The sequence below is a fragment of the Phyllobates terribilis genome, unplaced genomic scaffold (genome assembly GCF_046119375.1).
Source record: "Phyllobates terribilis strain yellow unplaced genomic scaffold, ASM4611937v1 Scaffold_245__1_contigs__length_2953440, whole genome shotgun sequence".
NCBI classification, from domain to species: Eukaryota; Metazoa; Chordata; class Amphibia; order Anura; family Dendrobatidae; genus Phyllobates; species Phyllobates terribilis.
This window is the reverse complement of record NW_027363005.1, coordinates 1,056,365-1,128,453: the sequence shown is the minus strand read 5'-3', so window position 1 is coordinate 1,128,453 and position 72,089 is coordinate 1,056,365. Positions and strand designations below refer to the sequence as shown.

Below are 72,089 nucleotides of genomic sequence, written 5' to 3'. Positions count from 1 at the left end.
CTTCAGATGGGCCTGCACATGTGCCTTCTTGAGCAGGGGGACCTTGCGGGCACTGCAGGATTTTAACCTTTAAAGCGTAATGTGTTACCAATGGTTTGCTTGGTGACTGTGGTCCCAGCTGCCTGGAGATCATTAGCAAGTTCCCCCCTGTAGTTTTAGGCTGATCTCTCACCTTCCTCATGATCAAGGATACCCCACGAGGTGAGATTTTGCATGGTGCCCCAGATCAATGTCGATTGACAGTCATTTTGTATTTCTTTAATTTTCTTACAATTGCACCAACAGTTGTCTCCTTCTCACCCAGAGTCTTACTTATGGTTTTGTAGCCCATTCCAGCTTTGTGCAGGTCTATGATCTGGTCCCCGACATCCTTAGAAAGCTCTTTGGTCTTGCCCATGTGGTAGAGGTTAGAGTCTGACTGATTAATGGAGTCTGTGGACAAGAGTCTTTTATACAGGTGACTATGTAAGACAGCTGTCTTTACTGCAGGTAACGAGTTGATTAGGAACGTCTAACTGGTCTGTAGCAGCCAGAACTCATAATGGTTTGTAGGGGATGAAATACTTATTTCTCACTGCAAAATGCAAAAAAAAATATCTAATCTATACAATGTGATTTTCTTGATTCTTTTGGGCAGGGATATTCTATCTCTCAATGTTAAAATTACCCTTAAAATTATAGACTGTTCATGTCTTTGTCAGTGGCCAAACTTAGAAAAACAGCAGGGGATCAAATATTTATTTCCCCCACTGTGTATGTGTATATATATCTGTAGCTTTGTCGCCATAAAAAGATGGGGGCTCGGACACATTTCTTGCACTTGGGCCCCAAGCTGTTAATGTCCACCCCTACTTTTTTCAATCTATGTAACTATGTAGAATGCACATTAGGAAAATGCTTGAAATGCAATTCCCAATAATATTATTTTACAAGTAATTTCCTCTTCTTTTTTTTTTCTTTGTAAAGTGCTAGTAATAAACCCAATCTCTGGATCTAGAAAGTGCAAAACACTCATGACAAACTTGCACATTTAATTTGTAATCTGTATTTCTTATGGTGCCTAAGGGAAGCAATAATGATAAGGCCCCTGCTTGGTAACAAGTGCAGTTATCTGCCTCTATAACAATAGCAAATTACCAATGATGAAAGGGTTAATACTTGTGCCCTGCATCAGTAATAGACCCTGTAGTCACCATGACAACTGTTATGAGGTCATAAACCAGTGTCATAAAGAAGATTCCATAAAAGAATTCCGCGCTGCCACGATCAGCGCCATTACTGATGCGCCTGAGGACCTTGAGCTTGACCACCCACGTAATGTGCCAAACTTGGTGTAATTTGGAGGTTCTAGCAGGGAAAGGGGTTGTCTGCTTTAGACACCCCTAGGGCATGGGAAGGTAACAAAGGGGGGTCCCTAGACCAGGATCCCCTTCTGTTACCCTCTATATAGAGCAGCTCTCCTTTGGGAGTTCATGGACTGATCTAAGACTCTAATGGGTGATAAATTGGGAGGGATTATTTATCCTATTAGGGATTAGGCATAACGAACTGTAACCAAATGTCCAATTTTTTGAGAGGCGGACCTGGATCTGTAAGGGAGAAATTATACATCCACCTGGCCAATAAGATCAACCAAATTCGCTCCATCAATCAATGTGGTGACAGATATCGCAGCCAGATCTCTCCCACATCCGCTTTATCACATTTATAGTCTGTATTTGTTATGTCATTCTCTGTAAATCTGGTAAAATGTACAAATTGTACAATTCTGCAGTTACATCTGTTATATATTGGCACTAACTCTCTAAGCCCAATGGAAGGGCAGCCCTCCATCCATGGTTCCATAGAGGTTTCCTCCACAGGGGGTTTTCCTCTCCTGAGTGCTGGAGGGTGACTCTTCGTGAGTCGGGGGTTGTGCTATTTTCGGTGTCATGTAAATTTAAATAAAATTTTGACCATTTGACACCTAATTGCAATGCTTCGTGTATTTATTTTGTGTGCTTCTGTCTGATTAATTTTGTTTGGGGGTCGGGGTCTATCACATACGGCTGGACATCTGCCGGCTGCACAGAACCCAGTAAGCACATTTTGCCCCAGGGGTCGCCCCTGCTCCGATGATGATGGTGAAGAGGAGACAAACATTACAGCACAACTCCTGGACGCATGCTCTCATCATTGGATAAAAGAATTGTATTACAGCAGTATAAGCAGATTACTCATCTATTCCTGTAATTTCCGTAGTCTTCAATGGAGAAGGCTGCAAGCAAGATGGTCTATAGGAACAGAGGCTACACAGAATCTTCTTTATCCTGATAGGTGATGGTTCAGTGTCATGTAAATTTAAATAAAGTTGAAAACGTTTGACACCTAATTGCAATGCTTCATGTATTTATTTTGTATGCTTCTGTCTGATTTTGTTTGGGAGTCGGGCTCCATCACATATCACTGAGTGACACGTCTGACATCTGCCGGCTGCAGTTTTGCCCCAGGGGTCGCCCCTGCTCTGGGGAGTATGATGGAGCAGAGAAGATAAGCATTACAGCACAGCACCTGCAAGTGAGCGCTCATCCTCAGAATAAGGACTTATATTACAGGATTACAAGCAGCTTCCTCGCCTCATTCACACAGTGAGTATTTTGGGCAGTAATTTACATTAGTATTTGTAAGCTAAAAACCAGAGGGGAACAAACACAGAGAAAAATAATAACTGTACCACTCTCACCTCTTCTGTGTTTTGGATCCACTCCTGGCGTCTGTTAACAAATACTGATGCAAAATATCGCCATGTAAAAGGGCCCTAAATCCTTACTGACTGATTGGACAATTCTTTACAAAAAACAATATATGCCTCACCATGCATTTAATCCATCCTGCTGCTCATATCTTCTGGGCTCAGACCCACAATGCCGTGACTCTCGGCCAGTGTACATAAGGAGAAAGTGGGAAAAGTCTCCAATAAAAAATAATTCTCACTTTATTGGTGCAAAATATTAAAATATATAAAAGTCCATGATAGCGGAGATGCAATCTCAACGCGTTTCTGGTTATGCCCTTAGTCAGTGATCCTGTTGTCATGACAACCCGAGCCTCCAGGTATCCCAGCGACGGTGGCCTGCTTAGACCGAGCTAGGAGCATGGTCTCAGAGGCTGCTATCACTGTAACACTGACAGGTAGAATTCATTGCAATGCTTTATAACAGCGATTATACTAATAAAAGCTAGTCCCATAGAGGGACTAAATGAAAAAGTAAAAAAAAGAATGTGAAAAAATATTTAAAAAAAAAAACCTAATCAAAAAATAAACTGAAAAGAAAATGAAAATAATGTTATATCAATAAATGGGTAAATTCATACAAAAACTAAAATAAACCAAAAAGGTCCACATATTTGTTATCATCACTTCCACGGCCTATAAAACGGTCACACTACTTAACGCCTTCAGTGAACATTGAAAAAAAAACTATTCTTTTTCATCTTACCACCAAACAAAGAGTGGAATAAAACACGATCAAAAAGTTGAATGGAAATAAAAATGGTATAGCTGAAAACTAGCGACGAGCGAGCGCTAAAATGCTCGGGTGCTCGCTGCTCAAGTCAAGCAAATTGGAATACTCGGCTGCTCGGTCCAAGTAACGAGCCCAATGTAAGTCTATGGGAAACTCGAGCATTCTTTCAGCGCCCCCCCCCCCCCCCCGACGGTCTGCAGAGGGCCTAAAAATTGCCCAAATCGATGGGAACAGAACTCAAATGACATGGGAACAGCATGGGGAAGACTCCTGGAAGCATTTCTGACTCCCAGGTCAATGATGTCAACAATGTTGTCAGAGGTATTACGCCACTTTTACAGACTCACAATAAAACATACAAAAACTATGGAATTATGTTAAGGAACATCCTTTCCAGGGTAATGAATTGTATACAAGGCAAAATAAATAACCAAAAACAAAAATGCTCCTTCACACCTTGGGCTATGTTCACACATAGCGTTTTTGATGCATTTTTGCATTGCTTTCAACCGTGACAATTGTATTCACCGGGAAATGGCATTTTAACATTTTACAACCTTATCTGGCCATGTGGTGTGTGAAACATCATCAGACACATCCTGTTTCATTTATGAAGGAGGGATTGTGAAAGTCACAAACACTATTTTTACTGCCTTACTATTCTTAAAGGGCCAGCAGTCGGCTATGCTTTGTTGTTCCCATTATTAAAGAGTGGGTCTCCTATACTGTTATTGCATATGCAGTGACTGCAAGGGCTGCCAAAAATTTGGACGCAACCCAATACCTCTTTGAAGAGACATAGAGGAGGGTCTCAGTAAAAAAAAATATTCCCATTATAAAGGAGTGGGTCTCCTATAGTGGTAATGCCCATGCTGTGACTGCAAGGGCTGCCAAAATTTGGGAAAAACCCCACTAACAATTTAAAGACACATAGAGTTGGGCCACAGTAATGACATGTTCCCACTATAAAGGATAAGGATCTGCTATACAGTTATAGGGTATGCAGTGAGCCCAATAGCTGTAAAAATTTAGGAAAAACCCCACTAACAATTTAAAGACACATAGAGCTGGGCACAGTAACAACATGTTCCCATTAGAAAGGAGAGGGTCTCCTATCCTGTTATAGGGTATGCAGTGAGTCCAACGGCTGCCAAAATTTAGAAAAAACCCTATTAACAATTTAAAGACACATGGAACTGGGCTACAGTAATGAGTACGACATGCTCCCATTAAAAAGGAGTTGGTCTCCAATACTATTTGCGTATGCAGTGAATGCAACAGCTGCCAAAAATTACGAGGCACTCCAATGCCCCTTGCAAGAGATGTAGAGGTTGGAGGGCCTCCTGAAAACAATGTTCCCATATTTAGGAAGTGGGTCTCCCATACTGTTTGCCTATGCAGTGAATGCAACGGCTGCCAAAAATTTGGGGGCACTCCAATGCCCCTTGCAAGAGACGTAGAGGTCGGAGGGCCTCCTGAAAACAATGTTCCCATTATTAGGAAGTGGGTCTCCCATACTCTTTGCCTATGCAGTGAATGCAACGGCTGCCAAAAATTTGGAGAAACTCCAATGCCCCTTGCAAGAGAAGTAGATATGGTGATATGGTAGATATGGTAGTGATATGGAGGAGGATGTGAAGGATGAGGAGAAGGAGGAGGACAAGAGCAAATAGACAAAATCAGGAAGCGTATACCCATGTCTGGGTGTGAAGACAGAGGTGCATGGGAATACAGTTAGACCTCCCAAAAAAAAGACACTGTATTTGAGTTTATGTTACGCTGCTATCATTCAGTGGTGTTGAGAAGTCTGGCCCAAACCAGCCTTTGATCATTTTTGTATGAGTCAGCCTGTCAGCATTTTCAGTTGACAGCGGCAGGGCAGGCCAGGACCTCCAAGGTGTAGAGAGCCAGTTCATGCCACGTGTACAGCTTGGATACTCAATAATTATAAGGCACAGAGGAATCAAGGACTACGTTGGCACAGTTGGCAAGGTACTCCCTCACCATCTTCCGAAACTTTCCCCTCTTTGGGAGAGTACCCCGCGCCTCAGGACCTGTGCGATGGGAGGGTCTGAGAAAACTGTCCCAGAACTTTGACAGTGTTCCCCTGCCTCTGCTGGATTGAATTTGTGTCTCTCTCGCCTGTACTCCTTGGTTGTTCAACGAACTGTGACCTCTGTCGCCAGCATTTTCAGATGGGAATTTTTTAAATAATTCCGCAACAAAAGCCTTCTCGTACGGCACCATTTTAGAGGCCTGTCCTGCAAGGGAATAAGAGACAGAAAGTTCTCCTTGTAGCGTGGGTCTAGAAGTGTCACCAACCAGTAAGGACTGTCACCCAAAGTTTGGACAATGCAAGGATCACGGGAAAGGCTGCGTAACATAAACTCAGCCATGCGTGCCAGATTGCTGACAGGCAAGACTTCTGTGTCCTCACCAAGAGGATGACTGACCATGCTCTTCATGACTGGAAGCCATGGGATTTTATGAGCTGTCCCAGGCCAAGGGTATAGATTGAGAAGAGTAGGGGTCCTAGTCCTAGGACAGAACCTTGAGGGACTCCAACAGAGAGGTGGCGGGATGAGGAGGTAGTGTGGGAGGGGGGGGCTAAATGTGCGGTTGGAAAGGTATGAGGAGATCCAGGATAGGGCAGGGTCTTTGACTCCAAAGGAAGACAGGATCTGCAGTAGGAGGCAGTGGTCAACTGTGTCGAAGGCAGAGGACAGGTCAAGAAGAAGGAGTACAGTGAATTGTCTGTTAACTTTGTTGGTAAGTAAGTCATTAGTAATTTTGGTAAGGGCAGTTTTGGTGGAATGGTGGGGGCGGAAACCAGATTGTTGGTTATTGAAGAGAGAGATAGATGAAAAGTGAGAGGAAAGTTCAGCGTGAACGTGTTGCTCAAGGAGTTTGGAGGCAAATGGGAGAAGCAATATGGGTCGGTAGCTGGACAAGGCGGTTGGGTTGAGGGATGGCTTTTTGAGGATGGGAGTGATTGTGGCATGTTTGAAGGCAGAGGGGAAGGTACCAGAAGTTAGTGATAGGTTGAAAAGATGGGTTAGGGATGGGATGAGTGTGGGGGTGAGGTTGGGGGGGATGGGGTTGAGTGCACAAGTGGTGAGGTGTAATTTGGAAAGGAGACGAGTGAGTTCTCCTTCCATGATGTTGGAAAGGGAGGTTATGGGGGAAGAGCAATGGTCTGGGAAACAAAGGGGTTGTGGTGGTCGGACAGTAAAGATTTGCCGTGTTTGGTCAATCTTGTTTTTGAATTGTGTGGCAAACTCCTCAGCAGGGATGACGGAGTTTGGAGGGGGCAGTGGTGGGTGGAGGAGAGAGTTAAAAGTGTTGAATAACGGTTTGGGGTTGTAGGATAAGAAAGATATGACGGTTGTGAAGTAGGCCAGCTTAACAGAGGCGAGGGTTGATTTGAATGCGAATGTTGTTGTTTGAATGCAGTGAAGACATCTTGCGAATGTGTTTTCCTCCAACGCCGTTCCGCAACCCTGGACGCTTGCTGAAGCGGTTTAGTGAGGGTGTTGTGCCAGGGTTGCCTATTGACTCGTCGCGCTCTGCCATGCACAAGAGGGGCGACCGAGTCAATAGCTGATGCGAGAGTGGTATTGTAGAAAGCAGTGGTGCTGTCAGTGTCGTGGAGTAAAGATGTCAGTGGTAGAACAGAGTCAGAGAGTGTGTGAGTGTCTAGATATGCAAGGTTTCTGAGGGGGTGTGCTAGTTGCTGGACATGTGTGACAGGTGAGGAGGATAGGGGTAGGGGGGAGGTTGTAAGGTTAGATAGGGAGCAGAGTTGGGTGAAGAAGATGAGGTCTAGTATGTGTCGGTCTGTGTGGGTGGCTGAGGAGGACCACTGAGTAAGTCCAAAGGATGAAGTAAGTGACAGGAATTTGGATGCTGTTGACTGGCGAGTGTCAGTGGGGATGTTGAAATCGCCCATGATGATTGTGCAACGTCAGCAGAGAGAAAGTAAAGAAGCCAGGTGGAGAATTGGTCAATAAAGGCAGTGACTGGGCCTGGAGGTCGGTATATGACAGCTACTTGGAAGGAGAGTAGATGAGGACAGAGTGGACTTCAAAAGAAGGGAGAGTAAGGGAGGGTAGAGGTGGGATAGGGCTAAAGGAGCAGTTGGTAGAAAGGAGAAGACCCACTCCTTCACCATGTCTGTTACCAGGGCGAGGAGTGAGCGTGTGTGTGAAGTGGTGGCCACCGTAACACAGCGCAGCAGGGGAGGCAGTGTCGGAGGGTGTCAACCATGTCTCTGTGATGCCCAGGAAAAAGAGATGACGAGAGGTAAAGAGGTCGTGGACAAAATGGAGCTTGTTGCAGACATAGCAGGCGTTCCAGAGTGCTCCAAAGAGAGGGAGCAGGGTGGGTGGTCATCAGCGGCACGGGTTTTACGTAGGAGAGGTTGCTGTAGTTTGCAGTTGGTTGGAAGCAATAGGAGGGGGTATTGGTGGGAGGTGTGAGCTGTTTGGGTCCAGGATAGGACTGGATAGGACTGTCGCCAGCAGTGAGGAGAAGCAGAGAAAGGGAGAGCAGGTGGGAGAAGGAGAGTGTCCGGCTTGTTTTATGTTTTGGTAGGATAGCTCTGAGTTTGAGGAGCAGGTCTGCAGATGAGGTCAGGTTGGGAGGTAAGAGGGAAGGAGAGATGATTATTTGGTTAGAGGGTGCTGGGGTTTGAGGACAGCAAAGGAGAGTAAGGTTTAGTGGTGCCAAGAAACTAAGGGCGTATGTAAGCATAATGAAGGTTTAAGCGTGAATGAGAAAGAGAAAGAAAAGAGGATCATATCTCATTAGACTACCATTCACTGGTGTACACCACCATAATTATATCGAGTATAGACTGGGAAGGGAAAAGAGGAAAAGATGTGAATGGAAAATAAAATATAATGTTTATTGAAAATTACTTTATTTACTTATTTTCTAGACTTTATCAAGTAAGGCTGAGTTCACACGATGCGTATTTCATGCGTTTCCGCGGCGTTTTTGCAGTTGCGTAAACGCCACGGAAACGCATGAAAAACGCATGGTAGAAGGGAAGCAATGTTCCCCAATGGAAATCCGCATGTGCTGTGCCCATGATGCGGATTTTTCCGCAGCGTAAACGCTGCGCTCAAAAATCCGCAGCATGTCATTTAATCTTGCGTAAACGCGGCGTTTTCGCCGCCATTGACTTGCATTAGAACGCGCCAATACCGCAAGACTGCATCTGTACTTGTGTAGCACCCCGAGGACTCGGCTGCTACAGGGGTATTGCACCTCAAACCAGAGGTGTGGTATTCCACTCCCGGGTAAGGATGGAGTGTGGAACAGAGCTCAGATAGCTGCATGCACTACACTCACCCCATTTCCGGGGGACAGAACAACGGTACTCCCACCAGGTAGATGTGCAGGTACGACAGCGTCTGTCCCTGGCTGGAGTGGGGAGGAACATCCTAGTGGTATAGGAGCAGATAGGGGAGGGACTCTGGGCATAGGTAGGAGCCCATTGGGTGCTAGTCACCTGGGCTCGGGTGTCAGAGGGAGTATATAAGGTGGGCACCATCTTAAGACAGGGTTCAGTTCAGCCTGGAGGAGTTGTGAGAGGAGCTCAGCCAGAGAGGGCTGACAGGGAGCTGTGGCTCCGTCTGGGCCCAGCTCCAGAGCCAGGCCTGAAGCAGAGAGAGAGAGAGAGAAGGAAGAAGAGGAACACAGAGAAAGGCCCAGAGACGCAAGCATAGAGGGAACCCTGAGATCCCACGAGAGAACCAAAACGGGTGAAGGGTTGGCAGAGAAGGGTACCGGATCCCAAACTGGTGGAGGCCAATTATCCTTAGCCAGGAACCGGAGGTCGTGGTCAAGTTTTGGCACGACCCCTCACCACATCCACCAGGAAGGCACGCCACATAGGGTCAGGGAAACCGGAGAGAGGTTTTACCCCCATAAGGCCCGAGGAAGCCGGACAAAGGTGGGTCCCTGGTGGGGACGGCCAGTAGGAAGGAAGAGAGGGGAGCTCTGGACCACGCTCTGGAATTGCCTGGGAGTTGGCCGAGTCCCTGACCTGGTGGACGCAGCATGACTCGGGTGGTCCTACTGTGCACAAGGACCTGATACAGAACTGTGAGTAAAGCTTTTGAAACTGCACTTCCCGCCTCCGTGTTCCGTCGTCACACCTGCACCATCGGCACTGGGACGCCCGCACCATCACTCCCATCATCATCTCTAGCATATCTGCCCTGAGGCCATACTCCTCCCGTGGGGAGTCATCTCATTCTCAGCTGCACAAACAACACCGGCCTCAGCGGTCTGCCGTGCAGCGGCGGTTTCGTAACCGCAATCCACGGGTGGCGTAGTCGAACATTCTAACATCTACTGCTAAATACTGCCACTCAGTTTGACTCCCTGGGCACGGACCGGGTCACCGCCACGAGACTACTACCCCCATCTGATCCGGCTCCGGGTAAGCCCCCGTGCGCGCGATGCCGCACGACACAGGCCCAGGGGCGCGTCAACTTTGGTGTAGTCGGCAGGATTACGTGCCCGCAACCACCGGGTACTGCGTGCCTGAAGAAAAGTTCACATTTACCTCAAAAAGGAGTCTCCCGCCAATTCCGGAGGGTTCCCGCCATCGGACGCCATCTCGGATCGTTTCCCGCCGTTTGCCCGCCATCTGCAGCCTTTTCCCGCCATCCACGGAGTTTCCCGCCATAAGGAGACGATTCCCGCCATCTGAGACGATTTCCCGCCCTGGCAGAGCGGACTCCATTATGGGCGTGCCAGAGGGTGGCAAGAAGCCACCTCCCATCGTGGGCCAGGTCCAAGAATGGCGCCAAAAGCGGAAACCGCCCCCGCCAGCAGAGACTGCAATGATAGAAATGTCCATCAGCGTGAGGGGGCTGCCCCTGGAACTGACTGTCACCAAGTTGCCCCGGGACCACCCTCAATGGGGGCGGATACCGAACAAAAGAGAGAAGATGGGTGCGGCCTGGAGGAGTCTGGACAGATTGCACCCGGAGATGGAGGAAGAGTCGATCAGCACCGACCCTGTGGTCCGGAACCTGTTGCAGGCTGCCACCCCAGAAGGCCTGGTGGAGATCCTGGCACAGCTCCCCAGAGATCGGGAGCGTGCACAGACCGCGCTGGAGGCCTTGGCCCGGAAGATGGCCCGGGTACAGCAAGAAGCGCTGGCCGAGTGGAGAAGAGAGATGGTCCAGCAGGCTGGAACCCGCCAGCAGAGGACGCCACCCGCAACGTGGAGCATGTCTGCCCCTGAGGATGGTGCAGGAGGGACGAAGGCCGGAGACGACGCCGCGGAGGGAGCCGCAGGGATGGAAGCAGGCAATGGGGACGTCATCACCCCGTGCCCAGTAGCCGCAAGCCTGCCCCAGTTCCCCGTCGCAGAGCCCGAAGTTCCACTCACCGCGCCCGTTGCTGCACCGCCGCTGCTCCCGACTAGGCCTCAAGCGGAAGGAGCCGCGGTCGCGCCCTCTGTTACGCCACGCCCCTTGACCCAAAGCGCGGCAAAAGAGGAAGTACCCCCGGCCTGGTCGCAGGGCCGAGTACCCCCGGGCGCCGCAGTCTCCACAGCGCCCTCTACCTCCACAGTGCCACCGGCCTGGTCGCAAGGCCTAGGGAATCCGGGCGCCGCAGCCCCTCCAGCGCCCTCATTCCCAAAGGTGCCATACCTGGATCCAAAGAGGATGCCCACGTCCTGGACGCAAGGACGAGTACCTCCGGGCGCCGCTGCCCCCACAGCGTCCTCAATTTCCACAGTGCTGCCCCTGGGTGAAGATCTGTTTGCGCAGCATACTTGCCCGGATGGACAGCCCTTCGTGTGGCCACCGGAGTACGTAAACCCCCGACTCCGGAAGGAATGGCCCCTGTGTGAGCCTCTGATCCCGGCTCCGGCACCCGCCAACATTGTCCCGCTCCCATTGGAAGAGGCCCAATTTGCATGGGACCCCACCGGTGAAAACCTCATGGGGTTCACCCAAGAGACCCGGGCGGCCGCAGCCCAGCGTGAGGAGTGTTGCCGTCAACAGCTGGAGGTCTTTGGGAGAGAACGGCGAGAGAGGCGGATCCGCGAGGAACAACTGCAGGTCCAAAGCGCGGAGCAGAAACGCCGGGCCCGACGAAACCCCCGTACGGCCCACGGTCCCCGCGCCACCGGGACTGTGATAAAGTTTCAACTAGAGAACGGCTGGGGCTTTATCCGGGATCACCGAACCCCCGGCGACGTCTTTGTTACCCGCAGGGATGTCGAGAGCCACCTACCGGAGGGACACCGTGGACGTGATCTCTACCCGGGTGACGTGGTCACCTTCACCCGGCACCAGTGTGCCAAGGGACCGTACGCCCTTCACGTACACCGGTTAACCGAGGAGGAGCTGCAGTACGAGGAAAGCCAAGAGGACCCGGACGGGTCTGAAGACTACCCTCAGGAGGGAGCACAGAGAGGACATAGCTACTGAAGGGAAGTAGCATGAACAAAGAACTGTATATAGTTACCCGTCGGGGTACCTAAGTTGCTGCTAATCGGAGTGTGGTCCCCGTTGGGACTAGTATGGAACTATTAAAGAACTGTTACCTGTGTGCCCCTAATCCCTTACCAGGCTGAGGACTGTGAGCAGCCATTCCCCTGTTACCACTGGCCGAGGACTGAGAGCGGCCATACCCTGTAAATAGTTGCGCTTCCTTAAGCGTCCCCTTCTGGTTTTATAAGAAACTGTTTTTCTCTAGTGACTGTTGCACCTTACCTGGTCACAAGTTGCACCGTGGCCAGAGGATCAAGAACGTTTTATATGGAAAAAGTTTTATATTGCAAGTTTACGCTGCTAAAATAATAATGTTTTCGTAATGTTTATACCTGTAACGTTCTAAGAGAAAAGTAACTCCCATAAAGGGATGAGTTTAGTTAATGTTTTATATGTTAGTGTATATTTTAAAATTTTGTATGTTTTATTACGTTTTGCTCTTTTCCAGCCCGAGGACGTGCTGTGGTTTACCGGGGGTGAATGTAGCACCCCGAGGACTCGGCTGCTACAGGGGTATTGCACCTCAAACCAGAGGTGTGGTATTCCACTCCCGGGTAAGGATGGAGTGTGGAACAGAGATCAGATAGCTGCATGCACTACACTCACCCCATTTCCGGGGGACAGAACAACGGTACTCCCACCAGGTAGATGTGCAGGTACGACAGCGTCTGTCCCTGGCTGGAGTGGGGAGGAACATCCTAGTGGTGTAGGAGCAGATAGGGGAGGGACTCTGGGCATAGGTAGGAGCCCATTGGGTGCTAGTCACCTGGGCTCGGGTGTCAGAGGGAGTATATAAGGTGGGCACCATCTTAAGACAGGGTTCAGTTCAGCCTGGAGGATTTGTGAGAGGAGCTCAGCCAGAGAGGGCTGACAGGGAGCTGTGGCTCCGTCTGGGCCCAGCTCCAGAGCCAGGCCTGAAGCCGAGAGAGAGAGAGAGAAGGAAGAAGAGGAACACAGAGAAAGGCCCAGAGACGCAAGCATAGAGGGAACCCTGAGATCCCACGAGAGAACCAAAACGGGTGAAGGGTTGGCAGAGAAGGGTACCGGATCCCAAACTGGTGGAGGCCAATTATCCTTAGCCAGGAACCGGAGGTCGTGGTCAAGTTTTGGCACGACCCCTCACCACATCCACCAGGAAGGCACGCCACATAGGGTCAGGGAAACCGGAGAGAGGTTTTACCCCCATAAGGCCCGAGGAAGCCGGACAAAGGTGGGTCCCTGGTGGGGACGGCCAGTAGGAAGGAAGAGAGGGGAGCTCTGGACCACGCTCTGGAATTGCCTGGGAGTTGGCCGAGTCCCTGACCTGGTGGACGAAGCATGACTCGGGTGGTCCTACTGTGCACAAGGACCTGATAAAGAACTGTGAGTAAAGCTTTTGAAACTGCACTTCCCGCCTCCGTGTTCCGTCGTCACACCTGCACCATCGGCACTGGGACGCCCGCACCATCACTCCCATCATCATCTCTAGCATATCTGCCCTGAGGCCATACTCCTCCCGTGGGGAGTCATCTCATTCTCAGCTGCACAAACAACACCGGCCTCAGCGGTCTGCCGTGCAGCGGCGGTTTCGTAACCGCAATCCACGGGTGGCGTAGTCGAACATTCTAACATCTACTGCTAAATACTGCCACTCAGTTTGACTCCCTGGGCACGGACCGGGTCACCGCCACGAGACTACTACCCCCATCTGATCCGGCTCCGGGTAAGCCCCCGTGCGCGCGATGCCGCACGACACAGGCCCAGGGGCGCGTCACTTGCGTAATTGGTGCGTTCTAATGTGCGGATGGTACCCGGGTGTGGAGGAGAGGAGAGTCTCCTCCACACCCAGGTACCATTAAAAAAGCTGTAAAACAAGAATAAAATAAAAAATATATATATACTTACCATCTGTCGGCCCGCGCAGCGCTCCTGCTTGCTTCCCGGCACTTGCAGTGAGTTGTAGGACCTGCGGTGACGTCAGAGTCATGTGACGGGTCACGTGACGCTGACGTCGGCAGGTCTTTCAATTCAAAGTTGCCGGGAGAACGGAGTGTAAAGCAGGACAGCGCGGGCCATCGGAAGTAAGTATATACACTCTCTCGGGTCACACTATATAAATCCATGCTGTTTGCATGGATTTATATACTGTGACCTAGTTGTCAAGCACTTTCCAGGTGATGCTAAAATCGCCTGGAAAGCGCTTGTCAATCTGCATGCGGAAACGTATGTGAATCTGCATGTGGATCCGCATGTATTCTGCAGGAAAAACGCATGCACAATCTGCATGCATTTTTTCTGCCAGGGAGATGCAGAAATGATGCAGAAATTTTCTGCTTCATTTCTGCATCGTGTGCACATAGCCTTAGAGTAAAAAAAAAAAAGACACTAAATAAACTATGCAAAGTAGCAATGTCATTACCGCCATGTCTTCCAGGAGCTGTAAACCATCTTTTTCTTTAAGGCATGCCCTAGCGAGATTGCAAAAGGTATGGATGTTTGGTGCAATGCCTCTCTGTGCCATCATAGGCAACAGCTGCTGTAAAGAGACCATTCAGACGATCAGTTTTTACACTGTACGTGTGGCATGAAGTGTGGAAGAATCGGCACTAAGTTTCAGAATGTGTCAGTGTTCTCCATGACAGCCAACCAGATGCCACGTTTCATTTTACCAGGACAATAAAAGAAGAGCTCTGATTGGTTGTTATGGGTATCACTGTCCGTTTCGACAAAAAGTTTGTTTCTGCATGAGGCCCGACGCATTTTCAGAAAAAGAGAAATGCTAAAATCTGTATTAAACAGTATTCACACATAAAATATTGCTGCGTCCAACTGAATGTTGCATTTTGGCGGCAGCGCACAAAACGCCTTCATATAGGCTCAGTGCACAATTCCCTGCCGAAGCGCAAATTCACACAAGCACAATGCTTTGTGTTCAGGGGAAAAAAAGGCCATTTTTGATCCGTACAGCGTCCATTTGTCATCCATAACTAAAAAAAAACCTAATAGAAGGCCAGACACACTTTCCTATGTAATCTATGCAGTGCGTCCGGTAAAACATACCTGCCACACGGATTGTGTCTGATTGTTGTGCATCTGTCTGTCTTTTTCCGATATCACAGATGAAAAGAGCCGATACAAGTCTATGGGTCTGTGCAAAAACATTCAGCACCCGGATGGCAAAGAATAGGAGAAGCTCTGTAATTCAAGGATTTATTTATCCATCCGTCAAACATTGATGGGAAAAACGGACACACAGTCCGAACACTGATGACACACGGAACAAACACTGCTGACACCAGGGCCATTTTTTCCATGTAAGTGGTTAAATATGGACATGTAAATGAGAAAATGTGTCATACTTTAGACTCTTTTGCTGGCTTGCCTTGCATCACTTTTTTTGCCCCCCAATTTTCAAACAATTTAGTGCATGTTGTTGTATTTAAAGCCATGCCCCTTCTTTCAAAGCAATGCCCATTCTTTCAAAGCCATGCCCCTTCTGTCAAAGCCATGCCCCATCTTTCAAAGCCATGCCCCTTCTTTCACAGCCATGCCCCTTCTTTCAAAGCCATGCCCCTTCTTCAAAGCCATGCCCCTTCTTTCAAAGCCATGCCCCTTCTTTCAAAGCCATGCCCCTTCCTTCAGAGCCATGCCCCTTCTTTCAAAGCAATGCCCCTTCTTTCAAAGCAATGCCCCTTCCTTCAGAGCCATGCCCCTTCTTCAAAGCCATGCCCCTTCTTTCAAAGCAATGCCCCTTCTTTCAAAGCAATGCCCCTTCCTTCAGAGCCATGCCCCTTAATTCAAAGCCATGCCCCTTCTTTCAAAGCCATGCTTAGAAACAATTAGGCAGATATCTAAAAGTGTAGTTTCTATATGAATCGGTTGGAACTGTGGCGTCCCTGAGGGTTCAGTCGCCACAGGGGTACTGCACCTCAGATCGAGGTGCGGTATCTCCTCTCCGAGGTAAGGATGGAGCACCACACGGGACCCAGCCTCAGCACTCAACACTACACCACTCCTGTCCTGTGGGGGGCTTATATGCACCAGGGTGCAAAACCAGCCGGGATAGAGGAGATGGGGGGACGACCAAAGATAGGGGAAACCATGTAGTGGGTGAGGGTGGAGGACACACTTTTAGGTTACACTTACTGATACATATTTAATACACGGCCATCTTAGGTTCAAAGTCTTTGATTGTGATCTTTATCGCTGATAGTGGCTTTCTGCTGGAACCTGCAGCTTGTTGAAGATACACGGTCCTCGTACTCTGGGCTTGAGGTGAGGAGTGGGTTAGAGTTAACCGCTGTATCTACCCGGTCAAGGTCCCTACCTAAGAAGGCCTGGAGGGGAGCGGAGGAGTAAAGCTCCACAGGCAAAAGGATCCCAGGGGATACGGACGGAGCAGCATACGCCACCTGTACTTCTTACTCTGGCCTAGTCAGAGGGATTCCTGCTGCAAGAGGGGTACCGGCCCCCGATATCTGACTCTGTTACTTCACGTCTCAGTCGGAAAAGCCCAGAGGCCTTCTGGATCCCTAAGGGGGATATGGACGGAGCGGCGTAGGCCACCCGTATCTCTTAAACTGCGCTGATGCAGCGGGAACCGGCCTTTCACCAAGTTCATACCACACACACAGTCAGGAGGAGACTTAATGGGAGAACTCACCAAGGAGAGGAACATTCTGGTCCAGGGGTCTCGTTAAGTGCACCTAAACTACCCGGAGTGTGCTGAACCCCTTCCTGGTGGTCGCAGCGCGCCGTGAGGAGCAAGGAGAAGCTTTGTGCTTACTACTGAAACAACGTGAGTAAAGCTTGGAAGACTTCACCCCTTGCCTCCGTTATCCTTTCCTGCGCGGCACCGCACACACACCACCAACCTCCAGACTTTCCTCTCTCTCTGCCCTGAGGCCCTGCTCCGCCTGTGGGGAGTAGTACCAGCTGAGCTGCCACGACACCCGCCTCTGAGGACTGCCGCAGCGCTGGTGGTAATCACCGGGAACCACAGGTGGCGTAGTCGACAAATAACCACTCATCTGCTAGCCCATATTTTTAATGTGTGCGCCCTGGGCACAGACCGGGTCAAGGCCGGGACTGCATCCCCCTCTTCCACCGGCCCATCGTCCAAGTACACCTTTCCCAGGGAGGGCTAACGCTATCTGAGTAGTAGTGGGTCACACAGAACCATTTGCTTTGGATCGTTATTAAGCAATAGTAAAAAAAAAAAAAGGTATTCACTTTTAAGAAAAAAATATATATAAAAAGTCAGGCAGATCTGTCACACGCTTTACAAATGATTTCATGCAGCAAATATAATCCCACAATGCGGTAACATCATTCACCTACTGTACCTCAGCCTCTTTACTGTCAGATAGCGTGGATCTTCTCACAAGCCGTGTTAATTATTTTATGATGGCTTTTTAACATTTAAATGATAAAATAAAAACCATTCCCTTACCAAAGCCAACTGCAGCTTCAGAGTTTTACTCCTCTTCAACACCAAAGTGTTAAAAAAGGTGAGATCTGGCTGTACTCCGTAGGCGTCCATAGTGGCCAGGACGGCAGATTCTGACCCCACTTCTGCTCTCATGACTGCCGCTAGGAGGGTGAAGGTCTTTATTGTAGGACAGACGTTGTCTTCTTTCATCTTCTGAAGAACGCCCCCTAAGTCGCCAATCACTGCCAATCGGTCAGATGGGGTATTGACATTTGCAAGTGACACAATTTTTCCCGTATTTACAGACAGGTCCAGGAGGTTTGGCACATTACTGGCATCAAAAGAGGGCACGCTGGGAAAATGGTCAGCCGTACTCACCACGACCAGTGCCTGTGAGCCTGCCAAGTCCTCAGCTGTGCCATAGTTGCCACTTGGAATTGAGGAATGGCCCAGGAGCATGGGCTGCCCACCTCTTCAGGACTATCCTTTCCTTTCTTCACTTGCTGGCTTTTCCTGTCTTGCTTCTCTTTGCCTGCACTTAAAGTCAGGGCTGCCAGTTCCTTAGAGTGCGTGAGTAAATGTAGAGCGTCAGCGGTGTCTCCAATCCCACAGTCTCGGGGGGCACAAAGAAGCAGGTTATAGGTGATTACATGCGGCTTTACCCCCATGTGCCGCATCTGCCTCCAGACCTGAAGCACAAGATGGCGTATACAGTCATTATCCACATTACATTCACGCAAATATGTACACCCCGTCACAGAGAAAGCAGTAACTGGACACGGACTAGCTGGCATGTAAAGGCAGTACCCTATTATAATGATGCTCCCATATGTCAGAGGGTCACATTGGTAAAGCCGGTGCCCTCCAGGATGAAAAGCTTTGTGGAGGGCTTGGGCCATCTACTTATGTCATTTCCAAACGTGTGTCTACATAATAAATAGGCAACTTCTACTAGTAAATTCTGTGCTATTTTCTGTATCTGTGAAGCCTTGCCCACTGGTTTTCCCATTGTCTCCGAACAGCGCGCTTACCCGTGTAATAAGACCCCGATGCCAGCGCGCCTACCCGTGTAATAAGACCCCGATGCCAGTGCGCCTACTCGTGTAATAAGACCCCGATGCCAGCACGCCTACCCGTGTAATAAAGACCCCGATGCCAGCGCGCCTACCCGTGTAATAAGACCCCAATGCCAGCGCGCCTACCAGTGTAATAAGACCCCGATGCCAGCACGCCTACCAGTGTAATAAGACCCCGATGCCAGCACGCCTACCCGTGTAATAAAGACCTGATGCCAGCGCGCCTACCCGTGTAATAAGACCTGATGCCAGCGCGCCTACCCGTGTAATAAGACCCCGATGCCAGCGCACCTACCCGTGTAATAAGGCCCCGATGCCAGCGCACCTACCCGTGTAATAAGACCCCGATGCCAGCGCGCCTACCTGTGTAATAAGACCCCGATGCCAGCGCGCCTACCCGTGTAATAAGACCCCGATGCCAGCAAGCCTACCCGTGTAATAAGACCCCGATGCCAGCAAGCCTACCAGTGTAATAAGACCCGATGCCAGCGCGCCTACCCGTGTAATAAGACCCCGATGCCAGCAACCCTACCCGTGTAATAAGACCCCGATGCCAGCGCGCCTACCCGTGTAATAAGACCCCGATGCCAGCGCGCCTACCCATGTAATAAGACCCCGATGTCAGCGCGCCTACCCGTGTAATAAGACCCCGATGCCAGTGCGCCTACCAGTGTAATAAGACCCCGATGCCAGTGCGCCTACCCATGTAATAAGACCCTGATGCCAGCATGCCTACCCCTGTAATAAGACCCCAATGCCACAGCGCCTACCCATGCAATAAGACCCTGATGCCAGCACGGGTATTCCGACTGGCCATTACAGGTTGCAGATGGAAGTGCCGTTGGGGGGGGGGATATGCCAACCGAAGACAGCGAAAATCATGCAAAACGTCAAAAAATAACTTATCAGCATGCTGCCTACTGTAACAGTCCACCTAAAGTGGCCGACCGCGGTATTCCCTTTGTTACTAAAAATCTGGCACAAAATCCTTATCTACTAGCCAGTCTAATCACCGGCCAGTCTAATCACCGGCCAGTCTAATCACCGGCCAGTCTAATCACTGGCCAGTCTAATCACTGGCCAGTCTAATCACTAGCCAGTCTAATCACTAGCCAGTCTAATCACTAGCCAGTCTAATCACTAGCCAGTCTAATCACCCGCCAGTCTAATCACTAGCCAGTCTAATCACTAGCCAGTCTAATCACTGGCCAGTCTAATCACTAGCCAGTCTAATCACTGGCCAGTCTAATCACTAGCCAGTCTAATCACTAGCCAGTCTAATCACTAGCCTTGCGCCAAACTTCTGACAGAAATCTCCTATCAGAATCGCAAGAAAGGAATCAGCAGGCGATCTCTTAGACCAGTCTGAACTAGGACTAAGTAAAGGAGCTAATACAATATAAAGAGGTGAAACTGTTACCAAAGCCTTGTTATTCCGCTCACAGTAACGTCTGAGCCAGCGTCGCTGACACCTCTGCAGGCCGATTTATGCTTTTAGAAAAGTCACATGAGTATCACTACACATGAGACTTCTGCAGCCGGACAGGAGTCCTACCCCGGCTTCTGCCCTCCGCCACGCGTCATCTACAAATATGACAGGCGGGTGGGAGACGCCACATCTCTACTTAGATAAATGTCCTGCTTTATCTCCTGGGCATTGGCACAAGGACGGGTATGTGCCTGCGGGCCGTCAGCATCTTCCCTGAGGAGAGCGGGCACCTTCCCGGCCGCCGCACACCGGAGATGCAGGTCCGGTGCAGGAATAACTGTGTTCCTTTGGCAGGATTGCCAGAACTTGTTCCCTCTACTTGTCGGCACCACCTGGACTAACTACACAGCAATAAATCTCCCCTCCTGGCAGTGATGTGGAGCAGGTTGCTCTGTAGCTGCACGCTCCGGCCCCCCAGAGCCTGAGTAGTACAGACATACACTACATGGCTGCACTGACCACCAGAGGGAATAACGGACATAATAAAGGTGGACAGGATAGGGGGAAAATAACCACATGGATGCAATTAAAGGGTTATTGCCAAAATAGAAAATCATCTCTTATCCAAAGGTTAGGGGATAACTTACTGATCACTGAGGGTCTGACTGCTGGAACCCCTAGCAAAGCCAAGAACAGGCAGCATGCTCAGCCTCCCCTCCATTCACTGTCTATAGGACTGCCCAAAATAGCCAAGAGCAGCGCTCCACTAGTTCTGGCAGTCCCACAGACGATGAGTACGACGCGCCCAGGGGATGGGGACGACTCGGTACCCGTGCCTTTGCCTGGTTTTGGAGATGTCGCGGTGGTCGGCTCCTGGGCCCGTACACTGGGGTCACTCTTGAAAAAGGGGATTGAAACTTGGATAAAATAAATAAACAGTTTGTGACGCCACCTGTGGTACTTGGTAATGATTACCAGCGCTGCTTCAGACCTCCAGGGGGGTGATGGGATGGCAGCTGAGGTGTTTCTGCTTCCCACAGGTGGAGCGGGCCCCCGGGGCAGTGTGGAATTTGGTGGGAGGTGATGCTGGGACTTGTAGTGCAGGCGGGATGGTGCAGCAGGAGTAACTGACAGAGACAGGGGATTCGCTTCAATATCTTTACTGGTGCGGATGTCAGGTACGGTCCAGGGTACTCAGTAGGATGGGTGCACTTCAGGACTTCTCCCCAGTGAGCGGGTATAAGGCCTCCTGGTCCGTGTCTGCCTCTCTGTATGCTCCTGGCCAGCCTGCAACTGGGCCTAGTTTATGTGTCGTGCTGTTCCTTCACCTGTCGCTCGGTAGTAGGACCTTCTGCTGGCAACCACTATCCCTGGTAGTCGGGGCCATCGTGGTTCCTGGTCCTGTAATGGGTCTAGCTTCAGGTCTGCCAGGGACTTGTAGTCCTCCTGGAATGCCGGTTGTCCCTACTGGGTATAAAGGACCCTGTAGGCGCGGACCCGGTGTCCGGTTTGTATCTTCGGTGTGAGCCTTGTGATGCTCCTCTGCCCCCTCAACTCCTCTCATCTCTCCTCCTTACCGTCGGCCACACTCGTGGCCCTCAGAACCCAGCAGCAGATGCGCTGCGTCTTCGCTGCTCTCAGCGTCAGCACGCTCTCAGACTCTCTCTGTCTGACTACTAACTCTGACTGAACTGCCTGGCTCCACCCTCCATATATATATATATCCCTAACGGGCTCCCTCTGGTGGTATGAGGAGGAAGGGTGGAGGTGTTTGTATGTAGTGAGGGCCTCTTGTGGAGAAGTCCATCCATGCACCCTGGGTCCTGTGGTACCTGTTGTAGCAGGGTGCCGCAAATGGAGTGGTGGTTGAGTATACTCACTGCTCCGTTCATTCTTAATGGGAGTGCTGAAGACCAGCCGAGCACAGAGCTTCAGTCGTCCCATAGAGAATGTATGGTGCAGCAATGATCGACCATCACATCAGTCACAAAGGACTCTTCAAATCCCCAGTTTTCAGGATTGGTGAGGCTCCCAGCAGTCAGACCCCATCCATCGGGAAGTTATCCCATGGATAGGAGATATCTTTTAAACTTTGTACACCCCCTTTGAAGGTTTATTCAATCTAATTCTAAAGTCGGGGGATACTGACAGCTGCCCTCCACTAATCACACCATGTTGGCATATTGTAGTGATATCCCACCGCATTGTGATGGAAAGAAGAATATAACTGTATACAGAATAACATGGAGATGTTTGATAGAATCCAGCAGCCCGGAGGTTATGGGAGCGCCGCCAGCTTCTGTACCTCTGTACTAGATGGTATACAGCAGTGACCGTCCCTACACGGGACCCTGATCATCAGGAATATTGCCTCTTACACCCGAGCCCAGGGAATTCTAATTACTAGTGTACACTGTTCTATCAGTTTATTATCACCTCCGGCCATGAAAGAATTGTCAAATTATTTATTTTATAGAATTTTGTCTAGCATGGAAGTTATGAAACCTTACAAATCCATGCTCAGTACTCTCTATATACATGTATAAATTAGATACATTGTAAATGAAAACATCATATATTTAGGAGTTTGTGAGCTACATATCCTTATATACTCCCTGCAACCACTTTGATGTTGCACTTTACTGCAATGCTGTGGCAGCCAAAAAAAACGTCATTCTGGCATTTTGATTTTTTTCCCCATTACAATGTTTACTGATCAGATTAATTAGGAGACTTGGAGCGGCGATCGTCTGATCGCTTGTGCTGTACATACACTGCAATCTATAGCAGAAATCACCATCTTCTATGAACGCCGGCCCATAGGAGGGTCATAATGACATGTATGGGAGGTCATCAGCAGACCCCCAGCTGTCATGACAACCCATCGGTGCCCCACAATCACGTGGCAGGATGTATGACGCGCTTCCAGCCAAGGTGCGTTAAATCCCGCTGTCAGTGATTGACAGCTGGATTTAACGGGTTAATAGCAGCAGGCGGAGCAACAGTACATCAGCAGCTATTAAAGGCAGATGATGGTTGATTAAATCAGTCATCATGTGCAGGGAAATATCGGTGTGCGAGATCACATCAAAGGCAGGGACACGACCTTTGACGTAAATATACGTCAAAGATGGTGAAGCGGTAGAGCAAAGCACAGGTTGCAGCCTCTTCTCTAATATTCAAAGACTGGCTAAAAATACTCCTGAAAAATACTATGAGGAGGATTTTTACTCTTCTGTAAAAAATGTAGAGCGACCTCTGCAATGTGGTATACATTTCTTTACAATGGGTCCCAATAGTGGACGGATGCCTCATCATCCATCCTGACAGTGGCCACTAGGGGGCACACACCTTCTATGTGTATGCGCCCAACAATGGCCACAAACGTAATGTGCACCGAGCCCAACAGAGTCATCAGAGACTCCAAGAGTCCCACCCTCAGCCGGCATGCCCCATCGTCACTTCAGCAGAAATACTGCAGCAAGAAATATCTGTATTAGTAAAATGAACAGTTGCTCCATGATTCCTCAATGTTTTTGCGCATCTCATCATGTCGGAAGTGTGAGACATAATTCCCAGGTAAGTGTGCACTGTACGGATATAGGATGTAGGATGTGTGCAGCAAGCCATACCTGCAGAGCTTGTAGGAAGCCCAGCTCTTCATCCTTTATGCATCCCATAAACAGGACGGTGAATGTTTCAGGGCCAACGACACGGAATTTTTGTGCAATTTCCTATAAACCCAAGAAGACCATATTAGCTTGTTATTATCCAGCTCGCGACATCACTGCTTGAGTATTGCAAGAGAAATCTAACCAAAATCAAAATCTCAGGGAAAGCGTCACTTTGCCGTTCCCAGAACAGCCGGGTGGCCAGTGAAAAACACAGTGAAGGGGGCGCAGTGCTGCACCAGTGCCCAGGATCAGTGGGGTCCAGCGCCGGACTGGAGTACCTGGGGCCCACCAGGAAACAATCAATCTTGGGGCCCACCAGCACCATGCAGATACCGTATATAGGAATAACATAAGTCCACAAACTCATTCAAAATGAATCAACTTTATTAACCAATAAATAACCAATATAACGAATAAATAACAAACTAAAGAAACACTCCTGGCGAAAGAGGAACACTGTTATCTTATTCACACCAGTGTGTGATAAAGTGCCATAACAGAACAATAACAAGAAATACTTTCAAGGTACATTCTCTTAAAGTGTAAGTGCCACAAATTGAACCTGCATCCATCTGGCATCCCAGCAGCCGGCATCATTGTAGCAGCACCAAACTTGGCCGCTGGGAAAAGTAAAAGAATTCTGTAAGCATTTTGGAAGTTTGTATTGCACGATTTCCTCTCCTCTATAATACAATACCATTCAATTGTTAGTGAAAGGCCCAAAACAACAAATAAACTCACACTAACAGTCAATCAGCAGCAAAGTTACAAACGTTTTTTTTTCAGAGCAGAAGATGACATTGCATACGTATTAATAATGTCATCATAGTCTAAGTTCCTTGAAATGTCACACTGAATGTTCAACAGAAGGAGGGACTCTAAAAGCTCCTGTCCAATCGAAGCCCTCAGACGATTTTTTACAATTTTCAGCTTTGAGAACACTCTTTCACATGAAACCTGGGTGCAAGCAAGTGTAAGAAGGGTCTTGTAAACTGCAAAAATGTTTCCATAAGCAGCAGAATGTAAATTGTAGTCATATAAAAGTCTGTAGCAGCAGGAAAGACAGTTTTTTTGCGGGACGAGTTGTACTTTCAGATGCAATCATTTATTTTACCATATAGTGTACAGGGAAATGGCAACAAAAATTCCAAGTGCAGTAAAATTGCAAAAAAAGTGCAATTGCACGTTTGTTTATTGGGTTTTTTAGTCACCATGTTCACTATATGGAAAAACCGACGTGACAGGGTGATGCCTCGGGTCAGTACGAGTTTGTAGATACCAAACATGTATACCTTTACTGGTATCTAAGTGGTGAAAACAAATTCATAAGTTTGAAAAATCACACTTTTCACGCCATGTTCTGCGCACCGTAGTGTTCTCATTTTTTTGGGTCTGGGGCTTTGTGACGGCTTATTTTTTGCGTCTTGAGCTGACGTGCATCTCTGCTGCTCTGTAGTAGTCACAACACAGGGAGAGGTTAACCATCCAAGTATTTAATATGTATTGCAAATAAAGAATGTTCCCATTCTTAATATCAGAAAAAACAAATGACTGACAACTATCCCTAGACTAATAATACCATATAGAAGAGAGAAATACCGCCACACCATGACCAGAACACATACCACCACATAGTGATGAAATACTACCAAGTACAAGGTATATATACTGCCACACCATGAGAAGACCACATATTACCACCACATAGTGACTGTCCGAATAATACCACATACAAGGGACAAATTCCGCCACGCCATGACCATGGCACATAATGGCACCAGATAGTGACTGATAATGAAGATGTAAAAAAGCTCTGTATATAGAGTCAGTGTACAGATAATGTAGAGATTATCAGTGACATTATGCACAGGAGTCCTGTGTATAGGGTCAGTGTAGAGGTAATACAGTGATCACCAGTGACATTACACACAGGAGCTCTGTATACAGTGTCAGTGTGTGTGTATAGGTAATACAGTGATCACCAGTGACATTACACACAGGAGCTCTGTATATAGTGTCAGTGTGTGTGTATAGGTAATATAGTGATCACCAGTGACATTACACATTGGAGCTCTGTATATAGTGTCAGTGTGTGTGTATAGGTAATACAGTGATCACCAGTGACATTACACACAGGAGCTCTGTATATAGTGTCAGTGTGTGTGTGTGTGTATAGGTAATACAGTGATCACCAGTGACATTACACACAGGAGCTCTGTATACAGTGTCAGTGTGTGTGTATAGGTAGTACAGAGATCACCAGTGACATTACACACAGGAGCTCTGTATATAGTGTCAGTGTGTGTGTATAGGTAATACAGTGATCACCAGTGACATTACACACAGGAGATCTGTATACAGTGTCAGTGTGTGTGTATAGGTAGTACAGAGATCACCAGTGACATTACACACAGGAGCTCTGTATATAGTGTCAGTGTGTGTGCATAGGTAATACAGTGATAACCAGTGACATTACACACAAGAGCTCTGTATATAGTGTCAGTGTGTGTGTATAGGTAATATAGTGATCACCAGTGACATTACACACAGGATCTCTGTGTATAGTGTCAGTGTGTGTGTATAGGTAATACAGTGATCACAAGTGACATTACACACAGGAGCTCTGTATATAGTGTCAGTGTGTGTGTACAGGTAATACAGTGATCACCAGTGACATTACACAGGAGATCTGTATACAATGTCAGTGTGTGTGTACAGGTAATACAGTGATCACCAGTGACATTACACACAGGAGCTCTGTATACAGTGTCAGTGTGTGTGTATAGGTAATACAGTGATCACCAGTGACATTACACACAGGAGCTCTGTATATAGTGTCAGTGTGTGTGTATAGGTAATACAGTGATCACCAGTGACATTACACACAGGAGCTCTGTATATAGTGTCAGTGTGTGTGTGTATAGGTAATATAGTGATCACCAGTGACATTACACACAGGATCTCTGTGTATAGTGTCAGTGTGTGTGTATAGGTAATACAGTGATCACCAGTGACATTACACACAGGAGCTCTGTATATAGCGTCAGTATGTGTGTATAGGTAATACAGCAATCACCAGTGACATTACACACAGGAGCTCTGTATATAGTGTCAGTGTGTGTGTACAGGTAATACAGTGATCACAAGTGACATTACACACAGGAGATCTGTATACAGTGTCAGAGTACAGGTAATACAGTGATCACCAGTGACATTACACAAGGCAGCTCCGTATATAGTGTCAGTGTGTCTGTATAGGATGTACAGAGATCACCAGTGACATTACACACAGGAGCTCTGTATATAGTGTCAGTGTGTGTGTATAGGTAATACAGTGATCACCAGTGACATTATGCACAGGAGCTCTGTATACAGTGTCAGAGTACAGGTAATACAGTGATCACCAGTGACATTACACAAGGCAGCTCCGTATATAGTGTCAGTGTGTTTGTATAGGATGTACAGAGATCACCAGTGACATTACACACAGGAACTTTGTATATAGTGTCAGTGTGTGTGTATAGGTAATACAGTGATCACCAGCGACATTACACACAGGAGCTCAGTATATAGTGTCAGTGTGTGTGTATAGGTAACACAGTGATCACCAGTGACATTATGCACAGGAGCTCTGTATACAGTGACAGAGTACAGGTAATACAGTGATCACCAGTGACATTACACATTGGAGCTCTGTATATAGTGTCAGTGTGTGTGTATAGGTAATACAGTGATTACCAGTGACATTACACACAGGAGCTCTGTATATAGTGTCAGTGTGTGTGTATAGGTAATACAGAAATCACCAGTGATATTACACACAGGAGCTCTGTATATAGTGTCAGTGTGTGTGTATAGGTAGTACATAGATCACCAGTGACATTACACACAGGAGCTCTGTATATAGTGTCAGTGTACAGGTAATACAGTGATCACCAGTGACATTACACACAGGAGCTCTGTATATAGTGTCAGTGTGTGTGTGTATAGGTAATACAGTGATCATCAGTGACATTACACACAGGAGCTCTGTATATAGTGTCAGTGTGTGTGTATAGGTAACACACATACTCACCAGTGACATTACACACAGGAGCTCTGTATATAGTGTCAGTGTGTGTGTATAGGTAGTACAGAGATCACCAGTGACATTACACACAGGAGCTCTGTATATAGTGTCAGTGTGTGTGTATAGGTAATACAGTGATCACCAGTGACATTACACACAGGAGCTCTGTATATAGTGTCAGTGTGTGTGTATAGGTAATACAGTGATCACCAGTGACATTACACACAGGAGCTCTGTATATAGTGTCAGTGTGTGTGTATAGGTAACACACATACTCACCAGTGATGTCTCTAGGTGAAGTTCTTTATCTGCCGCAGACCGATATATCACATCTTCTATGCAGGACTTATCTCTGCAGAAAATAACATAGTTTGCTATAACTGATCACTTCCAGAGCACAATCTACACTTTTCCCAAGATTTCTACACTGCATGAAATGACAAAAAAAGAAATCTAGTGCCGCACTACACAGTAACATTGCTCCAGTGTCAGTCTGTGCCGGCTCATCTCTGTCAGTAGACATATTGTCAGATGGCAAAGATGTAGCAGAGCTGAAGACAGAAGACCTATGGATTAGGTTGGAGTGAGGATTTTTCTTTATTAAAGATGGAGTCCCTAAATGAGTTTTATTTTTAATAAAAAAAAAAAATTTCTGTCTTTTTTTTCGGTTTACTAGAAATTCATGGTGGCTATGTCTAATTTGGCGTGACACCATGAATTTCGGGCTTAGTACCAGCTGATAATACAAAGCTGGCCTGGTACTAACCCTATTCTTACCCAGGGTGCCACTCACCACCAGGGCCGCTGGAAGAGCCGGGTAAAGCACCTGGAAATGGTGCTATGAGGAATGCGCCATTTTCAGGGGTGGCTGCGGGCTGAGATTTTCAGCGTGGGGGGCCAAGAACGCTTGGGCCTTACCATGCTGCGAATCCCAGCCCCCAGCTGCCTTGTTTTATCTGGCTGGCGATCAACATATGGCGGGAGCTGGGCAATGGGCATGATTATCAAATAATATATACCTGACTGGAGCCCATACATTCTCCTGCCTCCAATAATATATACCTGACAGGAGCCCATACATTCTCCTGCCTACAATAATATATACCTGACAGGAGCCCATACATTCTGCTGCCTCCAATAATATATACCTGACAGGAGCCCATAGATTCTGCTGCCTCCAATAATATATACCTGACAGGATCCCATAGATTCTGCTGCCTCCAATAATATATACCTGACAGGAGCCCATACATTCTGCTGCCTCCAATAATATATACCTGACAGGAGCTCATACATTCTGCTGCCTCCAATAATATATACCTGACAGGAGCCCATACATTCTGCTGCCCCCAATAATATATACCTGACAGGAGCCCATACATTCTCCTGCCTCCAATAATATATACCTGACAGGAGCCCATAGATTCTGCTGCCTCCAATAATATATACCTGACAGGAGCCCATACATTCTCCTGCCTCCAATAATATATACCTGACAGGAGCCCATAGATTCTGTGGCCTCCAATAATATATACCTGACAGGAGCCCATAGATTCTGCTGCCTCCAATAATATATACCTGACAGGAGCCCATACATTCTCCTGCCTCCAATAATATATACCTGACAGGAGCCCATACATTCTCCTTCCTCCAATAGTATATACCTGACAGGAGCCCATACATTCTCCTGCCTCCAATAATATATACCTGACAGGAGCCCATAGATTCTGTGGCCTCCAATAATATATACCTGACAGGAGCCCATACATTCTGCTGCCTTCAATAATATATACCTGACATGAGCCCATACATTCTCCTGCCTCCAATAATATATACCTGACATGAGCCCATACATTCTCCTGCCTCCAATAATATATACCTGACAGGAGCCCATAGATTCTGCTGCCTCCAATAATATATACCTGACAGGAGCCCATACATTCTCCTGCCTCCAATAATATATACCTGACAGGAGCCCATAGATTCTGTGGCCTCCAATAATATATACCTGACAGGAGCCCATACATTCTGCTGCCTTCAATAATATATACCTGACAGGAGCCCATAGTTTCTCCTGCCTCCAATAATATATACCTGACAGGAGCCCATAGATTCTGCTGCCTCCAATAATATATACCTGACAGGAGCCCATACATTCTGTGGCCTCCAATAATATATACCTGACAGGAGCCCATAGATTCTGCTGCCTCCAATAATGTATACCTGTCAGGAGCCCATACATTCTGCTGCCTTCAATAATATATACCTGAAAGGGCCCATACATTCTCCTGCCTCCAATAATATATACCTGACAGGAGCCCATACATTCTCCTGCCTCCAATAATATATATCTGACAGGAGCCCATACATTCTGTGGCCTCCAATAATATATATCTGACAGGAGCCCATACATTCTGCTGCCTCCAATAATATATACCTGACAGGAGTCCATACATTCTGCTGTCTTCAATAATATATACCTGACAGGAGCCCATACATTCTCCTGCTTCCAATAATATATACCTGACAGGAGCCCATACATTCTCCTGCCTCCAATAATATATATCTGACAGGAGCCCATACATTCTGTGGCCTTCAATAATATATACCTGACAGGAGCCCATAGATTCTGCTGCCTCCAATAATATATACGTGACAGGAGCCCATAGATTCTGCTGCCTCCAATAATATATACCTGACAGGAGCTCATACATTCTGCTGCCCCCAATAATATATACCTGACAGGAGCCCATACATTCTCCTGCCTCCAATAATATATACCTGACAGGAGCCCATAGATTCTGCTGCCTCCAATAATATATACCTGACAGGAGCCCATACATTCTCCTGCCTCCAATAATATATACCTGACAGGAGCCCATAGATTCTGTGGCCTCCAATAATATATACCTGACAGGAGCCCATAGATTCTGCTGCCTCCAATAATATATACCTGACAGGAGCCCATACATTCTCCTGCCTCCAATAATATATACCTGACAGGAGCCCATACATTCTCCTTCCTCCAATAGTATATACCTGACAGGAGCCCATACATTCTCCTGCCTCCAATAATATATACCTGACAGGAGCCCATAGATTCTGTGGCCTCCAATAATATATACCTGACAGGAGCCCATACATTCTGCTGCCTTCAATAATATATACCTGACATGAGCCCATACATTCTCCTGCCTCCAATAATATATACCTGACATGAGCCCATACATTCTCCTGCCTCCAATAATATATACCTGACAGGAGCCCATAGATTCTGCTGCCTCCAATAATATATACCTGACAGGAGCCCATACATTCTCCTGCCTCCAATAATATATACCTGACAGGAGCCCATAGATTCTGTGGCCTCCAATAATATATACCTGACAGGAGCCCATACATTCTGCTGCCTTCAATAATATATACCTGACAGGAGCCCATAGTTTCTCCTGCCTCCAATAATATATACCTGACAGGAGCCCATAGATTCTGCTGCCTCCAATAATATATACCTGACAGGAGCCCATACATTCTGTGGCCTCCAATAATATATACCTGACAGGAGCCCATAGATTCTGCTGCCTCCAATAATGTATACCTGTCAGGAGCCCATACATTCTGCTGCCTTCAATAATATATACCTGAAAGGGCCCATACATTCTCCTGCCTCCAATAATATATACCTGACAGGAGCCCATACATTCTCCTGCCTCCAATAATATATATCTGACAGGAGCCCATACATTCTGTGGCCTCCAATAATATATATCTGACAGGAGCCCATACATTCTGCTGCCTCCAATAATATATACCTGACAGGAGTCCATACATTCTGCTGTCTTCAATAATATATACCTGACAGGAGCCCATACATTCTCCTGCTTCCAATAATATATACCTGACAGGAGCCCATACATTCTCCTGCCTCCAATAATATATATCTGACAGGAGCCCATACATTCTGTGGCCTTCAATAATATATACCTGACAGGAGCCCATAGATTCTGCTGCCTCCAATAATATATACGTGACAGGAGCCCATAGATTCTGCTGCCTCCAATAATATGTACCTGACAGGAGCCCATACATTCTGCTGCCTCCAATAATATATACCTGACAGGAGCCCATACATTCTGCTGCCTCCAATAATATATACCTGACAGGAGCCCATACATTCTGCTGCCTCCAATAATATATACCTGACAGGAGCCCATACATTCTGCTGCCTCCAATAATATATACCTGACAGGAGCCCATACATTCTCCTGCCTCCAATAATATATACCTGACAGGGGCCCATAGATTCTGCTGCCTCCAATAATATATACCTGACAGGATCCCATAGATTCTGCTGCCTCCAATAATATATACCTGACAGGAGCCCATACATTCTGCTGGCTCCAATAATATATACCTGACAGGAGCCCATACATTCTGCTGGCTCCAATAATATATACCTGACAGGAGCCCATACATTCTGTGGCCTCCAATAATATATACCTGACAGGAGCCCATACATTCTGCTGCCTCCAATAATATATACCTGACAGGAGGCCCATACATTCTCCTGCCACCAATAATATATACCTGACAGGAGCCCATACATTCTCCTGCCTCCAATAATATATACCTGACAGGAGCCCATACATTCTGCTGCCTCCAATAATATATACCTGACAGGAGCCCATAGATTCTGCTGCCTCCAATAATATATACCTGACAGGATCCCATAGATTCTGCTGCCTCCAATAATATATACCTGACAGGAGCCCATACATTCTGCTGCCTCCAATAATATATACCTGACAGGAGCTCATACATTCTGCTGCCTCCAATAATATATACCTGACAGGAGCCCATACATTCTGCTGCCCCCAATAATATATACCTGACAGGAGCCCATACATTCTCCTGCCTCCAATAATATATACCTGACAGGAGCCCATAGATTCTGCTGCCTCCAATAATATATACCTGACAGGAGCCCATACATTCTCCTGCCTCCAATAATATATACCTGACAGGAGCCCATAGATTCTGTGGCCTCCAATAATATATACCTGACAGGAGCCCATAGATTCTGCTGCCTCCAATAATATATACCTGACAGGAGCCCATACATTCTCCTGCCTCCAATAATATATACCTGACAGGAGCCCATACATTCTCCTTCCTCCAATAGTATATACCTGACAGGAGCCCATACATTCTCCTGCCTCCAATAATATATACCTGACAGGAGCCCATACATTCTCCTGCCTCCAATAATATATACCTGACATGAGCCCATACATTCTCCTGCCTCCAATAATATATACCTGACAGGAGCCCATAGATTCTGTGGCCTCCAATAATATATACCTGACAGGAGCCCATACATTCTGCTGCCTTCAATAATATATACCTGACATGAGCCCATACATTCTCCTGCCTCCAATAATATATACCTGACATGAGCCCATACATTCTCCTGCCTCCAATAATATATACCTGACAGGAGCCCATAGATTCTGCTGCCTCCAATAATATATACCTGACAGGAGCCCATACATTCTCCTGCCTCCAATAATATATACCTGACAGGAGCCCATAGATTCTGTGGCCTCCAATAATATATACCTGACAGGAGCCCATACATTCTGCTGCCTTCAATAATATATACCTGACAGGAGCCCATAGATTCTCCTGCCTCCAATAATATATACCTGACAGGAGCCCATAGATTCTGCTGCCTCCAATAATATATACCTGACAGGAGCCCATACATTCTGTGGCCTCCAAAAATATATACCTGACAGGAGCCCATAGATTCTGCTGCCTCCAATAATGTATACCTGTCAGGAGCCCATACATTCTGCTGCCTTCAATAATATATACCTGAAAGGGCCCATACATTCTCCTGCCTCCAATAATATATACCTGACAGGAGCCCATACATTCTCCTGCCTCCAATAATATATATCTGACAGGAGCCCATACATTCTGTGGCCTCCAATAATATATATCTGACAGGAGCCCATACATTCTGCTGCCTCCAATAATATATACCTGACAGGAGTCCATACATTCTGCTGTCTTCAATAATATATACCTGACAGGAGCCCATACATTCTCCTGCTTCCAATAATATATACCTGACAGGAGCCCATACATTCTCCTGCCTCCAATAATATATATCTGACAGGAGCCCATACATTCTGTGGCCTTCAATAATATATACCTGACAGGAGCCCATAGATTCTGCTGCCTCCAATAATATATACGTGACAGGAGCCCATAGATTCTGCTGCCTCCAATAATATGTACCTGACAGGAGCCCATACATTCTGCTGCCTCCAATAATATATACATTCTGCTGCCTCCAATAATATATACCTGACAGGAGCCCATACATTCTGCTGCCTCCAATAATATATACCTGACAGGAGCCCATACATTCTGCTGCCTCCAATAATATATACCTGACAGGAGCCCATACATTCTCCTGCCTCCAATAATATATACCTGACAGGGGCCCATAGATTCTGCTGCCTCCAATAATATATACCTGACAGGATCCCATAGATTCTGCTGCCTCCAATAATATATACCTGACAGGAGCCCATACATTCTGCTGGCTCCAATAATATATACCTGACAGGAGCCCATACATTCTGTGGCCTCCAATAATATATACCTGACAGGAGCCCATACATTCTGCTGCCTCCAATAATATATACCTGACAGGAGCCCATAGATTCTGCTGCCTCCAATAATGTATACCTGTCAGGAGCCCATACATTCTGCTGCCTTCAATAATATATACCTGACAGGAGCCCATACATTCTCCTGCCTCCAATAATATATACCTGACAGGAGCCCATACATTCTCCTGCCTCCAATAATATATACCTGTCAGGAGCCCATACATTCTGCTGCCTCCAATAATATATACCTGACAGGAGCCCATAGATTCTGCTGCCTCCAATAATATATACCTGACAGCAGCCCATACATTCTCCTGCCTCCAATAATATATACCTGACAGGAGCCCATACATTCTCCTGCCTCCAATAATATATACCTGACAGGAGCCCATACATTCTCCTGCCTCCAATAATATATACCTGACAGGAGCCCATACATTCTCCTGCCTCCAATAATATATACCTGACAGGGGCCCATAGATTCTGCTGCCTCCAATAATATATACCTGACAGGGGCCCATAGATTCTGCTGCCTCCAATAATATATACCTGACAGGAGCCCATACATTCTCATGCCTCCAATAATATATACTTGACAGGGGCCCATAGATTCTGCTGGCTCCAATAATATACACCTGACAGGAGCCCATACATTCTCCTGCCTCCAATAATATATACGTGACAGGAGCCCATACATTCTGCTGCCTCCAATACTATATACCTGACAGGAACCCATACATTCTGCTGTCTCCAATAATATATACCTGACAGGAGCCCATACATTCTGCAGCCTCCAATAATATATACCTGACAGGAGCCCATACATTCTTCAGCCTCCAATAATATATACCTGACAGGAGCCCATACATTCTGTGGCCTCCAATAATATATACCTGACAGGAGCCCATACATTCTGCTGCCTCCAATAATATATACCTGACAGGAGCCCATACATTCTGCTGCCTCCAATAATATATACCTGACAGGAGCCCATACATTCTGCTGCCTCCAATAATATATACCTGACAGGAGCCCATACATTCTGCTGCCTCCAATAATATATACCTGACAGGAGCCCATACATTCTGCAGCCTCCAATAATATATACCTGACAGGAGCCCATACATTCTGTGGCCTCCAATAATATATACCTGACAGGAGCCCATACATTCTGCGGCCTCCAATAATATATACCTGACAGGAGCCCATACATTCTGCTGCCTCCAATAATATATACCTGACAGGAGCCCATACATTCTGCTGCCTCCAATAATATATACCTGACAGGAGCCCATACATTCTGCTGCCTCCAATAATATATATCTGACAGGAGCCCATAGATTCTGCTGCCTCCAATAATATATACCTGACAGGAGCCCATACATTCTGCTGCCTCCAATAATATATACCTGACAGGAGCCCATACATTATGCTGCCTCCAATAATATATACCTGACAGGAGCCCATACATTCTGCTGCCTCCAATAATATATACCTGACAGGAGCCCATACACTCTGCTGCCTCCAATAATATATACCTGACAGGAGCCCATAGATTCTGCTACCTCCAATAATATATACCTGACAGGAGCCCATAGATTCTGCTACCTCCAATAATATATACCTGACAGGAGCCCATACACTCTGCTGCCTCCAATAATATATACCTGACAGGAGCCCATACATTCTCCTGCCTCCAATAATATATACCTGACAGGAGCCCATAGATTCTGCTGCCTCCAATAATATATACCTGACAGGAGCCCATACATTCTCCTGCCTCCAATAATATATACCTGACAGGAGCCCATACATTCTCCTGCCTTCAATAATATATACCTGAGAGGAGCCCATACATTTTCCTGCCTCCAATAATATATACCTGACAGGAGCCCATACATTCTGCTGCCTCCAATAATATATACCTGACAGGAGCCCATACATTCTCCTGCCTCCAATAATATATACCTGACAGGAGCCCATACATTCTGCTGCCTCCAATAATATATACCTGACAGGAGCCCATACATTCTGCAGCCTCCAATAATATATACCTGTCAGGAGCCCATACATTCTGCTGCCTTCAATAATATATACCTGAAAGGGCCCATACATTCTGCTGCCTTCAATAATATATACCTGACAGGAGCCCATACATTCTCCTGCCTCCAATAATATATACCTGACAGGAGCCCATACATTCTCCTGCCTCCAATAATATATACCTGACAGGAGCCCTTAGATTCTGCTGGCTAAAATAATATATACCTGTCAGGAGCCCATACATTCTGCTGCCTTCAATAATATATACCTGAAAGGGCCCATACATTCTGCTGCCTTCAATAATATATACCTGACAGGAGCCCATACATTCTCCTGCCTCCAATAATATATACCTGACAGGAGCCTATACATTCTGCTGGCTCCAATAATATATACCTGACAGGAGCCCATACATTCTCCTGCCTCCAATAATATATACCTGACAGGATCCCATAGATTCTGCTGCCTCCAATAATATATACCTGACAGGAGCCCATACATTCTGCTGCCTCCAATAATATATACCTGACAGGAGCCCATACATTCTGCAGCCTCCAATAATATATACCTGACAGGAGCCCATACATTCTGCTGCCTTCAATAATATATACCTGAAAGGGCCCATACATTCTCCTGCCTCCAATAATATATACCTGTCAGGAGCCCATACATTCTGCTGGCTCCAATAATATATACCTGACAGGAGCCCATACATTCTCCTGCCTCCAATAATATATACCTGTCAGGAGCCCATACATTCTGCTGCCTCCAATAATATATACCTGACAGGAGCCCATACATTCTCCTGCCTCCAATAATATATACCTGACAGGAGCCCATACATTCTGCTGCCTTCAATAATATATACCTGTCAGGAGCCCATACATTCTGCTGCCTTCAATAATATATACCTGTCAGGAGCCCATACATTCTCCTGCCTCCAATAATATATACCTGACAGGAGCCCATAGATTCTGCTGCCTCCAATAATATATACCTGACAGGAGCCCATACATTCTCCTGCCTCCAATAATATATACCTGACAGGAGCCCATACATTCTGCTGCCTTCAATAATATATACCTGACAGGAGCCCATACATTCTGCTGCCTTCAATAATATATACCTGTCAGGAGCCCATACATTCTGCTGGCTCCAATAATATATACCTGAAAGGGCCCATACATTCTCCTGCCTCCAATACTATATACCTGAAAGGGCCCATACATTCTCCTGCCTCCAATACTATATACCTGACAGGAGCCCATACATTCTGCTGCCTCCAATAATATATACCTGACAGGAGCCCATACATTCTCCTGCCTCCAATAATATATACCTGACAGGAGCCCTTAGATTCTGCTGGCTTCAATAATATATACCTGTCAGGAGCCCATACATTCTCCTGCCTCCAATAGTATATACCTGAAAGGGCCCATACAGTGCTGCCAATATGATAAGCGAACCAGGGGGGCCCTCTGTTCTCTGTACAGGGCCCAGGGGGGGTAGGGGGCGGGGCTTGGGGGCGTGGCCAATGGGACCCAGGGCCCACCGGGGGATTTCCTGATCCTCCGGTGGGCCAGAACGCCCCTGGTGGGGTCCCTGTGCCCCCCTAACAGGTGACATACTAACTAGCTGAAAATTTACACCCCAGCACCATCTTTCTATCTCTTAAGCTGACAGTGAATGTGTTGGTAGTGTGGCGCCCCTGAGGGTTCAGTTGCCACAGGGGTACTGCACCTCAGAAAGAGGTGTGGTATCTCCTCTCTCAGGTAAGGATGGAGCATCACACAAGACCCTACTTCACACTCAACACTACACCACTCCTGTCCTGTAGGGCAGAGGTCCCCAACCTTTTTTGCACCAGGGACCGGCTTTAAGCAAGACCAGTTTTCCATGGCCCGGTGGGGGTGGGGGCGGGGCTTTGGTCATATGGGGGTGGGGTTATGGAGGGGTGGAGCTGTATGGGGAGGATGCTGGCGGGACCTCGGTGTACAGCGCTGCTAAGTAGCAGCATTGTACATTGAGCGTCAGTGTATACAGCGCTGCTGTTTAGCAGCGCTACACACTGAACACCGGTACCGGGAGCCGCGTCACTGAAGCCAGTCTGCTGCCCCAGCACGCCCCACATAACATGTTCTGCCGGGGGCGTGTCAGTGAGGAGAGCCTGCCGCCCCACCCCGTCAGGAACAGACCATGCTGTGCAGGAGGGCCGCGTCACTAAGACCCGCCCCGTGACGTACAACAGGTACCATGCTGTGCTGTGGAGGGCTGCGTCACTAAGACCCGCCCGACGCCCCACCCCGTCCTGCATAATGTTCTCTGCCGGGAGCTGCGAGCTGTCACGGCTATGGCAGAAAACATTATAAATCCACACAGAGCGAGTTCTGACCAGGGCGCAGGGCCGCGGAGCTAGCTGTCAGCGGCAGGGCCGGCTCCAGGTTTTTCTGGGCCCCGGGCGAAAGAGTCTCAGTGGGCCCCTTTAACACATACCACGATTCATGATGCAGAGATACGGCGGAGAAATATATATATATAGTACAATGCAAAGATTTCACTTCATGAGTGATATCTATTGTAAATTCTACAATAGCTCAGAAACCGGTGAATCGCTCCACACAGAATAGTGGCCCCCATATAAGGCTCCATACGGAATACTGGTCCCCATATAACGCCCATACGGAATACTGGCCCCCATATAACGCTTCATACGGAATACTGGCCCCCATATAAGGCCCCATACGGAATACTTGCCCCCATATAAGGCCCCATACGGAATACTTGCCCCCATATAAGGCCCCATACGGAATACTTGCCCCCATATAAGGCCCCATACGGAATACTTGCCCCCATATAAGGCCCCATACGGAATACTGGCCCCCATATAAGACCCCATACGGAATACTGGCCCCCATATAAGGCTCCATACAGAATACTGGCCCCCATATAACGCTCCATACAGGATACTGGCCCCCATATAACGCTCCATACAGGATACCGGTCCCCATATAATGCTGCATGCAGGCTGTTACCCCCCACATAATGCCCCATACAGGCTGTCCCCCCCTTATAATGCTCCATGCAGGCTGTTACCCCCCACATAATGCCCCATACAGGCCCCTCCCTTTTAATGCTCCATGCAGGCTGTTACCCCCACATAATGCCCCATACAGGCTGCCCCCCCCCCTTATAATGCTCCATGCAGGCTGTTCCCCCCCACATAATGCCCCATACAGGCCCCCCCCTTTTAATGCTCCATGCAGGCTGTTACCCCCCACATAATGCCCCATACAGGCTGCCCCCCCTCTTTATAATGCCCCATGCAGGCTGTCACCCCTCCTCTTTATACTGCCCCATGCAGGCTGTCACCCCTCCTCTTTATACTGCCCCATGCAGGCTGTCACCCCCCCTCTTTATAATGCCCCATGCAGGCTGTCACCCCTCCTCTTTATAATGCTCCATGCAGGCTGTCACCCCTCCTCTTTATACTGCCCCATGTAGGCTGTCACCCCTCCTCTTTATACTGCCCCATGCAGGCTGTCACCCCTCCTCTTTATAATGCCCCATGTAGGCTGTCACCCCTCCTCTTTATACTGCCCCATGCAGGATGTCCCCCCCTCTCTTTATAATGCCCCGTGCAGGCTGTTCCCCACCTTATAATGCCCCATGCAGGCTGTTCCCCACCTTATAATGCCCCATGCAGGCTGGTCCCCACCTTATAATGCCCCATGCAGGCTGGTCCCCACCTTATAATGCCCCATGCAGGCTGTCACCCCTCCTCATTATAATGCCCCAAGCAGGAATCCCCCCCTCTTTATAATGTCCCATGCAGGCTGGTCCCCACCTTATAATGCCCCATGCAGGCTGTCACCCCTCCTCATTATAATGCCCCAAGCAGGAATCCCCCCCTCTTTATAATGCCCCATGCAGGCTGTTCCCCACCTTATAATGCCCCATGCAGGCTGTCACCCCTCCTCTTTATAATGCCCCAAGCAGGATGCCCCCCCTCCCCTCTTTATACTGCCCCATGCCTCCATACATTAAAAAAAAAAATCAAATACTCACCTCCCTTCTCCTCACCTGCTACCTGCTGCCCGCCGCTCGCTGCTCGGCTCCGAACTCCAGCGTTGTCGTTTCTTCCCACTCAGCGCTCCCTGTGACGGCTCAGGGGAGGGCGCGGTGTAAAGACGTCACCGCGCCCTCTGACCTGAGACGTCACAGGGAGCGCAGAGCAGGAAGACAGCTGATCTGCGGAGGCACGGGGAGAGGTAAGTATCGGGCTGCCGGGGCCCTGAGCAAGCGGCGGAGAAGGGCGGGCGCTGACACCGCTCTCCTCTCCTCCGCCCATAGCCCAGCGGGGTGCGCGACCGCCAGTGGGCCCCTCTGCCTGCTCAGAGCCCCGGCATTTGCCCGGGTGCTGACGCCGGCCCTGGTCAGCGGCGCCGCGGACCGGCTGAAAAACCCCAACGGCCCGGTCCTGGTCCGCGGACCGGCGGTTGGGGACCTCTGCTGTAGGGGGCCTAAATGCACCAGGGTGCTGCCCCGGCCCGCGATAGAGGAGATGGGGAGGAACCAAAGATGGTGGGAACCATGTAGTGGGTGAGGGTGGAGGAAGCACTTTACTTTAGCATCATATATATACAGCGGCCATCTTTATAACCTAGTCTTTTGTCGTGGTTCCTTGGGAAGGTCAGTCAGCACAAAGCTGCGGCCGGCTCAGGGGTCACGGTTCCCGGTCTCAGGCCTCGAGACGGGGGGTTGGGGCAGAGTTGAGTTATAGCTAGCTCTGTCCCCGGTCAGAGTCCAATCAAGAAGGCCCAGGAGGGGAGCAGAGGAGATAGGCTCCACAGACGAAAGGATCCCAGGAGGGTACGGATGGAGCGGAGTCGCCACCTGTATTCTTCACTCTGGCCTAGCCTGAGGGACTCCTGCCGCAAGAGGGGACCGGCCCCCGATATCTGACAGTGTACTTCACGTCATCGTTAGAAAAGCCCGGAGGCTTAGTGGATCCCAGGGGGATACGGACGCAGCGGAGTCGCCACCTGTATCTCTCAACCTGTGTATATCTAGTGGGACCCGGCCTTACTCCACGTTTACATCACATACCGTCAGGAGAGGACTCAGTGGGAGAATCTAGGAAAGAAAGGAACACCCCAGCGGGGTCTTGACAGGTGCTCCTGATCTACCTAGGAAGTGCTGAACCCCTTCCTGGTGGCCGCAGCGCGCCACGAGAAGCAGAGAGAAGCTTTGCAGCTGCTACTTCATCAAAGTGAGTAAATCTTGGATGACTTCACATACTGCCTCCGTTTGATCATTCCTGCGCGGCACTGCACCCACCACAACTCCCCAGATCCTCCAAACTGCCCTGAGGCTTACTCCACCTGTGGGGAGTAGTACCAACCAAGCTGTCAGAACATCAGCCTCAGAGGACTGCTGCAGCGCTGGTGGCCATCACCAGAAACCACAGGTGGCGTAGTCGAACATCCACTCATCCAATAGCCCATTCTTTTTATGTGACAGCCCTGGGCACGGACTGGGTCGCGGCCACGACGACACCCACATACCACCACCATATATTGTCCGGCACCGAGTAACCCCACCGCTCAGGGAGGGCGTCGCAGTAGCAGATAGTTCAAAGCTGTCCACCTTTCTCGAATTTAGTAAGTGACCCCCTGGTCCCCACAGAAGAACTGAACTCTGGTGGTGCCTTCTGATGGCGGCTAAGTCCCCGGCCAGACATGGTGCACTGGTGATTCCCCGTGGAATGATTACAATGATGCTGTTCCCTCCCGGTTAATCTACGATAGGGGCATCTTATAAGGACTCCATTGTGGGTGACCAGGACTGTGACCTTGACTTACCTTAAATAGCTCACAGCTCCCCTGCAGTCCTGAGCTCAGCGTGCAGACCTTCAGCGAGCTCCGGTAAGTGATGGGATTAAGCGCAATGTTCTTGTCCATCAATTCTTTCCGCAGCTTCAGTGCGTGCTGCAGACCCGAGTCTTTCCATGGCGACTCCGCGCAGGCGTTGAACAGGGCAGTATATGTGGCATCTGTGGGAACCAGACCTCGCTTTTTCATCTAAATGATGTAACAAGAAATGAGTCTGTACTGTAAAAACTGTATGTAATAATAGCAATAATAATGTAAGTACATAATATACAGGGCATTATCAGATAATGTACAGGTACTTTACTGCATTACGTTATTGGTCCTCCCAATTAACAGAACAAATGGTCCATGGTGCTCACTGGGGCGCTGACGCCCCTTCACAGCAAGATCCATATAAGTGTGTGCGCCTGGTACTGCCGGCCTCGGCCAGATCCCCACAGCTTGTACACTGATGGACAGCGTACACAATGAATGTTATATTGAGGGCATAACAGTCATGTCAGGTGGCTACTGCTATGTGTATATTCTATTCTGGCCCCTGTGTGTCCTGCAATTGTCACCAGTTCTCCCCTCTGCAGGCTCTAGCGCTAAGCTTCAGTTATCTCTCAGCTAGTGGGTAGAGAATGCTGCACTGACTGCTCACGTACACATCGCACACAGGCGGGAGGGATTCCCGCTTTCCATTCAGCACATGTTCAGAAGCAGTGGCAGTGATATGGTTGTGTAGAGATAAACTCCTTACTAGAATAAGCTGCAGCACGATCTGCCCGTGTCTCCCTCTGATTGTCCTATCACTGTGCTCCTGCTCCAGCCTAACCTGATTTCATTGATCAATAGTGCAAGTAAAGATAAGACACTTTGTAATATACATTATCAGATAAACCTTCTTCTTTTGTCACTTAAAACACATTTTTTGGTCTCCTGCACTAATCATTCACTCTCAATATCGGCTAAATCTGTGGGAGAAGGGAAGGGAACCGGTCACGTGAAAAAACGTTATCAACCTGTAGATATGGGGTTACTCTGCAGGTTAATAGCATTCTGAACCTGCCCGGTGCCGGCATTTAGACTCCCTCTGCCAGGAGGAAATGAACTTTATCGTACCTGGTAGCGTTTGGGTATCAGTCATGGGGGCGGCACTGGTTCAGTCACCGCTCTGTGTATAGAGAGTGACGGCTGTCACCGTGCCCCCAGCCCTGATTGACAGCCGGCCCTAATGCTGAGCTGCCGCCAGTCACTACAGGGGTCGCAGTTACAGGCGCCACTTTCTATACACAGAGCAGTGCCGCCCCAGTGACTGGAAGTCGAACGCTACCGGGAGGAACGCGACAGGTTCATTTCAACAAAAATGTCTGCGATGCCCCTATAAACCTATGGAAGGGGGAGATGGAGGGAGAAAAAGCAGAGCACAGAAAAGGTAAATGCTGAGGCTTATAATGTAGAGAAAAAATGCAGGAGACCCATCATATAATGTACACTCCCCATACATTCATGTACACTCAGGAGTGTATAATGAGTGGCAATTATTCCTTATATAGTACTCCTTATTCTAAAAAGTCATCAGAAAGTGCTGTTAAATCGTAAGGGAATCTGCCACCCGGTTTTAGATACCCCATCTGAGAGCAGCATGATATAAGGGGTGAGACCCTGATTACAGTGATATCTCACGCTTTTTGCTGCTTACTGCTATTTTGATAAAATCAGTGTTTTATCTGCTGCAGCTCTAGTAGTTCTCTGAATGCTGAGCTTTGTATAACCCCACCCACACCACTGATCGGCAGCTTTCCTCCAGTCAGTGGTGGGGATGGGGTTATACAGAGCACATGAATGCCGAGGACTACTTAGCAGAATTTCATACAATTTGCCCAACAGAAGAAAATTCATATGTAAAAGAATACAACGACTATAATACTGCTCCCTATGTACAAGAATATAACTGCGATAATACTGCTCCCTATGTACAAGAATACAACTACTATAATACTGCCCTCTATGTACAAGAATACAACTACTATAATACTGTTCCTATGTACAAGAATATAACTACTATAATACTGCCCCCTATGTACAAGAATATAACTGCTATAATACTGCTCCGTATGTACAAGAATACAACTACTATAATACTGCCCCTATATACAAGAATATAACTACTATAATACCGCCCCCTATGTACAAGAATATAACTGCTATGATATTGCCCCTGTATAAGAATATAACTACTATAATACAGCTCTTATGTACAAGAATATAACTACTATAATACTGCTACTATGTACAAGAATATAACTGGTATAATACTGCCCCTGTATAAGAATACAACTACTATAATACTGCTACTATGTATAAGAATATAACTGCTATAATACTGCTCCAGTATAAGAATATAACTGCTATAATACTGCTACTATGTATAAGAATAAAACTCCAGGCAGGAGAGGAGGCGAGTCCCCACACCGGCCTCACATGGAGGCTCGCACCATGGGGATCGAAGCTTCAGCATCCCGCCCGCCGGAATAAACTGAGGCGCTTTCTTATATACCTTGCGTTTTTATTCTTCACCATTTACTTCGTCAGGGAATAAAAACATTTAAATAATTGTTACGGAAAACAGCGCCACCCTGACCCATGGGTTGTATTTGGTATTACAGCTCAGGGTCCTGCAATACCGGCTGTGAGCAGATGTGGCGCTGTTTCTGTACCAGAGCAGCCATGTTTTTCCACTCTGAGCAGGGCTGTGTCCAGGAAGTCTCTAACCATAGGGATCTGGTTTGAGCGGGCATTTCCCCTTTAAATGTTATGGTCACCTTTGGGGACTTTCTTTTGTATTTAAATGCATTTATTTTTGAGCCAAATATTTTTTGCAAATTGGTTCCATTAAAATTTTTCACAGTTTGGCTTTTACAGGCCTTTTAAGTGGCTGTGGAATGAGTCAACTGAGGACCTGTCAGTGAGCTCCTCTCACTGACACAAAGTTCTGCTCAGCTTTCATGTAGGCTCAGTAAAATGACAGCTTAAAAAAAAAAGCTGCAAGCTCACTGATAAATTCTCAGTTAACTCATTCCGCAGATGTCAGACGCAAAAAATTTAATAAATCCCATTTTTAATAAAATTAAAATATATGCATTTAAGAAAATGTAAAAAATGCCAGGTAAGTGTGAACGATGTCTTGTACGTGGCTAGGTGGATTGTCTGTACTTACTGTACAGGCAGGGGCGTACATAGGAATCATGGGGCCCCATAGCAGAAGCTCTAATTGGGCCCCCCCCCCCCCCAAAAAAAAATGTAAATAATTGTCGGGGTCACCAAAGATCAGATCTCACAACTTTCTATCCTTTACATAGTAATTTTCCTCCTGCTGACGTCCTAGATCTCTCTTTCATTGCCCCATAAAGTGTGATGCCAAAAAAAGGGCCCCCCAAACACAGTATGAAACCCCCATGGTGAATTCCTCCATATGCACAGTATAATGACCCTACTGTACCCCAACTCAACTCCCAGGGTAAAGTATGCTGACCCCAACACAGTATGATCCCCCAACTGTGAGCCGCTAGAGAGGATGGTACATAATAAGGGACGGCTCTATACATAATGAGTACACTATATACTAAGGGACTGTGCTGTACATAATAAGGCTACATTCCTGCATCTGTGCGCAGTGTCGGTGTGCTGGCCTGTTTTACTGACGCATTGAGCATGTCCTATTCTAATCCTCAAAATCGGATCAGAACAGGACATTCTCTGCCCTCTTAGATCTCATTCTCAGATCCGTGATTTTCATGGATGTGTGAATGGATCTATAAAACTGTACGAGTCCGTGGACCATCCGATAAAAAGATCTGGCAGCACACGGACATTTCACACAAATGTGAGAATGCAGCCTAAGGGATTTTACAGATAACATCATCACTGCAAGTCACACAGCGCAGATACAGAATAATATTTACATCCAGGCACTTACCGCTGACGTCTCATCTGATCAGAGCCGGTTTCTGCTGCTTCTTCTCCATCTGGTCAGACCTTCATGTCGACATCTCCCAGCCACGATGATCAGTACAGCCCTAAAAATAACAAGGTCAGATATTGTCGGCATACATGTGTCTCCCCCGCTCTGCGTCCTCGAATACAGATATGTAACCCCCCCCCATTAATATACTATTAGCCACTTAGTAATCAAAATATAAAGTGATAAGCAGCACTGTGCCCCCCATTAACTATAATCTGCACCGGCCAATAAAATAAATTATTCAGTCTCTGTGACTCTCCCCAATTAACTGTAAGGCTATGTGCACACGGAAAATATACAAGGCTTTACAGTACAAGCAAAGTGAAACCCCCATCATTGCTCTCTACCAGCACCCCATCATTGCTCTCTACCAGCACCCCATCATTACTCTCTCCCAGCACCCTCGCAATTGCTCTCTCCCACCACCTCCATCATTGCTCTCTCTCAGCACCCCCATCATTACTGTCTCCCAGCACCCCCATCATTGCTCTCTCCCACCACCTCCATCATTGCTCTCTCTCAGCACCCCCATCATTACTGTCTCCCAGCACCCTCATCATTGCTCTGTCCCAGCACCCTCATCGTTGCGCTCTTCCAGCACCCCCATCAATTCGCTCTCCCAGCACTCCCATCATTGCGCTCTCTCAGCACCCGCATCATTGCTCTGTCCCACCACCCCCATCATTGCTCTCTCCCAGCACTCCCATCATTGCTCTGTCCCAGCACCCCATCATTGCTCTGTCCCAGCACCTCCATCAATGCTCTCTCCCAGCCCCCCCCATCATTGCTCTCTCCCAGCACCCCCATCATTGCGCTCTCCCAGCACCCCTATCATTGCTCTCTCCCAGCCCCGCATAATTGCTCTCTCCCAGGCCCCCACCATTGCTTTGTCCCAGCACCCTCATCATTGCTTGCTCCCAGCAACACGTCATTGCTCTCCCCTTCCCTACCATCCCCATCATTGCTCTCCCCAGCCCTATCAGCCCCATTATTGCTCTTCCCAGCCGCATCATTCCTCTCCCCAGCCCCATTATTGCTCTTCCCAGCCCCATCAGCCCCATTATTGCTCTTCCCAGCCCCATCATTCCTCTCCCTAGCCCCATCAGCCCCATTATTGCTCTCCCCAGCTCCATCATCCCATCATTCCTCTCCCCAGCTCCATCAACTCCATTATTCCTCTCCCCAGCCCCATCAACTCCATTATTGCTCACCCCAGCCCCACCATCCCATCATTGCTCTCCCCAGCCCCACCATCCCTCTCCGTAGCCACCCCCAGCCCCATCAATCCCATCATTCCTCTTCCCATCCCCATTATTGCTCTCCCCAGCCCCATCAACCCCATTATTCCTCTCCCCAGCCCCATCAACCCCATTATTCCTCTCCCCAGCCCCATCAACCCCATTATTGCTCTCCCCAGCCCCATCAACCCCACTATTCCTCTCCCCAGCCCCATCATTCCTCCCCCCACCTCCCCTCCCCAGCATTTCAGTAAAAAAAAAAAACAAAAAAAGAACAACTTACCTCAGCTCGCTCGCCTGCAGCATCCTCCTGGTTGCCGGCAGCTTTCTTCCTGACCCAGGCGCGCGCTGCATGATGACGTCATCAAGCTGCGCGCGCCTGGGTCAGGGAGGAAGCAGAGGACGAACCCTCCAGCTCCGCGGCTATTCTCCTCCTGACAGCAGCGGAGCTGCAGGGATCGCTCCCTGACCGCCGCGTGCAGGGAGCAGCTGCATGGTGGAGACCCGGCGCTGCTGCACCGGCGGCGGTATGTCCACCCCTGGACTGCTATGGGGTCCCCCGGCTCACGGGCCCCATAGCAGTCGCGTGGTCTGCCGCCATTGGCGGTACGCCACTGCGTACAGGAGCTGGGAGCACTGGCTGTAGCCTCCTCCATCTCCTCGCACTTGTCTGCCGCCCTCTGGCGGTCGCTGTAGGTCATGGCGCACACGGCGGCTCCGGACTCCACCAGGAACTTACACACCTGGACGTTGTTGCAGGAGGCGGCGCAGTGCAGCGGGGTCCTGACAGCGACACCAAGCGGAGAAAACGACAGAAACCGCCACAGAAAACCCCCTGAAAAACTAGACCGTCTGTCCTCAATCACCCAGACCCTCGGGGGCTCAACTTTTCTATTTCTTGGGCCAAGATTTTTTTTTCTTTTTCTCCCATTGATGCAATCTGGCCGGGGGGGCGGGGTAGTGCTTAATAAGTGCTCTCAGGCCTCTAACAAGGGATGGGGGGTTTTCTGCCGACCCCTTTAATGCGAGCCGATATTCGGGGCAGCAGCCGGCGCTGTCTGCTGCGTTTACCTTCACTCCGAACTGGACGAGGAACTGGACGATCTCGGTGTGGGGGGCGCACACGGCGGTGTGGGGGGCTGTGAGACCCTCGTCGTTGGGCTGGCTGGGGTCTTCCACCTGCAGATGAGGGGGATGGAGAAGATACAACATTAGTGCTGGCAGAAATCCAGAACGCGGGAGTCATCAGCACAATAAGCGAAGGAGCGGGACGGGCCGGAGGGACGAGCGCGGTAATGAGGGGGACGAGCGCGGTAATGAGGGGGACAAGGGCCGCATTCAGCAGAGGAAAGGAATGAGGGGGGCTTCTAATTCTACCAATCAGAGGCGGATAATATCTGGCTGCAGGACAGGAAGGACATCACCGCCCATCAGCTCTCATCACATTGCCCTCTGTTCACACCTGAGCTGTGTCCACAGTTTATAACTGAAGCAATAACTGTCATAAAGCCTCTGTAAATGGGACAGAAAATCTGCACCAAAATCTGTGCAAAACTTAACTGCAGATTTGGCCACAGATTTCACTCTTTGCAAACCATTAAGTGAAATTAGCAGTGACAATCCACACTGAGAACTTGTGTGGGCGCTATATGATGTGTGTTGTAGGTGCTGTATAGCGGTAATGTGTGGGCACTATATGATGTGTGTTGTAGGTACTGTATAGCGGTAATGTGTGGGCGCTATATGATGTGTGTTGTAGGTACTGTATAGAGGTAATGTGTGGACGCTATATGATGTGTGTTGTAGGTACTGTATAGCGGTAATGTGTGGGCGCTATATGATGTATGTTGTAGGTACTGTATAGCGGTAATGTGTGGGCGCTATATGATGTGTGTTGTAGGTACTGTATAGCGGTTATGTGGGCACTATATGATGTGTGTTGTAGGCACTGTATAGCGGTTATGTGGGCACTATATGATGTGTGTTGTAGGTACTGTATAGCGGTAATGTGTGGGCGCTATATGATGTATGTTGTAGGTACTGTATAGCGGTTATGTGGGCACTATATGATGTGTGTTGTAGGCACTGTATAGCGGTAATGTGTGGGCGCTATATGATGTGTGTTGTAGGTACTGAATAGCGGTAATGTGTGGGCACTATATGATGTGTGTTGTAGGCGCTGTATAGCGGTAATGTGTGGGCGCTATATGATGTGTGTTGTAGGTACTGTATAGCGGTAATGTGTGGGCACTATATGATGTATGTTGTAGGTACTGTATAGCGGTAATGTGTGGGCACTATATGATGTGTGTTGTAGGTACTGTATAGCGGTAATGTGTGGGCACTATATGATGTATGTTGTAGGTACTGTATAGCGGTAATGTGTGGGCACTGTGTGATGCGTGCTGTAGGCACTGTATAGCGGTAATGTGTGGACGCTATATGATGCGTGTTGTAGGTACTGTATAGCGGTAATGTGTGGACGCTATATGATGTGTGTTGTAGGTACTGTATAGCGGTAATGTGTGGGCGCTATATGATGTGTGTTGTAGGTACTGTATAGCGGTAATGTGTGGGCGCTATATGATGTGTGTTGTAGGTACTGTATAGCGGTAATGTGTGGGCGCTATATGATGTGTGTTGTAGGTACTGTATAGCGGTAATGTGTGGGCGCTATATGATGTGTGTTGTAGGTACTGTATAGCGGTAATGTGTGGGCGCTATATGATGTGTGTTGTAGGTACTGTATAGCGGTAATGTGTGGGCACTATATGATGTGTGTTGTAGGTACTGTATAGCGGTAATGTGTGGGCACTATATGATGTGTGTTGTAGGCACTGTATAGCGGTAATGTGTGGGCGCTATATGATGTGTGTTGTAGGTACTGTATAGCGGTAATGTGTGGGCACTATATGATGTGTGTTGTAGGTACTGTATAGCGGTAATGTGTGGGCACTATATGATGTGTGTTGTAGGCACTGTATAGCGGTAATGTGTGGGCGCTATATGATGTGTGTTGTAGGTACTGTATAGCGGTAATGTGTGGGCGCTATATGATGTGTGTTGTAGGTACTGTATAGCGGTAATGTGTGGACGCTATATGATGTGTGTTGTAGGTACTGTATAGCGGTAATGTGTGGACGCTATATGATGTGTGTTGTAGGTACTGTATAGCGGTAATGTGTGGACGCTATATGATGTGTGTTGTAGGTACTGTATAGCGGTAATGTGTGGGCGCTATATGATGTGTGTTGTAGGTACTGTATAGAGGTAATGTGTGGACGCTATATGATGTGTGTTGTAGGTACTGTATAGAGGTAATGTGTGGGCACTATATGATGTGTGTTGTAGGTACTGTATAGCGGTAATGTGTGGGCGCTATATGATGTGTGTTGTAGGTACTGTATAGCGGTAATGTGTGGGCACTATATGATGTGTGTTGTAGGTACTGTATAGAGGTAATGTGTGGGCACTATATGATGTGTGTTGTAGGTACTGTATAGAGGTAATGTATGGGCGCTATATGATGTATGTTGTAGGTACTGTATAGAGGTAATGTGTGGGCGCTATATGATGTATGTTGTAGGTACTGTATAGCGGTAATGTGTGGGCGCTATATGATGTGTGTTGTAGGTACTGTATAGAGGTAATGTGTGGACGCTATATGATGTGTGTTGTAGGTACTGTATAGCGGTAATGTGTGGGCACTATATGATGTGTGTTGTAGGTACTGTATAGAGGTAATGTATGGGCGCTATATGATGTATGTTGTAGGTACTGTATAGAGGTAATGTGTGGGCGCTATATGATGTATGTTGTAGGTACTGTATAGCGGTAATGTGTGGGCGCTATATGATGTGTGTTGTAGGTACTGTATAGCGGTTATGTGTGAGCACTATATGATGTGTGTTGTAGGTACTGTATAGCAGTAATGTGTGGGCGCTATATGATGTATGTTGTAGGTACTGTATAGCTGTAATGTGTGGACGCTATATGATGCGTGTTGTAGGTACTGTATAGCGGTAATGTGTGGACGCTATATGATGTGTGTTGTAGGTACTGTATAGCGGTAATGTGTGGGCACTATATGATGCGTGTTGTCGGCGCTGTATAGCGGTAATGTGTGGGCGCTATATGATGTGTGTTGTAGGTACTGTATAGCGGTAATGTGTGGTCGCTATATGATGTATGTTGTAGGTACTGTATAGCGGTAATGCTTGGGCACTGTGTGATGCATGTTGTAGGTACTGTATAGCAGTAATGTGTGGGCGCTATATGATGTGTGTTGTAGGTACTGTATAGCAGTAATGTGTGGGCGCTATATGAGGTATGTTGTAGGTACTGTATAGCGGTAATGTGTGGGCGCTATATGATGCGTGTTGTAGGCACTGTATAGCGGAAATGTGTGGACGCTATATGATGTGTGTTGTAGGCACTGTATAGCGGTAATGCGTGGGCTCTGTGTGATGCGTGCTGTAGGCACTGTATAGCGGTAATGCGTGGGCACTGTGTGATGCGTGCTGTAGGCACTGTATAGCGGTAATGCGTGGGCTCTGTGTGATGCATGCTGTAGGCACTGTATAGCGGTAATGCGTGGGCACTGTGATGCGTGCTGTGGGCACTGTGTGATGCGTGCTGTAGGCACTGTATAGCGGTAATGCGTGGGCACTGATGCGTGCTGTAGGCACTGTATAGCGGTAATGCGTGGGCACTGTGATGCGTGCTGTAGGCACTGTATAGCGGTAATGTGTGGGCACTGTGTGATGCGTGTTGTAGGCACTGTATAGCGGTAATGTGTGGACGCTATATGATGTGTGTTGTAGGCACTGTATAGCGGTAATGTGTGGGCACTGTGTGATGCGTGCTGTAGGCACTGTATAGCGGTAATGCGTGGGCACTGTGATGCGTGCTGTAGGCACTGTATAGCGGTAATGCGTGGGCTCTGTGTGATGCGTGCTGTAGGCACTGTATAGCGGTAATGTGTGGGCACTATAGCGGTAATGCGTGGGCACTGTGATGCATGCTGTAGGCACTGTATAGCGGTAATGCGTGGGCACTGTGATGCGTGCTGTGGGCACTGTGTGATGCGTGCTGTAGGCACTGTATAGCGGTAATGCGTGGGCACTGTGATGCGTGCTGTAGGCACTGTATAGCGGTAATGCGTGGGCACTGTGATGCGTGTTGTAGGCACTGTATAGCGGTAATGCGTGGGCACTGTGATGCGTGCTGTAGGCACTGTATAGCAGTAATGTGTGGGCACTATAGCGGAAATGCGTGGGCACTGTGTGATGCATGCTGTAGGCACTGTATAGCGGTAATGCGTGGGCACTGATGCATGCTGTGGGCACTGTGTGATGCGTGCTGTAGGCACTGTATAGCGGTAATGCGTGGTCACTGTGATGCGTGCTGTAGGCACTGTATAGCGGTAATGCGTGGGCACTGTGATGCGTGTTGTAGGCACTGTATAGCGGTAATGCGTGGGCACTGTGATGCGTGCTGTAGGTACTGTATAGCGGTAATGCGTGGGCACTGTGATGCGTGCTGTAGGCACTGTATAGCGGTAATGCGTGGGCACTGTGTGATGCGTGCTGTAGGCACTGTATAGCGGTAATGCGTGGGCACTATATGATGCGTGTTGTAGGTACTGTATAGCGGTAATGTGTGGGATCTATATGATGCGTGTTGTAGGTACTGTATAGCGGTAATGTGTGGGCGCTATATGATGCGTGTTGTAGGTACTGTATAGCGGTAATGTGGGTTCTATATGATGCGTGTTGTAGGTACTGTATAGCGATAATGTGTGGGCGCTATATGATGCGTGTTGTAGGTACTGTATAGCGGTAATGTGTCGGCACTATATTATATATGTTGTACTGTATAGCGGTAATGTGTGGGCACTATATGACGGCATTTTGTATACTTATACAAATAAATATTGGCATCCTGCTTTGCTTTTTGCTCACGGCCCCGTCGCCTTCTCTCCTCTGCCGGCGCCCCGTCGCCTTCTCTCCTCTGCCGGCGCCCCGTCGCCTTCTCTCCTCTGCCGGCGCCCCGTCGCCTTCTCTCCTCTGCCGGCGCCCCGTCGCCTTCTCTCCTCTGCCGGCGCCGTGCCCCTTCCTCACTAATGTTATTTGCTTTCCTTAGATTTGCTTTCTGACAACATTGTGCTTTCGCTGACCCACGCTGCAGCCGCAGAGGTCGTCTTGCAGATCATCTCGGAGTGTTACCCCCAGGTAATAATAAATACTATTAATTACAGCCCCATCTGTGATCTGAGCAGATCCACACTAGGCTATGCCACTGGAGATCCTTGGGGACCCTGCTGGGACCCCCACAATCTTTTTTGTCACTCTTGGGCTAATGATACATGGGGTAAGAACCAGCGCCCCCCTGTCCATAGGGTGTTTGTGAAATTCTCTATATATATTTTTGTAGCTTCAGTCTTTGGACCTGAGTTGTCGTCGTCTCTCCAAGCTGACTGGTTTTGCTCATCTCTTCTACCTGACCCGGCACCTGCAGAGTCTGAACCTCTCCTATAACGAGGTACGTCGCCTCCTTGCGCAGGGATCGGGTCTGCTGCCGTCGTGACGTCTTTTCCGATTACCCCGTATATGCCATCGATCGTGGGGTACCGGTGGGTAACAGTGGCAGTCAGTGGCCTCCTGAAGACCCCCGTCCTGCCATCTCTGTACATCTGTGTTCCCAGTATAGTACAAGAAATCAAACAGTCGCAGAGTCCAGGGCAAAAATAAGTAAAAATTTATTTAAAAATGAATAAATAAACTAAAACCCATAATTTTCATTTGTCTCGCTTTTCCCAATTAAAAACTAAAGAAATAAAAAAAAATAAATAAACAGAAAAATTGGTAAATCGAATCCGTAAAACTCCATCCTATGAAAATATAAAGAACCCAAATTGTAAACCTTTTAAAAAAATTAAAATCAAAATAATTGATTTTTCGATCGCTGCACTTCTCAAAAATGGAATAAAAAGCAATCGATCAAAATGGTATGAATAAAAATACAAAAAGACCCTCACCCAGCCCCAGCAACAGAAAAAGTTACAAGTCCCAAAAATGGAGGAATAGAAAGCCCATACTCATCCTGGGAAAAAAAAACCCCAGGCCATATAGACGGAACAATAAAATGGTTTGTGGCTCTTGGAAGAAGGCGAGAAACAAACAAATCTCTGTGTTTTCTGGTGGTAGCTGGTGACGGGAACATGTTCTTTTTTCGCTTTGCAGAGTTGAAGAGCTGGATCTGATCCACAACCTGGAGCTGAGAGAGCTGTGGCTGGAGGGAAACCCTCTGCACGGGGCGGTGGAAAGCTTCTCCGCCTGCTACAGGTGCCCGCACCTCTCTGCTATCACATTATTATACAAATGCAAATCACCGATTCAATGCTTTTATTTTTCTTTTTTTGTGTTGCACAGATTGGTAACTTATTTTCCCACCATTGAAAAACTAGTAAGTATACACCTAGGAAGACTGTAAAGCATCAACTGTATCTTAAAAAAAGGGGTATTCCCATCTCCAAGATCCTATCCCACTATGTAGTAGGTGTAATAATAATATTAGCAAATACCTCCAATTAAAATTGTAGTATTGTTCTTCTGATTAGCTATGTCGCTTACCCCATGTGCACTGCATTGTAGTAGTTTAGGTATCCATGATTATGACCACTAACAACTGTCGCTATGAGTGGTCGTGACCATAGATACCCAAGCTACTACAATGCCCTGCACAAAGGGTAAGTGACATAGTGAATCAGAAGAACTATACTGTTTTCTAATTGGAGGTATTTTCGAATATTACTATTATTAGATCTACTACATATTGCGGTAGGATCTTGGAAATAGGCTGTATCTTTGCCTTTAAAAGGATAGTTCAATCTGTTGCATGGTGCGCTACCCCATGTACCCCAGCTTTATACCTTTCCCCCTGTGAGCCTTCCATCATACCAGTCACCTTTCCTGTCCTGTATTATATCCGCTGTCTCCATTCTTGCAGGACGGACAGTTTTTTAAAGAGAATCTATTTTTTGAGCCAGAAGAAGCCCAACCTCTCCCACAGGCAAAGGTAAGTTGTATTCTTCTTTCACTTAAAGGGGTTGTCCAGAGCCGTTCACTTCCACATCGGATACTAGCGGTGCTGATGACGTTGCGATCCGCAGATCTACCGAGATGCTAGCATGATGGGCAGGTATCGTGCACCCGTCCAGTTCATTAGAATAGGACATGTGCCCAATATCTGAACACACGGGTCATAACGTCAGCAGCACCGCTCACTTCCAGGGCGTTGGTAAGCAATGCTGAAGTTCTTTTAATAAGCCCTTTAAAAGGTGTTCTCCCAATGGGATATTCTATGGATATACCTTAAAGGGGTTTTCCAGTTTTGGAAACTCCCTTTTCTTTTGGTTGCAGTTTGTTAAAAAAAAAAAAAAAAAAAGCGCTTTACTCGCCAGCCCCAGGTCCAGCACTGAGTCTCCGCCGCTGCTCCAGATGTCTGTTATTGCCTGCAGCTCTGACGTCACGTCAATAGTGCTTGGCCCTGAGCGTATTGTGCCGCTACTGGCTGTGATGGCAGCACTACTGATAATGACACACTAAAAGGCGCAGCGGAGACTCAGTACCGGACCCAGTGAGGATGAGTACAGCACAGTTTCTTCAACAAAAAAAAATTGCAGAGGGGGAACAGGAGTTTTCCAAAGCTAGAAATCTCTTTAAATATCTGAGATGGACCAACCCTTTTATTGTCCCTTATATTATAGGTTAGATCTAAAGTAGTAAGGTGGTGGGGTGCCATCTTTAGTTGCCTCAATATGTAGGTTTGTGTATATAAATAAAGATATTTTTCTCTACGGCACAGGGCAAAAGTTTTAGTTGGAATAAATGCTGTAGAGTAAAGAATGCTTTCAGAAAGAGAAGTGCTAACGCCTTCACCCTCCAAACCTGTTTTCACCTTCATGACCCGGCCAATTTTTACACTTCTGCCCAGTGTCCCTCTGAGGTAATAACTCTGGAACGCTTCCACGGATCCCCCTGATTCTGAGACTGTTTTTTCCTGACATATTGTACTTCATGATAGTGATAAAAGTTGTTCAATATGACTTGCATTTATTTGTGAAAAAAACGGAAATTTGGTGAAAATTTAGCAATTTTCCAAGTTTTAATTCTTATGACCTTAAATCAGAGAGATGTCACACAAAATAGTTAATAACATTTCCCACATGTCTACTTTACATCTGCATCATTTTGGAAACATAATTTTATTTTTGTTAGGAAGTTATAAGGATTAAAAGTTGACCAGCAATTTCTCATTTTTCCAACAAAATTTACAAAACCATTTTTTTTAGGGAACACATCACATTTGAAGTGACTTTGGGGGGCCTATATGACAGAAAATGCCCAAAAGTGACATAGTTCTAAAAACTGCACCCCTCAAGGTGCTTAAAACCACATTCAAGAAGTTTATTAACCCTTCAGGTGCTTCACAGGAATTAATGGAACGTGGATGGAAAAAATGAACATTTTACTTTTTTTTTTCACAAAAATTTTACTTTATCCCCAATTTGTTTTATTTTCACAAGGGTTACAGGAGAAAATGGACCCTAAATTGTGTTGCGCAATTTCTCCTCAGTACACCGCTACCCCATTTGTGGAAGAAAACCACTGTTTGGGCGCACGGCAGGGCTCGGAAGGGAAGGAGCACAGTTTGACTTTTCAAACACAAAAATGGCTGGAATCGAGAGCTGCCGCCATGTCGCTTTTGGAGATCCCCGATGTGCGTAAACAGTGGAAACCTTCCACAAGTGACGCCGTTTTGGAAACTAGATCCCCCAAGGAATGTTAGCTGTGCGGGGTGCACCTTGTGCTCCCAGGTGCTTCACAGAAGCTTATAATGTAGAGCCGTGAAAATAAAAAGTTACATTTTTCCCACAAAAATGTTCATTTAGCCCCAAATTTTGCATTTTCACAATGGTAACAGGAGAAAATGCACTGTAAAATGTATTGTGCAATTTCTCCTGAGTACGCCAATACCCCATATGTGGATGAAAACTACTGTTTGGGCGCACGGCAAGGCTCGGTAGAAAAGGAGTGCCATTTGACTTTTTAAATGCAAAATTAGCTGGATCATTAGCCGACGCCATGTTGGGTTTGGAGAGCCCCTGATGTGCCTAAACAGTGGAAACCCCCTCAGAAGTGACACCATTTTAGAAATTATACCCCTTTGGGAATTTATCTGCAAGTGTAGTGAGTTTTCCAGATACAAGCAGCAGTGGATGTTGCTGAGTGAAAATTGCAAATCTGCATTGTAGTGACCAGTACGTTGTAGTCCTCAGTACGCTGTAGCCCCCAATACATTGTAGTGACCAGTACATTGTGTCCAGCCCATGCTTCTGGAGACACACACCTGTAATTTAGGCCGGCTGTCATCACTACAGAAAGGCCAAACATGTGGACGCTAAATGTGGTTTAGGCTCAGATGACTGCCTTCTGGACATCTGTCAAGTCAGCAGTCTTCCCTATGATTCTGGAGCCTACTGAAACAGACTAAGGTGCCTTTTTAAATGCTTCAGAAGCCTTTGCAGGTGTTTTTTGTTAATTATTCTAATTTACTGAGATAATGATTTTTGTGTTTTCATTGGATGTAACCCATAATCATCAACATTAACAGGAATAAACGCTTGAAATAGATCACTCTGTAATGACTCTATATAATATGAGTTTCACTTTTTGTATTGAAGAATTGAAATAAATTAACTTTTTGATGATATTCTAATTGTGTGAGAAGCACCTGTAAATGCGAGTATTATAACACTATTGCAATACTGCACCCCTGTATATTCCCCCTGGAGTTCACCAAATTCTGTACTATACATAGTAGACGAAACATAATAAATTCAGATACACGGCTGCTAGATATTAATTGAATTCTTTATTGGCTTCATACAAGATATCAAATGTAGAATTTCCCACCAGTCGTGTGGGGCAATAGTCATGTGGCCCTGATGATGATGGGCTCACGGAGAGTCGTCCGTCAGAACTCAGGAGAGGAAAAAACCCCGGTGGAGGAAACCTCTAGGGAACCATGTCTGAGGGCCTGCCCTTCCCTTGGGCGGTGCTGGATGATGGCAGCTTGTGTTGTAGATCGGGGTTGATGCAGCAGAAAATTCACTTATTCAGTGATTACATCTGACTGCAGAAAGTAATGAGAACAGAGACCGAGCCCGGAATCTGCCTCGTCCTGAAGTGCGGCTCCTCTGCTCCTGACATGGCGGCCGCCACATCATTGACTTCTTATAGCCGTCACCTCCAGCTGTACCCCGTCTTCTTAGTGGGACCCCAGCTCGCTTATAGTGATCTGTAGAAAGAGGGAACAGAACTGATCATGGAGCAGCCGAATATTTAATATCCGAGACGTTCACACGATTTACTCCCGGTCACTGCTGCTCAGTACACTCCTCTTACCTGGATTATATTTGGTCCATGGTGATGACAGAAACACCGACACTTGTTATAGCTGCGGGGGCCATTCTTGTTCTGGTTCACACCTCTGTGTACAAAATAACAGAAAACCCCTTATAATCCTGCTATAATTAATCTCTTAATACATCTTTATAGGGGCTGGAGCTAAGCTTTAATGATAAACGGCTCCAATAATGGCAGCGCCCCCCCCCCCCATCATATTTATACATTCACTATATTGAGGGTATTATGGAAAGTCCATGGTTACTTACTGGTGCAGGCTGGTCTGTGGTCCAGGGTCGTGTCCGGTTGAAGGTCAGGGCGATCTTGTGGACCGTCATTGACTCTACATGCCGTTTATAGGCATGGAGTCACTTCCTGACCTTTTTGGGAAATGCGCTGATCCTGCCGGTCTGCAGGCAGGATATCAGATGAGTCCTCATCAACCGATGCCGGAACTCTGCTCTGGGTTCACCGCCATCTGCTATAAGCTCGTAGGCAAACGCTATGGCGAATAAGCCACAGTCATAGCTGTTCCTCTGCTGATCCACATCGATAAATGTCAGATGTTTCAGGGGCTCTTCGACCACTTCACTGTACAGGTTGATAATCTGCTCACAGATGGACGGAGTCAGATTTCCGGAGTTGATGCTGTCGGCCACAAAGATTTGGCCATTTTTGTAGCAGGTGGTCAGCCAGTGCACCCTCTCCTCATCATAGTGGATTTGTACAGCATTCTTCAGTACACTGTACCCTGGCACTAGAAGAGCGCAGGGGGGCTGCAGGCCATCAAAACCCTCAAACTGACTCTGCAGCAGGTCCTGGGCCATCATGACGATCTCATCATCCAGGAAGCCTTCCTCCCCTTTGCTCAGCAGGATGGTTAACTGCTCTGGAGACAGGATGTCCTCCTGTTTCCCGATATCGGGCATCTCCACTTGTGGGGTCTCCATCTCCGGGGTTACCTCTCTCAGTAGATCAGAAAGGTTTTCTGTAGCAGCTCTCTTGGCCGGTGGCAGCATCTTGGGCTGACTGTCCTCGGAGGTTGGTGCTTTTCTTTTTAGATTGTCCCGGGGTCTTGTTTGTAGCAGCCCCTCGTGTGCACCTTGTGCACATTCTGGATCGGCAAGATCCTCTCCACTTTCTGCAATGCTGGCAGTGGATTCAGTATCACCTACTATGTAGGTTGGGCTCTTCTCACCGCTGTCTTGGCTGATGACTTGGTCTTTACGTCTGGTTATAGCAACTGACCTGAAGCGCCTGACTGCTGTAATGGTGGCAGATTTCGTGGCCAGGAAGGAATCCTGCAGCAGTGTTCTCCAATTGCGATGGGATTTCCTGAATCGGGTCAGAAGGCTAAAGCCAATTGACTTGCAGGAAGAGAGAGCCTTGACCAGCAGCCGCTGGCCATAACGGGGACGTCCATGAATCCTCATGATGGCGTCGCTTTCTTTCTCCTTCTTTCTCCTTTTATTCCTTTAGCTTTGTGTATCCAATAAAGAGTCACACAAAAGACAGCCCCGGCTCTGCGCTCAGGCATTCTATACACTTTACTCCCATTGTGATGTCATAGAGCCGATGATGACACCAGAGTTCCATGTAGATCGTGACATCACCGCCATGTAGATGATGACCTCACAGCTCCAGGCCCAGCTGCTAAGGGCTCCCCAGTAAGATTGATGGTGACTCTACAGCTACATGCAGTTATTTTCTAACCCTTGTTCACACATTTTCAGCCGCATTCTCCATATATTGGAATGAGGAGGTGCGTCTGTGTGTAGCCAAATCTCCACCGACGTATATAGAGATTGCAATAGGGGGGTATTGGTGGTTTATGGCACTTGCTGTAAAGAGTAAGTGCACAATATGACCCATGTTACATGTAGTTTTACCAGAAAGGTTTGCAATTGAACTTGTTAAAGGCGTCATGTTTTTACAGTATGTTCACACGTTGCGTTTTTGCTGCTGTTTTTTTCTGCAGCCAAAACTTGATGTCTTGATAGTAAAAAAGCTGCAGACAAAAAACAGTTTTTTATTGCGTCTTTTTGCTGCGTTCTTCAGGATCCCAAAGTTCAGCTTTGCTTCCACCATACAAGCATGAGCAATGCAAGGTGTTAGGCCACCAACAACAGACGGATGTGACACCAGAAAACATTTTGGGGAAAAGGGGCAATTTGATACAATTATTTAGTGGAACAAGATTTTTATGTCTGAAAAAATACACAATTGGAAGTGTAAAAACAGCTAGGGGAATTGGTCAGTCATAGTTTACCCAAGACTTGGCGGTGCATTGAGATATCAGGTATTGTTTCCTTTTACACATATCACTAATTTAATTAAAATGTACTAATCCTATCTGCCATCTCGGGTGATGAAACCAAGACATTTAGGTTTAAATGCGGGAAAATCACAGAAATAAATGGGTTTCACGTCCAGCCATACCTGTGTTTTTTTTGTTTTTTGTTTTTTTTTTCACTAAAAGCGCTGCAAGAACTGTTGGCAACGTTTTCTGCTGCATTTCTGCTGCTTTTTTGCACTTACTTGTAACTTTCTATGAGTGAAAGAATTAACATGCATCAGTTTTCCAATTCAGTCAGGAAGAGTAAAACAAAAAATAAGCGTGAACCTGAGATTTCTGAAATCTCCTAGCTTTTGCCGACATTGTAAAAAGCAGCTTTTAATTTGCATAAAAACACAATGTGTGAACATAGCCTTAGGCTGCACTCACATGCTGCTTTCTCTAATCCCCTCCAGGACAGCACCAACTGGAGGTTGCCTCCCCATCCTAATTAGGGACAGGAACCAAGAGGTTAAATAGCCCTTCCCTTCCCTCTAACCTCAGTGTTTTTCTTGTCCCTAAGGGATGAAGAGGTTTCCTTCTGGTGCGGCTGTGGCCGGCAATCTACTTCCCCAAAAATCAGTACCTTTCAGCCGGGTAGCCGTGGATCGATCGCCCTGTGCCTTCCTTCCATGTCCGCTGCTCTTTCCTCCCGGCGGGACAGCACCTTCCTCCAGAGCTCATTCAATGCTGGATGGTGAGAAGATATTGGCTGGGGGCCTCCTGTAGCTCCCCAGCCAGTTGCGATGTCTCCCCCTCTCCCTGAGCGCAACACTCTCCTCCGGTGTATAGCTGGCCGCATGGAGAGCTCATAGGAAGTGACGCGCGCCGGTCCATTCAATGGTTGCGTTCCAGGGTGGAATGCACTGCCATTTTGGAAATTTGAAATTTCAATTAAAAAAGTGCAATAATCAGGATTGGTGGACCTGATATCAGGAGAGGGGGGGGCCTCATCCTATTGGATGAGGACAGCGCTGGATCTCAGTTCCTGTATAAAAGGACCCTGATGGAAGACACCATAAGGAAGGACTGAGGTTCTAAAGATGGATGTGTCTGCCCCTAAAGCTGCATCTGCAGAGCCCAGCACAAACTCTGGCCCAGTGAGTATGTCTGGTATGGGTAAGTCCGTCTCGGTGCAGGATCCATTCTTATGTTTTCCCCACCGCCAGGAGGAGCTGAACGATCACGAGTGCACCCTGCTGCTCCTTTCTGAATCTATGGATCGGCGATCTTTGTCCGTGCCGTGGACTTGGTATGTAGTGTCGGAGTGCATGTGTGACCAGTATGCTCCTCCTGGCGGTGGTCTTGCAGCCATTGAAGGGCAAAGGGCATGTGCGACTGGCCCCTCTGTTAACTCCTCCTGGCGGAGGCAGGGTGCATGTGTGGCTGACTGCTCTGTTAACTCCTCCTGACTTAGGCTGGGGGCATATGTGACCGGCCCCTCTGTTAACTCCTCCTGGCGGAGGCAGGGTGCATGTATGACCGGCCGCTCTGTTAACTCCTCCTGACTTAGGCAGGGGGCATATGTGACCGGCCCCTCTGTTAACTCCTCCTGGCAGAGGCAGGGTGCATGTATGACCGGCCGCTCTGTTAACTCCTCCTGGTGGTGGTCTTCTGGCTACAGGAATACTGAGGGCGCCAGTGGTGGTATCCGCTGCATACGTTATGATTGATCTCGTCTCTTCCAATCATCATCTAATTCACCAGATTTTTAATATACCGTATATACTCGAGTATAAGCCGAGTTTTTCAGCACATTTTTTGTTCTGATAAAGCCCCTCTCTGCTTATACTCTGGTATATACTCGAGTATATAGAAATTCTGGTGGTGTGTAGTGGTGGGGCAGGTTGTGACGGTGGAGGAGCGGGGCACACGCTGTAGCCGCTGCTGCAGCTACCACGTGTGCCCGCTTCTAAAGAGAAATTAATATTCCCTCTTCTCCACTCCCATGGAGAAGGATGAATATTCATTCTCTTTAGTAGCGGGCACAGAGAAGCGTTGAGCCGCAGTTCCTGCTGACAGTGCCCGCTACTAAAGAGAGTGCATATTCACTCTTCTCCACGCCCATAGTCCCGGCGTGGAGAGGAGTGAATGTGCCAGCAGCTCAGCGTCTGAGAGCGCATGGCAGTGACGTCATGCGCTGCTCAGATGCTGACATGAGCTGCTGCAGCAGAAAAGGAAGCAGAGCAGAGGTGAGGAAGGAAGGTGAGTATAAGGGTATGTGCACATGGGCGTTATTGGCAGCGCTTTGAACGCTGTGTACTTTATTGGGGATTGGGGATGAGGGGGCATACATACCAGAATTGGGGGATGAGGGGTGCCATACATACCAGAATTGGGGGATGAGGGGTGCCATACATACCAGAATTGGGGGATGAGGGGTGCCATACATACCAGGATTGGGGATGAGGGGTGCCATATATACCAGGATTGGGGGATGAGGGCTGCCATTCATACCAGGATTGGGGATGAGGGGGCATGCATATCAGAATTGGGGGATGAGGGGTGCCATACATACCAGAATTGGGGGATGAGGGGTGCCATACATACCAGAATTGGGAGATGAGGGGTGCCATACATACCAGAATTGGGGGATGAGGGGTGCCATACATACCAGAATTGGGGGATGAGGGGTGCCATACATACCAGAATTGGGGGATGAGGGGTGCCATACATACCAGAATTGGGGGATGAGGGGTGCCATACATACCAGAATTGGGGGATGAGGGGTGCCATACATACCAGAATTGGGGGATGAGGGGTGCCATACATACCAGAATTGGGGGATGAGGGGTGCCATACATACCAGAATTGGGGGATGAGGGGTGCCATACATACCAGAATTGGGGGATGAGGGGTGCCATACATACCAGAATTGGGGGATGAGGGGTGCCATACATACCAGAATTGGGGGATGAGGGGTGCCATACATACCAGAATTGGGGGATGAGGGGTGCCATAAATACCAGGATTGGGGATGAGGGGTGCCATGCGTACCAGGATTGGGGATGAGGGGGCCATGCGTACCAGGATTGGGGATAAGGGGGCCTCCTCAGGACCAAGGGGTGAGACGCTGCTTCTCGAGAGGCCCTGACCTCCTCAAGACGAGGGGGTGAGACGCTGCTTCTCGAGAGGCCCTGACCTCCTCAAGACGAGGGGGTGAGATGCTGCTTCTCGAGAGGCCCCAACCTCCTTAAGACGAGGGGGTAAGACACTGCTTCTCGAGCCCCAACCTCCTTAAGACGAGGGGGTAAGACACTGCTTCTCGAGCCCCAACCTCCTTAAAACGAGGGGGTAAGATGCTGCTTCTCGAGAGACCCCCGACCACTTCAGGAAGAGGGGGTGAGACGCAGTGAAGACCTGCTACAGTATTTATTGTACAAGAATGAAGTATGAAAATTGTACAAAGTACCTTCGTCCTCGTCCTCGCTGGACTCGCTGACGTGCACGCTCACAGCCGTGTTTGGGGAGTCTGTCCATTCAAAGTAAACCCCAAAACCAATGTCAAAGTTATCTGTGGCAAACTCCCAGAAAAGATAGGAGCCTTCCTCGTATGTGGGGACCCGGACTGTGACCATCTCTCCTCTTCCGACGGTGATGACTGAGTCCGCGTCCTGCCGGATCTTCTCTTTGAAGTCTTTAATTTGGGGTCTTGTCCACGTGGATGGGGCAGCAATGACCGGCGTGGACTCTGTAGAGAGAAGGAAGTGGAAAAATAATGAGCAAACATAAACCATTAGCCAATGTCCAGGTATCGTCTGATTGTCCACCCAACAGACCCCAACCCCACTGAGGTCAATAGGACGCACCTTTAGGCCCGTTCTCCAGCAGGTCTTCCAGCGGGGTCGGCCTCCAGTTCTTTCTCAGCATTGTCTATGTGTGGGTGGGTTTGTCCATTGACCGAGGGGGCTTCTCCGGAGCCAGTGATGCTTCCCATGTTCATCTTGGATGGAGAACTGACAGGGGAGCTGGTTCCAGCCGAAAGTGCCTCCTGCTGTTTCTGTAAGGCCGAGAGGGTAAGGAGAGGGTAACACCACGTCATTTATGAGCATTCTTCATTTCTTGTATGCTGCGAAGCAAAACTGCAGTGTAAAGCATGAGGGGAAGAACAAAGAAGCTTAACTTCTAATGAGGCAGCGTTTCAGACAACCACAGGCTCCAATAGACGCTGCACACAAATCCCACTGTCTTCCACTTATAAACGCTGCATCTAATCAACCAGCTACTCAGCGCACCGCCATCATCAAGAGCAAAACTCAGCCGCGCAATTTTTTTCTTACTAAAAACAATTAGTTAATTAGTTCAGGTTCCAGGGAGCGTAAAGTGCAGGGTTTATTTTCTACATCAAAACCCGCAATAGCAATCTACTCTGATTATCGTATTTTTACAGCTGTTTTTACCCCATTTATTGTTGAAGATCTGAAGGTTTTATTAATTCTGTACAAGAAGCGAGGGCATTTTTTCATGCATTTTTTCGACTCCACAGGAAAAAATAAACAAACCAAAAAAACACAAATTTCAGCAACGTCTTTAGATGCACAGCGGCCAGGAGTTTTCCGGGAAGCACAAGAAGTTTGCTCTAACTTTTAAACCAGTGTTTCCAAAACTCCAGTCCTCACGGCCCCCACAGGTCATGTTTCAGGATCTCCTTCGTATTACACAGGTGAGAGAATTCCTGATGCCTTGATAGTATTACACAGGTGATGGAAATACTAAGGAAATCCTGAAAACATGACCTATGGGGGCCGTGAGGACTGGAGTTTGGGAAACACCGTTTTAAACACAGGGGATTTTCTGCAAAAAAAACCAAACCCTGCAGCATTTATGCTACGTGGGAACATGGTCCGACAGGTAAATGCAGCTCAGAGCAGCGAGGCTCGGGGGTCTGTGCGCTGCGTCTACCTGTTGCTGAGCGAGCTGCACTTGGTACAGCTGCTGCATGTACTGCTGGTAGTGCTGTTCCTGCAGCTGCCGGATCAGGAGCTGCTGTTGCTCGAAGTTCCCCGGGTACTGCTGCGCTGCGTACTGCTGAAACTGCACCGCTGTCTGCGAGTTCAGGGCGGCCATGATCTGCTGCCTGCAAAAAAAAAATAGAATTAAGATTTGAAACACAAATGCACGGTCCTGCCCTAATGACTGCTGCACCCACCATTGCCTGTGGCCGGCAGAGCTTTAGTAATTTTCCATTAAAATGAATGTGACAGGGCTCCGTGGACCCCATTGTTGGTGACCCCAGCGCATGTACCCTCCAACCAGTCACCAGCATTGCATACAACAGACTGCTCCTTGCACTATGGCTCATACTACGAGGGTCCTGAATGAGTGACCCACCCAAAAATATCCTTTAAGAAAGATGAGTGACTTCCGATGGGAGTACTTACTTCTGCTGTTCCATTCTACACCGTTCATCCTCCGCTCGCATCCTCTCTTCCTCCTCTCTCCGCAGCCTCTGCTCCTCTTCTTTCCTCCGCTTCTCCTCCTCTCGCAGCAGCCGCTGCCGCTCCTCCTCTTCCGGCCGTCTCCGCTCCTCCTCTTCTCTCCTGTAAAGTCAGCAGATGACGCTTTACACTGAACTATGTCGGACATGATTTTTGCAGCAGCGTCAACCGTTCTCACTTCCTGGGACTTAAAGCAGAAGTCCGGTCCATGATCCCTCCGGTCTTACATACCGACTGCTCCGTAAATCCATAATCACCGACTCCAGCTACAGTGGTGGCCAAAAGTATTGGCACCCCTGCAATTCTGTCAGATAATACTCCGTTTCTTCCTGAAAATGATTGCAATCACAAATTCTTTGGTATTATTATCTTCATTTAATTTGTCTTCAATGAAAAAACACAAAAAGAATTGTCCTAAAGCCAAATTGGATACAATTCCACACCCAACCTAAAAAAGGGGGTGGACAAAAGTATTGGCACTGTTTGAAAAATCATGTGATGCTTCTCTAATACGTGTAATTAACAGCACCTGTAACTTACCTGTGGCACCTAACAGGTGTTGGCAATAACTAAATCACACTTGCAGCCAGTTAACATGGATTAAAGTTGACTCAACCTCTGTCCTGTGTCCTTGTGTGTACCACATTGAGCATGGAGAAAAGAAAGAAGACCAAAGAACTGTCTGAGGACTTGAGAAACCAAGTTGTGAGGAAGCATGAGCAATCTCAAGGCTACAAGTCCATCTCCAAAGACCTGAATGTTCCTGTGTCTTCCGTGCGCAGTGTCATCAAGAAGTTTAAAGCCCATGGCACTCTGACAGAATTGCAGGGGTGCCAATACTTTTGGCCACCACTGTATACTGCAATTTGTACTGGAGTAGAAGGTAACCTGAAAGATGCCTCATGTCCTATCAGTCTCATACTGCTGTTTTGTCCCCCATGCTTTACACTGCAGGTTGGATTCTATGTATTGAACTTAGTCAAAGTTTAAGAACTCCTGCGGCTTTAAGTTAGTGATATGATAGGGATTTGATACCACTTAAGGCAGTTGGAAATTTTACAAAATTGACCCATAAAAAACAAATATTTCTCGCCTGATGACTCCTTCACTTCTCCCGTGCTCACACTCTGGCGGCCATCACTTTTTTTCCTGCAGCGATGATGTTGTATATAATCCATGTGACTGCTGCAGTCGATCACTGGTTTCTACGGTCTCATGCTGTACTTGCCAGTGATTGGCTGCAGGAAACAGAAAGCTCCTTTAAACTAACAGACAACCCCTTTAAGTGTGGAAAAACGTGACCCAGATGTCGATCATCATCTATCTTGTGAGATAGCGACTGCTGTTAACCTCTGCTATAGACTGGAGCGGAAAGATTTGCAGGACCCTGGTCCGGCATCCATAGAAAACCGCTGCAAACCATCTCCTATCTATCAGCATCACCAGCGCCTCTTCTGGTAGAGTTGGGTGGGTTCACTGCACAATCTGCAGAGCGGTCCCTTTAAGAACGTCTCCAGTAACTATTAGTGCTGGAGTTGTTTTCAGGTACCTGTCTGCAGGTTGTGCGTCACCTTGCTGCTCAGCCCCATTCACTTTAATAGAACTGAGCTGCAATACCAGGCACAGCCTGTGGACACGTGTGGCGCTGTTTCGGGAGGAAACCAGCAGTTACCGTGCAGCACCGATGCCGGATGTACGGATTGTAGGGATTAGTACCTTTTTCTCTCCTGCTCTTCTTTCTCTATTTTATGGGATGTGACGTATGTGGAGAAGAGGTGGCAGCATCTGTTCAGGAGGGTGACAAACTCTGTCATGGCTTCCTGCTTGCTTAGGTTGCCCAGGGCCGTCCATTCTTTCCTGTGAGAAAGACGACAGTGTGTGAACGACGCTCAGAGGGAGCAAAGGCTTCTATGAAGAGGTTAAAAACGCATCGTCGCTCAGTTTTATGCAAGAAACAGTCTGCAGTTTTCTATTAAACTTTGCATTTCAATTCCTATTTTTTTTTTTGGACACATCAGATCGATGCATGCCCATGATGGAAAATCTGTTGCCGTTTTGCGTACACAGCTCCCATAAATGCTCATGGTAATGAGGTTCACCCTGCAGTCCCTGACTGCTACTTTAGTGGTGAAAAATATACAATGGCAGGATCAGACTACATATGTAGTGTAGTCTGTAACCATGGAGACACACAGATCTGCATCAGTGCTGTGTATACAAAACGATAAGAAAGCGTTAGGCTATTTACAAAGTGGCTACTTTTTTTATAGGAATGTGATACACAAACAAAGCACACGACGTTCGTTACCTCCTATCATTGCCCAGGACATCGAAGAAGCCGACTTCGGGGCACGTGTCGGGGTTGTACGGTCCCAGGAGGACTTGTTTGTGCAGAGCCACCAGCCTCAGCTTCTCCTCGTAGGTTGGATGGAAAGCCTTCCCGTCCTTCTCTGTAAAAAAATACAGAAGGAAAATGGTTAGGAGACCCATCACATGTACCAAACTGCGTGTGCCGCCATATAATGCTCCACAAAAACTGTAATAAGACAGTGATAGGACCACTAAAGCCACCTGACCCCAGTGTGCAGTAATCAGACCCTGCAATACTGAGTAATATCTGTGCACAACACATAATACAATCCACTTTCCAGTAATTGGACCCAGAACGATAAAATTAAATTCTTACAGGGTGATTCCTTAAATACCTTGTAAAAGTCCCTGAGCTCCTCCGATTCTGCAGCTCTTTTCCGTTTTTTGCTGCGTCGCTCCATTGCAGAGATATTCACATTTGCGTTTTTTGGAGCGCTGCATGTGAAATCTCTGCTTGTAGTGCAACGGGCTGTTTCTTCTCTGCTTCCACAGATCAGGAGAAGATCTAGTAGTCGAGCATGTGATCATTGGCAGCGTCTTGGAGGGAGGGGTGAAAGTGCGCACTCCAAAATAAGACTAAAAAAATGCAAAGTTGTACTGCAAAGCAGAGATTTCACATACTCACATTTGTTGCTTTCGGAGTGCAGTATCTCTGCAATGGAGCGACGCAGTGCAAAACGGCAGAAAAGCAGCAGGGTTCAGGAGGGCTCAGGGGTTTTTACCAGATATGTAACTAAATTTTTTGAGGCCGAGTGACAAAACCAAAAATATTTTTATATGCATCTCCAAAAGTACAGCCTAGTTTCCCTGCAGCCACATTAAATGTTGTGATACTGTACTGTGTGCCAAATGATAAAGGCAGCTCAGCTAAACCTGACTGTATGAATACAGTAGCCACCAAAAGTTTAGCATTTTTTTTTAAATTGTGATTGCTTCTGTTTGGTTGTTGTGAGGCCATTTTTCTGGTGATTTTAGTTAACTGGAAGCAAATGATTGTCAGCTATCAGGACAAAAATTGTGTTGGACATTGTTTTATCCCTTTATGTGTTAGTTTTCAACATTTGCTGGAACAAATGTTTTGCATATTTTGTTATGGGCAGTCGAATTTTGCCTAAATTTTTTTTTTTTGCGTTTTTAGGTTAAAAACATGGCACAGACAAAGCCAAATTTATCACCAGATGTCAGGAAGCTTATTATTCTGGGAGTGAAGTCAGGGAAAAGCCATAAAGAGGCAGCTATGGAATTCACCTGTTCTCAGAGTCAAGTGTCAGATATATTAAAGAAAGAAAAAGAAGGTTCTGGAACAGCCGGCAAACCTAGAAGTGGACGACCAAGGAGAACTTCCTCCAGAGTTGATCACATTATAAAGAAAAAGTCAGTATCTGATGTCCACAAAATGAACAAAGAATATGGGGTCAAAGTGAGTCGCGACGACTAAGCAGTAGGGCTGAATGCACGAGTTCCAGTCAAGAAGCCTTTCATCTCTGCAAAGAACCGGAAGGTCCGACTTGTGTTTGCCAAAGAACACAGCCAACGGAAAGAGACAGATTGGTCTAAGGTGTTGGGGTCGGATGAATCCAAGTTCAATCTGTTTGGTAGTGATGGCAGCACTGTATATACTGCAGAATTGGAAAACGTAATGATGTAAGGTACCAAACGCCTACAGTGAAACATGGTGGTGGCAATCTCATGGTTTTGGGCTGCTTTTCTGCATCGGCCATTGGCATAGAATTGATGGAAATATGAATGCTACCATGAACAAGGATACAGTTGTGCTCAAAAGTTTACATACCCCGGCAGAATTTTTCCTTTCTTGGTCTTGTTTCAGAGAATATGAATGAGAACAAAAAAACTTTTTCTCCACTCATGGTTATTGGTTGGGTGAAGCCATTTATTGTCAAACTACTGTGTTTTCTCTTTTTAAATCTTAATGGCAACCAAAAACATCCAAATGACCCTGATCAAAAGTTCACATACCCTGGTGATTTTGGCCTGATAACATGCACAGAATTTGACACAAATGGGATTGAATCAGGGCCGGCGTCAGCAAATGGAACGAAGCAAGATCCCTCAAGATGTCTTGAATACCCGAGTGGCTTCAATGCGGTGCGGCAGGAACTAAAGCAAGAGGTTATGTTACAAAATACTAAGTTATGGCATTGTAAAGAATGAATTACTCTCTATGTTGTGATCAATAAATAGTAGATGCAAAACTTTTGGCCGTCAGTTTTCTTTAATTAAAAGACCATTCCTATATTCAAAAGCATTTTGGTTACAATTAAGGTCTTGTATGATGACAACTTCATGCACTTTCAATTCCTCACCAGGGAAATGGCATCACAACAACCAGACAGAAGTCATCACATTTTAAAAAAAAAAAAAAGCAAAACTTTTGGACTCTATTGTATAATCTATATGTGCGCTGTATCGGCCATAGTATCAGAGATAATGCGGTGTCTGACTATCTGTATGATCTGAATCTAAGTGAAGGAGGCAGGAAACATTTCCGCAAGAACGGTCCAGTCACGCTAAAATTCACAACAGAACTTTAATCATTGCAAAATGGAATTTTCTGAACTTTCTAACACTATGTTTCAAATGCTTCACATTTCTAGATCTCTGCTTTCCGGCAGTGAATGAAGACTCGTTCTGACCAAATACTTTTCACACTGGTACATTCTTACAGATCTTATCCTGGTACAATATATCAATACAGAAGGAAGAGGCTCAGTCTGATGGTTTAGAACAGATACAACTGTAGCAAACTCCCAGCTATTATTATTATTTATTTATATAGCGCCGTTGATTCCATGGCGCTGTACATAAGGGGTTACATACCAAGTAAAAATATCACTTACAGTAAAGAAACTAACAATGATAGATTGGTAGAGAGGGAGGAGGACCCTGCCCTTGCGGGCTTAC

General features: G+C 47.4%; 1 pseudogene; it reads right to left on the bottom strand.

Annotated features, from left to right (window-relative positions):
* Positions 1–55,654: 55,654 nt before the first annotated feature.
* LOC141217703 (Golgi resident protein GCP60-like) lies at positions 55,655–69,287 on the bottom strand (annotated as a pseudogene).
* Positions 69,288–72,089: the final 2,802 nt, after the last annotated feature.